General features: G+C 40.8%; 1 protein-coding gene across 1 annotated transcript; it reads left to right on the top strand.

Moving 5' to 3' along the window:
* Positions 1-52,030: 52,030 nt before the first annotated feature.
* On the top strand, positions 52,031-56,970 carry MARCKS (myristoylated alanine rich protein kinase C substrate). Its single transcript, XM_030447911.1, has 3 exons — positions 52,031-52,193; positions 52,454-52,626; positions 53,756-56,970. The coding sequence occupies exons 2-3, from the start codon at positions 52,528-52,530 to the stop codon at positions 54,524-54,526; spliced, it is 870 nt and encodes a 289-aa protein (XP_030303771.1). The 5' UTR covers positions 52,031-52,193; positions 52,454-52,527; the 3' UTR covers positions 54,527-56,970.
* The last annotated feature ends 15,119 nt before the right edge of the window (positions 56,971-72,089 follow it).

The following is a 72,089-nucleotide window of genomic DNA, read 5'->3' as shown; positions in this document are numbered from 1 at the left end:
AGGAAAAGTGGAAAGCAATCCACTTAAAGAGTTCACCTAATGAACTGATTGCTTTCACCTCTGAACACCACCTCATAGTACCAAGAGAAAGACAACAAAATTGTCAAAACACCGACCCCAGCAAAGCAATGAAAAATTATTTTCTTTTCCACTAATGCGTATTAGTTCTAAGCTCGAAGCCCTGCTGTGCTCCACAGTAACACAGAACTCTTCTAAATACCACAGCAACTACCTTTTAATCTTAGGGCAGAGCAAAGAGGAAAAGACACACTGTAAATGACCTTAGCATTAATGCTTGAACCCTTCCTTCTATCTTTCCATTGCTTGCCTTGTTTTAAGTGTGTGGTCCATGACACAAATTCACTTCATTGTTAGATCAAAGAAGGCATTTTAGCTTACACCCCAGAGGCATGTAGTTCACAGACAAATTATTCCCAGTTTTCACTTCTATAGTTTAAATCTGCTAAGAATACAACATGAAAGCTAAAAAAAGTTCAGTGTGTATGCTGTATAGATACAAATAATGAAGGCTGCCTTCATTTAGTCCTCTCCAAACATCAAGCTTTTAATAGCAGAGGTAAATAGCTTGTTCTCTTCATGAAGTTTATCAGCCCTGACGAGACCGAAGACAAATTTATTACGATTAAATGTCTGTAAGGGATCCTTGGAAAAGAGAATCCAGTGGCGTTTCACTCATTTCCTACTGAACTGTAGCTGACCCCTGCAATGTGCAAAATTGGCAACCTTCAAAAAAACCAGTTCCCTTAAGTCAAAGCAGAGATTTGTCACAGAAGCAGCCTGATCTACAGAAGGGATTTTAGTGTCAGGTCCTCAACATTTTCACAGGTAGAATGAGCATGTATGGTGGAATTCCTCACCTTGCACAGCAAGCAAGAGAGAGGTCCTACCTCTCAAACACAAGTCTTTTTATTCAGTTGCCACTGGACCTTTGGAGGAGACATCTGAAAGCTGCATTGATCTTTAAAGTGGAAATAACCCTCACAATTCCCAAACTCTGCAGAATAACTTAAACATTTTGAGTCACTTTAATGTAATCTAGAGGAGGTCTTTAGTGTTTTCATCTGCATCTAAGTGAGTCACCTTTGGCTCTCTTCACAGTCAATGGAGAGATTATAGTATTTCTTGTCTCATGCTACATAGAAGTGTGAAAAAAATCATGTGGATCATGACCCAAAAATTACTTCTTTTCTTCACACACCTCTATAAGTAGCAAACATGAGGATTTAGGATGTTGATATCTACCTGTAAATGTCAAAACTAACTTTTTGCAGCCCAAGTCTATGACTCCATTGAATTTTTGTTTGAGAGGGCCAGCGATAGACTTCATGCCTATGCTCTGTCAGAAAAGTAAAGGTGCAAGAAGTGAATGGAAACATGCCAGAATTTAGGTGCAACTATCACTCCAGGTGTAAGGGAATTTTGTAATCCCATTATTTTCTAGGATTGTCCACAAGGGCTCTGTGGTGTTGGGTTTACAGTACCACACCTACCAATGCCACCATTTCTTACAGACAACAAGCAGTGTAATAAACAGCATAACCCCTAGAGAGATGATAATTTTCATTCATTATCAATCTCTTAGGGATTTATGATGCACTGTTTTGTTGCATCATTTTTCAAATCACTCCCAGGCAAGGATACAGCCTGGAGGGATGGATAGAAAGCTACTCAAAACCCTACACAGACAATGCAGGGTCACATTAGCAAAGTCATGACATTTTCCTCTTCTTTTGTGTCTTCCACATAATTTATTCAAGGAAATATTGACCACAAAACAGACAGGGTGGGCCCAGTCCCTTCTTAGCTTTGAGAGTTTTGCTTTATACTGTATATGCTTTGTATATAGTTTGCATACATCTCTCAGCACAGATGAAGTATGATTCCTCAGAATTTTTTCCTTGTGACCAGATCTTAAAAACAGAGTTTGGACCACCAAAGTCAATAAGAATATTATAGGAATAGGAGTATAAAATCACTGCAAAGACAGTAAGCAAGCAACCCATTGTATGCCAGCATATTTCTTGTGCTTTGCCCATCAGTCAAGAGGGATTATGCATTGCTGATGAAGAGCAGCCTTAGCTAGTGAATCTGGCATAATATGAATAGGTGTCTGTTAATAGCTAGAAAGAAAAGCCAAAATGTTTCCTAATAGCAACCCCTTTTAAAAAATGACCTTTTCATTTTAAACCAGGCAGAACCATAAATTTCTCCTTTATACCTAAAACTCCACTTCTAGAAAATAATTGTCCTTGTGGCTTCCATTAGTTGGTAAAACTTAAGTATTACAGTTATATGATTTCTTGAGTATTTACTAATATATTGCTTTATAATTCAAGGACCACAAAACAATCTACCTCTCAGACCTTCCTTGCAGTGAGATAGACAAAAATGACAAACAGTTACTTCTATGCTTTTTTTTCTGCTTGTGTCTACCTTCCACAAAATCACATAAAGGGAAATGTACAACAAAAATCCAAACACAAATTCTTCAATGGGAATATTGGCAAGTCCTTTCTTTGTGCAGGAACATAATACTTTTGACATAGTTTGACAGTGCACCTTTATTTACACTTTACAAGACGAGAAGGCAAACAAAAGTGAGCAAAGTGACCTGCCCAAGATCAAACAGGAAATGTGTGACAAAGCCAGGAACTCATCTGCTGATTCCCAAGTCCCAAGCTAGCGCCAGTCTCCAAGTCTATCTCTGGTTTCCTACAGTGCTGCCAGTGCAATATTTAAACCTTGATGCTTTAATGAGAGGCCACAAGAGGAAACACTGTGCAGAAAGTAAATATTTTGAAGGTATTATCATCACACCACCCTATCACTGAAGAAATTATGAGGCTGGGGCTCAGTGTTACTTCTGAAAATGAAGGGGAAAAAATCACCAAACTGCAGCAAGAAGGACAGTGGAATCCAGTGATATCTACTCCTGATGTACAGCTATCTTGCTCATGTCACTCAGCTCACTGAAACAATTAAACAGTGATCATCTGCTACCAGCTGGCTTTGTCTAGACATGGTGTGGTCTTCATTAGCTGATTGTTCACACCTCTCCCTATAAGCTGCAAGATGGCAAGAGAACTAGAAGAGCAATGTGTATCCATGAAGCACAATTGACTCAGTAAATGAAAGGTGAGCATTTTACACTGCACTGCCAACATACCAGCTAACTCAGTGGTTGGGTATCCTCCACTGGGACTTCAGAAAGTCATCACTTTGAAGCCCTACACAAGTGTCTGCATCACTCTCTGCATGCATATAGCATCTGCTGGGCTTGGACACCTTAGGAGTCCTCTCTGCTGCAGAACTTGTCAAGAGTTGGACTTGATGATCTCAGAGGTCCTTTCCAACCCATCTGATTCTATGATTCTCGAAAAGAGGAACAAAATTGTGAAGACACTGTAGGACTTAATACCTTAAGATAAGTGTGAAAGTGTCCCTACAGTTTTGTAAATATCACAGTTCTGGATGCTTGCAATAATTCCATATGAACATGTCTTTTCTGGAAATTAAATAAATATTGCGTAAATGTAGCTCCTCTAACACATTACAGATTCAGGAATACAATCTGCAAAATTATTCCTGTATATACAGGACTTTAGTTGTATTGAAAGGATTATGACTGCAGTTAGCCAGAAATGTCTCAGTGGAACAAATAATTTATTTATAACAAAAGCATTTCATGGGAACATACCTGAGTGAAGCAAGGAAATTGAATTTAAATTTCCTAGGACCTAAAAGGTACTGCTTACCTGGAGGAGGATTTTCTTACAGTTACCTTGCAATTGTAAGAACTTGTATTTATATAATTACACCACCAGCCATAAGACTGATGATGACCCTGACCTGAATCTTGTAATGGCTTTAGCTGTTGAATGTGGATGGGGCATTTCCTGCTCACTGCTCAGCCATGACAGCTTTTTAGTCCTCACAAAGGAGAAGTGAGAGCAACATATACTGCCTGCTCAGCCACTCATTATCAGCTGTGGATACCTAAATATCCATTAATATTAGCTACCTTGGGAGTTAACACCAAACCATGGAGTGGGACAACATCCCTCCTGCTGCCTCTGCTGCACTGGTCTGGTGGCAGTGTTGGGCAGGCAGCTGCAGGCAGCAGTTTGTCTTTTTTAAAAAAATCAATATTGTCATAGGGGATGCTGTACAGAAGACATACAGAAAGCCTCTTGACTGTGTATTTCATGTGATCTGTCTGCACCACCAGTGGAGTTTTTCCCTGTCTGATATGAATATTTCTTAATCTCAACATTTCACATGAGAGAAATGTCTGTCTTCATGTTCTAGCTATGTTTGGTGAGTATTACTGTGGCTGAAACCTGAAGCAAGTTTATCCAGTATTTCCCTGAAATAATAAGTAAAGGTTTCAAATAATACTGCAGGATTTACAATGTTAACAGGGAGGTAAGAGACTTCATTTTCATCATTCATGTCAAGTTTTGATAGGTACAGGCTATTTTGAAAGGAAAACAACAGCAGCAACTATGTCTGGAAAAATGCATTTGGGAAATAGAGTGAGACTCTTCACCCACCCATGAAAAACCACAGAAAATTAGTACCAGACACCATTTGGCTGGGTCACACAGCCACTGTCACAGCAACTAACTGGCTGAGTCCTGGTGTTTCTATACCAATCACATTGAGTAGCCAGTTCAATCCTATAGCAGATCAGACACTATTTTTCATCATAAATGCTTCAGAAATGTCTGTTTTAACACCCATGCTTTTCATGAGACTGTCATTTTACAGAGCACAGTAAATTGATTCTCAGTCAGGTCTGAAAGCCATTTCAGTGCTCAAGGCTCGTGTCTTCACTGTTTCTGCATTCACTCTGTGTGTTTGAAACACATCCTCTCCCCCAGAAATGCAGAAAATTCTTTTTCTTCTTTAAATAAAAATAATAAAATACTGTATTAGTTTTAGGCCTTGTCTAAACTATACATTCCATAATTATCTTGCAAGGAAACTTAAATTGTATATTATTTTCAATTCTTTGATGTGAGCATGGCTTTTACTGGCTTAAGTATTTTAAAGGTTATGCGCATTTTATCGTTATTTCCATTTTATTTGATCCTGAAAGGAGGTTGTAGCAAGGTGGGAGCTGGTCTCTTCTTCCAAATTACAAGTGATAGAACAAGAGGAAATGGACTTGGGTTGAGCCAGGGAAGGTTTAGACTGTATTTTTGGAAAATTTTCTTTACCTAAAGGGTTTTAAGGCACTGGAACTGGCTGCCCAGGGAAGTGATCAAGTCACCATCTCTGGAGCTATTTAAAGACATGTAGATGTGATACTGTGGGATATGGTTTACTGGTAGACTTGGCAGTGTGCTAGGTTAACTGTTGAACTTGATGATCTTAAGGGTCTTTTCCAAACAAAACAATTCTGTGATTTATGATTCTTTTGAAGTGTTTTCCCTTAAAAAATAATAATAAAAAAAAGAAATGTAAGAAAAATAAAGAGGAATAAGAATTATTGTTTAAAGTGCAAAGCAATGAGGTTTAAATAATTTATAAACATTTAAAGGAAATAAAACTTCGTCTGATTTAAGCAGAATTATACATGTTCTGCATTAAATACAATGGGAAACTGCTTTTGCCATTCACACAGAAGTATATGAGCAAGTAGGTATTTTATTATGGAGAAGGTAACTCCATTACATATAATCATACAGACTCAACATAAAATATTTTATAGATTCTGCTTTGCTCCAGCCAAGCTCTGCACAAGAGAAATTCTTCCTATGAAACTTTATTGAAGAGACTGTGGTCATGGTTCCTTACAGTATATAGTTTGCTACTTCCCTAAATTACCTGGTAGTAGAAAGAATTATTAAAATATTTATATGTAATAGAACATGCCTGGAATACTGTTCCTACCTGAATTCAAACTGACTTCAGGAGAACCTAAAATCAAGAAAGATGGGGCTACCCAAAAAGTCACAAGTTTTTTTTTTTATAGCTGCTACTATCATTCCTCCCTAGCTATTGACTGAAGAAGGGTCAGCTTTGCTCAAACACCACTCTCCTTCCAGAAGAGAAGAAAAATAGTTCAAATACAGACCTTTTATACAGGTAATCTCTTGCTCATGCCAGGAATGTCATCTAATAAGGACCTTGTCCTTCATTATTTGACTACTTCTAAATTGTCACCTGAAATTTGAAGCCAGCTACAGAAATGTGTAATCACAACTCCTCATACTTACATGCTGATTTGGTTTGGCTCTAATAAAGAACAGCCTTGATCCTTCGTTAGACTAATTCTAAATTTCAGAGGCAAAGCCAAACACCAGGATAAACATAACTTATATTTTATTCATGCAAATCCCCATTTGACAGCTGGGTAACTAAGTGCATTTCATTTTTAATAAATTTAACAAAGATAAGCACAAAATGAATATGATTTGCTGAGCTGGTCTAAAACTGGCTAATTCAACTGCCTGAAGTGAAAAAAATGAATAGAGAACTTTAGATGGGTGGCTGATTGCCTGTAGCTTGCACTGAAGTCAAACTTGATCCTTGCTATTATAAAGAAGTATTTCCCAGAAATACATGCACCATCCCTGAAGGTTCCTATAATTGCACATGATTCTCTTGAGATGCCATCAGCCAATCCTCTTCCATCCTTTCCTCATCTTTTTACTTTTTAAAACTGCAAGGGAGATTTAAGACACAAACTTACTGTCCTGTAATTTAAAGATTCAGTGAGAATCACCCTTGACCAGTGCTACCATTTTTCAGTCCATGAACTTCTGTTTAAAATGCCTTTGACTTCATTGAGTGTTTATTTTCATAGGCTGACTTCTTCTTGCTCTATTTACTGTTCTACAGTAAATTATTAATGCAAATCCTTTATATTTGGTTTTAAACCTAATTACAAAAGAATGTTTTCACTCTATCTTGAGAGATTGCACTATATAGCTCATGTTTTGCCAATAATAATAGAGGATCTTATCCTCTATTCTGACAATTGATCAAACAGCATCCTACAGTTTGTTTATACACTGAGATTTTTTGCAGATTTAATGATTGTACTATAGAACCTTATTCACTTAAATAATTGTAAGCTATTCAAACACACATACATTCTTAATAAAATAAATAGTGGTCTGACAAACTTATCATATAGTCTGTCATAAAATTAAATCACTATATAAATAATATGAGGACTAGTCTTAAATAGGAGAAGACAAAAAGATATATTAAAGCCCTTCCCTGTAAAGGTATGGATTTTATCTGGATTGAAGCTGAGCTTCGCATTCTATGTATATTCCCAATTTGTATATTCCAAACACCAAGTTAGACAAATGATGTTCTCAGTTTGACAAATATTTGCAATTGTCATATTTTGGAATGTGTTTTTCTGTTCATCGATGTTTTTTAAAAAACAATCCCAGGACTCAGCACCTTCCTAATGAATCCATTGAAAATTTTTCTCTGATTTCAGCAATGTTTCCACATTCTTATTTTTACTGCTGTATATGCAGTTCCTAGAACTGCTGAATTACAAAATGTATGGTATGGGAAATTATATTTATGTTCAATAAATTAGTTCCATATTACTCTAAGCTTTCTTTATGCATCGTCATTTTTATTGCACTCACCACTTTTTATAGCACAGCATTAACCATTTTGCTATGTGAGAACAAGTCCTGGGAAATGCTTGACTCAGGAATAAGACAGAACTTGTACCAGAACTCAATGTACATATGGTGCACAACCTCAACATCCCAAAAGCTCGTTATGCTAAGAAATTACAAGGTTCTTTCCAGTAATTCTTGTTAATGAGAATTTTCTTTACAATGGCAGGAAATTTAAGCGGCAAACATATTTGTGGGAGCTTGTCTGCTCAAGGATGGGAAAAAAGGGCTACGTTTGACAAATTCCTCATTTCAAATCATGCAAATAATTGGCTCCATGGGGTGCTTATTCTGGAGAGATTTTTCAAAACCTTAAAGAGGGAATTGATAGACTTAAACTGTGAGATAAAACAGTGAGAAGGAGTGAGAGATCAAGTCCCATAGAAAATTGGAGAAATATTAGATTTGCATATTTTTAAGCAAGCACTATTGAAACTGCAGTAGCACTAGAGAAAACATTCAAAAGTTTTCCTTTTCTCATGACTTCTGTAACACATGATACTCCCTTAGGCGAAAATCTTCTTAGAGCTGCCATAGTGCAGACCTTTCCAGCCTATTGCTGTCTCACTGAGGTGAACTGTAAAAGGGACAAATCAAGCTGGCTGAGCAATTATTAAACAAATCCATGATTTCACAAGAAATGTGCTGGGACATATTCACTTGCTGCTTTATACCGCTGGAATAAAGCAAAACAGTTGAATGAGCAGCTGAATGTAGCAGAATGTGAGCCATTAATGTGAATTAAAGACCAATTCAGTGACAGTTTAATCCATCTCGGTTATTTTAGCCAAAATTTGCTTGGATTAAGATGTACTGGTTTGGCATTGAATCGCATCTTGAGAACTCATGGAGTTTTCATGGAGAAAGTTTCCACCTCTTGCTGAGTTTTTAGGAGTGGGTGTATCATCACTTCAGTGACTTCTGTTGCAGCAGTATACCAGACTCTGTAAATACATGGAAGTTAGGATAGAATCTGCCCCCCTCAAAGATGTGAAATTTTTGTTGTCTGCTTGCTCCTGATAGGAAGCAGAAAATGAGGGGAAGTTGCAGGAAATGAGGTGAAGGATAAAATCGGCTTCCCAACTGAGCCTACATAATGTCTTATTTAAATATAGAGTAAGCAAAGAGCTCAGATTTCTGTGTCTGGAAAGGCATGGGGAGGACAAGGTACCTCAGTGTACCCCCAGATACTGCAGAGAGGAGACTCTATGGTAGAAGGGAGTTTCACCCTTCCTCCTGAGGCCACCTCTTCTTTCAAGAGGTGAGCAGAGATCCCGTGAGTATTGCTGAACTGGTGTGTAATAGTATCACCATTTATGCTTTCCTTTTTTCTTCAGCAGTAAGCCACAACAACAATGCATGTTGATTCTCTGGGAAACTGAAGTCAACATAAGAAAAACATAGAACCTCATTAACTGAGGTCATGCTGGAAAAACCCACTTCAAGACTATGGCATACTCTAGTCCCCAGAGTATTTCCACCTGGAGACACACCTGAGATAAAACCAAGAGCCAGTACAAGTTATCCTCTTAATTTCTTAATACAGCTAAAGAAAAAAAAAACCAAAACGTACCTACCGTACCTAAGACATCTTCAAAGACAAATACTGAATTATGGTCATAATTTACAACTACTGCAACCTAACAAAATAGGTAGATCAAACAGCTGAACGTCAGCATCTTGAGGATCAATATAATTGTTAACATCAATCAGTGATATTTATTTTCTCCTTCCACAAAGAGAAGAGATGAAAGAAACTGAACATGCTGAAAATCCTAGATTAAAAAATGAAAGAAAGCTAAAGTCTTGGTCTTTAAAGTAACTTACTAATTCTTAAAGAACATTCCATTCTTTGTACCTACAGGAATTTCAAAGCAAAATAAATCTTTTTTATAATTTTCAGAAGTATAAAATGTATCTGACCACATTCACAAGAGCTACATTCTCTTCTATTTTGTGTTTCCATTATTTTACATCATTCATTTAAGAATCAAATTTCACAGCACAGAGGGTTTAAATTCAGCACAAATATAAAATGCAGCAAATGCCACAGCAGTGTACCAAATATTTAATATCAGGTTCCCTTATGTTCAGCAGTTCACTAAAGCTTCTCATCCATCAATTAGACAATTTTGGAATATTGTACTTTGTAATTAAAAAAATAAATCTCTCATATTTGGTATTGTGTTGTGGGAAGAACTGCTCCTTTGCGTAACGACCTCAATATGTGTGCTTGTAAATATATACGTGTGTGCATTTTTTCATTTTGCTGGTATTACACACTGTTGTCATAATTAAGCAGTTTCTTTCTATGAAGGCCTTGCCTTTAATACAGAGTTCTGCACATGGACCCATGCAGAGGGGCAATCTATTTCCCAGCAAGTCTACGAAACTCTCTGGAGTCAGCCTGCAAAGACTCTAATCACAGGAGTGAAACCTTAAATAGGTGTGAGGAGGCCACACCAATTAAGGCAGGAAACAGGGTGTTTAACGTTACCCAGGGGCTCAGGGGGAAAAAGTGGGATGACATGAAAAACAGAAGCAATTGGAATGCACGGGTGAAGTGAGCGGAGGAAGATCCTGCTGCCCTTACAGGCTATGAGAAAACAGCAAGAAAGAAAATACTGGAGCCCCATGGTGACCTTTAATTCTGAGCTCAGTGCAGAGGCCTTGCCTACACCTGAAACCTCTCACCAGTGCATCAGCAATCAGCCACTGTTATGTGAGTGACAGGAATGCTGAAATCAGTACGGCTGTGATTTTGACCTGGACTTACAAATGTAGTAAAATGTAGCTTTGTAGAGACAAATAAATAAAGCTGTACAGCTGCAACTATATCTGTTAGAGGTATTGAGCCTTTGTCTTCAGCTCAGTATAATTGAGTGCATGGTATCTATATGCTGGCAGTGAGCATCCAGGGCAAATAATTGCACACTGCTTTCATTAGTCTGGCCCTTTGTTAACATCAGCTGGTAAGTGTTATCTTCATTAAATACTAGCTCTTAAACATCAACAGTTTAACTGTCATATTCTTCAGAGTTTGTTTGGTGTTGTGACAATATCATACATTCATTGTTTAGCAGCAGCAAAAACATTTTAACTATTTGGGTCAAGAAATCACACGGTCACAATAATTTGGTTTAATGTCAATTTATTTATTCTAAGCCTTTAAATTTTTTCCATAAAGCCTCATTGCTTCATCATAAGAGCATAATTTTGAGCTGCCATAATACACATTCTTGAAATTGCACATTAATGAACAGTATCACCACAGAATAAAGCGAGTATAATCTGGAAAACATTTTTTTTTTGCCAAATATATTTATGACTTGGTAATGTTTACTGCCATACACTGTATACTTCAAAGCACAGAGTTGGTCCTGGAAAGTTTTACAGCATGAGGTGTGAAATCTGAAATACCACAAGGACAAACAGCTCAGCCAAAAGTTGTCTGAACTCACACATCTCACTGACTGTAAACACAAAGGACTGTCCATATGAAACTAAATAACAGCAAAAAAAGATTGTCATGTCTCATCTCTTTTGTTTAAACTATTTTGCAGTGAATGGGATCTTTAATAATTTAGTATGCAGACAGCTCTCTCTTTTTTTTTTTTTTTTTCCTGCCATTTTATTCCATCCTGCCTTACTTGTGGTGCTCTAGTTTGTGTGTAAATAAACAGGCTTTTTCTAAAATCTGAAGGCAAGGACAGATTAAGCAGAAGCCTAAGAAGCTGACATTAACACAGCTCAGTGCTTTGCAGGTCTCTGTAAGAAAGTCTCTGGTGCTTTTCAGTTTTTCAGGTGTACATCAGTACTATAAGTCATTGCATCAGTGGGGAATGGGTGATGTGAAACAATTCCATTGCTGGATCAGGGCCACTGCACTCCATAATTTGTAGAATCACCTTTGCAGCAGATACAGATCTACACTGGTAAAGCCATTTGTATAGAGTGATAATTTCTGCTTACAAATATTTTTGTGCCCTCTTTATTTTTAAAACTCTTCCACCATTTCACTGGACTTCTTAACTGTTTGAGCTATAACATTTAGGTGAGGATTTTTTTTTTTTCTTCAGTTTCAGAATTTTTCGCTATTAACATTAATGCCTGGCAATCTTTTCAAGACAGTGCAATGAAAACTGTCCGGATGTACAGCATACAAAGTATTCTTGTACAGAAACATCCTCCCAGTGCTCATCAAGTAAAAAGCTATTTCCTTTCTGTTTACTGACATTCCATAGGAATGAATGAGCACTGCAATGAAAGGAAAGACTTCATCTTAAAGGGCAGCCTGTCACTAAATTTTATTTTAGGGTTTTTTTTTCTTTCTCAGTCCCCCATCCTAGTTCTAAGATATAATTCCCTAATCATGCATAATTTCAGGAATGTCTGCACATATACTCTAACTGTAAAGATATGCTGTCATCTCAAGCACTTGGATAGGGTCATAATATATATGAACTGAAAATTAAATTGTGCACAGTATGGCCTGCTGTACTGCATGTGTTAATAAGTGTGAATGGATACATAATACTCTGCATTCATAACAGGCTAAAAATGCAAAATAGTCTAGCCAAATCAATTTGTTTTAAGAAGAGACTCCAGTTTCTCTATCAATTTCCTGCTCTGATCCATGCGGAACTTATTGTTTATTCTAAAATCAAAACTTACTGTAATATTCTGCTTCTGTCATGCTTTTTTTTTTTTTTTTTTTTTTTTTGAGGCTGGTTGTTGAAGTACAAACAGCGTCCTGATTCCTTCTACATCTGAAAGGTATATGAAAAAGTGGTACCCATAATGGAATTTCTCAGCTCCTCTAGTTAAAGTCAGATGCTTAAGGCTATTTAACACAATTAGAGCCAGATGCTCTCAATCACTTACAAAATTCCTTTGATATCCATGAAGAGCAAAAGAGAACTTTGTTTTCTTTTTATAAGGAATTTCAAAAGGTCTGAGTTTTAAGGTTGACTTTTACTTTGTAAGGAGTCTCACAAATAAAAATTCTTTTTTTCCTTCAGAGTGTCCAGTAACATTTAGTATAACTTATATTGCATTAACATTTAACATTACTTTTCTCCATTTTTTTTTAAACAGCTTAGAGCACATATTAGAAAGCACAAACAAACAGGACTTTTCAACTGCTTTGTGCAGTCACAGGGGACTTTTTGATGACAATACTTTTTGATGCTGCTGTGGAAAATATAGCTTCAGATAGAAAAAGCCACTGATGTAGGACACTGTTATTTGGGTTGTTATAACAAGAAATTTGTCTTAATAAAAGATCTCAAATTTAAGCTACTAAAATAAAATGGAAGTTGAAACCACACAGGTTACAAGTTTTTTGCTTTTACTTCCACAAATCCACAAATTCCAAAAAGTAACTCTGTAAAATCACATCAGTGAAACTTTAAGTAAGAGGACTCAAGTCTAATGTGCCTGCTGGGAAATAAAGGAGTAATAATTAACAGAAAACAAAAACTGATACAGAGATGTATCAGGGAAGTAAGGGGACAAAGTCTGGAAAATCTATACATTCAAGCAGTTAGCATCTTCCCAGCAGTTTACTTTGCTCTGGTGTACAAGGCCACTTCTCCCAAGTAACAAACATGGACTACTTGCCTGTGTCCTAGTCAGTTCTATGAAAGTTAGGTCTCTACTTGGTAGATAATGAAGGTAAGTTTATGAAAACTGTGAAATGGGCAGTGGTGTGGCTGGAGGAGCCAGCTGCTGGTTTCCTGGTGGAGAAAGGATCTAGCACAAGAAGCAAGATCTTTTTCCATCTGAAAGTGCCACAGGGAGACCAGGCAAGTTCCTCTGCCTGAGTCCTGTTAAACAGAGATGGACATAAATATGCAAAAAACTCCACTGAGTGACAGTATGCTTAGAGATGGGCTTCAGCTCCTGTGGCTCACAACCTGCCCATGTTTGAAGCAAGATTAATATAACTCCAGACAAAATTCCTCTGTGGGTGATAGCCAGAATCAGTTCTCATATTCAGTAATGAAGGAACAATCCCACCCTAGCAAATGCTATAAAACTAAGTTAAATTCACCATGCACATTTAACTAAGAGTCTTACTTATGCTGAATTAAGTTCATTATGGTCTTGGAGGCTTTTTTGGTGAGGTGGCTTCTGAAAGATATCTCATGTATTTACCCCCAGATATTATTTGGAACTATTGTTCATCCATACTAAAAACTAAAGCAGAATTGATTTACTAAATCCAAAAGCCATTGGTATGGTAGGACAATTATTTGTTTAAGATTGCAGCTCAGAGTTTGAAGATTTTTTTGGAAAAAAAGTTCATTTAAAATCCTACAGGGTCTATCCAGTTTATCAACAACTTGTAATGGAATAAGGTAAAAAGCAGTGAGCTCCTTAGAATGGTAAAACATCAGACAAAAATACCTATGTCTATCAGCTCACAATGTATCATTAAAAAGAATTACAACTAAGCCTTCAATAAGATTTTATAACTTCAATTTATGGCATAATCTAATTGCTTATACAAGTTGAAATTTGTTAAGTCTCTAAAAGCTTTAAATGTTTTAAAAACATTTAGTAGGGTCAGAAAAAAAATTGAGGGGGAAAAACCCCTGATTTTTTAACCGAAATTTCACTTAAAAGAGGGATGCATTATTGGCCTGTTTTGAGCTTCCTACTTAATTTTGATTTTCAATTTTCACCCTGAATTAATTTCTAACTGTTCTGTGGGAAACCTCAGTCCAGCCCTGCCACATGCCAGCCCTGCTCACGTCCTACCCTGGATGCAATTCCTCTGCGTGAGGTCCCCTCGCTTCAGACTGATTTACTGAAGTCACAATATGACCTGCTGCAGGATCACTGTTTATTTGACTCAAGGCTTCAGACAGATGCCTTCAGTCTTTGACAGAAGGAAAAAACATAGTACACTGGACACAAGTTCTCAGCACAGCAGACACATGCCAGCATTAGATGCACTGTCAATTCTGGGTAAAGTCATTACCTCAGAAGAATAACTCTCCTCCTCTTACAAGAATAGGAAATACTTTAGTGAAGCAGTAGTTTAGAAAAGAAAATGTTCTTATGTTACTGCTGGTAGAGGAGACACAAAAACTATCAGTTTTTCTGCTATAGCCACACACCATATCAACAAAAGGAACAAATCATTCCATGAAATTGCCTGGAAGCTACAGTTTCCTATTAAATGATTCAAGGTCAATTCTTTTTTAATATTTTCCTGTAAAGAAATAAGAAAAATTACTACTGCTTCCTCATTAGAGAAACAGAATAACAATTTAATTATATTTTTAATAGAGAAAAAAAAAGAAAGCTCACTTCTTTTGTGTTCAGTTGAGAAATTACTAGGATGTTTTGTGTCTTAAACACCCAACACCTACAGAGAGAAGAGGAAAATATCACAAAATACTGGAGTAAACTCAGCCCACTTTGCCAATTGGAGAGAATATTCACTTGCAAGATCCAGGGGGTGGCATTTGTGTCTCCAAGTAATAATTCCCAGGAAAGAGCAATCTATCATGGAAGGAGATTGCTCATCACAGCTCCCAGAAAGATAAAATGTTGCCCATTGCTTTCACACAACTTTCTGTTCCTAATGCCAGTCTGAGAAGGCTCAGTGGACCCGTTTTCTTCTATACCGAAGTGTGGGAACAGGATCCAGGCAGGGAATCCATTTCACAAAGATAGCTGCATTAGCCCTGAATGACACCTCTAAGGGACAGACCTGTCTCCAGGCAGGCACAGCTCTCTCCAGTGAGAGAGGGTGAGTTTTTTTATTTGAATGAGGGTGAGTTTGAAGTTTGTGAAGAAGATTTAGAACAAGCAGGACACTGAGTGGAGAAAAAAACTCTACTCAGTGTCCTGTTTGTTCCAAATCTTCTTCACAAACTTCAAACTCACCTTCATTCAATGTATCCATCAATGTGAATGCCACCTCTGGAGCCAAGCACCCAACCCAAAAGCATTTTAAAATTTTAAAACGTTTTAATATTCAAAAAATGAGAAAAAAAAACTTAGCTGATTGAAAGAAATGGAAAAAGGGTCTTGACATAACCATCAGAGCCATCCAAAGCATTCATTATCTCTAATTTGGAGTCAGGATGAGTGCTTTAACCAGAAGTTTATTTTGCACTTGAATATGCTATTTCACCAGCATATCTCTTATTATCTCACTCTCTTATATCTTCCTTTTTTTTTCACTTTGCCCAAATGTCAGTGATTTCATAATGTGGAAGCAGTGAAGAATCAAAGCCTTTTATCCTGTGGAAGCATTTGTATCAAATGAGTCTAAAATATGTGGAAAGGTCCAGGGGAGCTCAAAGATTTCTTGACATGACAGTCCTGGTTTCGGTTTAATTTGTTGTTGTTGTTGGTTTTTTTTATTTTATTTTGTGTAACTGAATAGCAGTCCAACATACTGTAATTCAGACCTTTCAGAGGACGAGACTGACCCTTTCCTAGGAGTGACATTGAAGCAATTCACATCTTGAGACCTTTTAAGACTTTTAAACAAGAATTACATGTATTGAAGTTCATTCATCTTGTGGAATCCTGTATCAGAAAGCTTGTACATAACCATGTCTGCTTAAGGAGGACAGTGCATCCATTCAGTGGCACCAGCCCAAAAGGTTGAATTTATGTCAGCATAAATCCCACTTGGTTGAGAGGACTCCACATCCTCACCCACAGCTCATGGGGGACCAGTCTCAAATTTTTAAATCGGGTGCCCATGAAAATACAGCAATAAAACCACAACTTCATGAATGCACTACTAGGTCTATGATGCTTATGTGGCTTTTATGACATAATTTAATTTGCATAGAAACGTGAATCTTCTTTTAAATAGGCAATAATAACTCATTAAACCACTGTTTGGGTGATGGACATGGAGTTCTGGAAGTATTTTGTGCACGCAGCTTACTTGCTTCAGTCTCTATCAAATGTTAAACTCTTTCTGAATCCTTTTGACTTCATCTCTCCATGAACTTCTCACAGACTGCATGTCTCTGTGTCTGAATCAAGTCATTCGGCTCAGAGAACTTTCCTCTAAGGTTTTGACATAGATGAGGAGGATATGATTGCATTCTGTAGTTTATGTAGGTAAATCCTGGAAACAGTCATTAAGGGATAAAAGTTACAGTGGTATTCAGAGACTCTTGATTCCTTACCATCTCCAAATATAGAGGTGAACAACACAGACCCAAACCCTGACTTTAGCAGGTTAGGAAAGGAGTGTTTGACCCAGCCCATCTTCCTGGTGTTCCTGGTCATCTTTCTTGTGACCTTCCTGCAGTGTCCATAAAGCCACAAAGAGATGCTGCTGCAGTTCTTGTTAACCATCCCTCAGGTACAGAAATCTACATCAGAAGTCATGGATTCATCCCAGCAGGAGCAAAGGCTCCGGACAACACCATGGTTTTTTTGTTTGTTTTGGAGTTTTTTTACGCATTTTGTATGGAAACTCTCAAAATCCTCCCTGTTCTCCTAAGCAGCAAAGTACTAGAGATGGTAAGAAAATCTCTCTTCAAATGAGAATGACAGGTATCCTGGAATGTCATGAGGAGATGCCCTAACTTGGCAAGCACAGAGCCACTGAGATGAGACAAGTCCTACCCATGCTGATCACCACAGCTGCAGTCTTAGAAGAAGAATGCAGAGTAGCAATGTTCTGTTGCATTGCTGGGGCATTTTTACTCTCTGTAATGATATTACTGGGGCAATAAATTTGTTTAAGAGACTGAAAAGCAGTGTAAAAACCACCAGGCTTTTCTTGCTTTTAAGAGGGCTTCTTATTGCTGTGGCTTATTGTACTGCATTAGCAGATAAAAAGAATAACAGTTATGAAGGAGTATATGCACTATATTTTGGCCTTTGAAAAAGCAACAGAAAATCATAAAAAATTCTATCCATAACTGAGAGGGTTTTGCTCTGTTTCTCGTGGAAACTATTTTGCAGCTGCTGACCATTTGTTTGAATTAACAACAGATCTTTATTCCTTCTTGGTCTGACAGATTGTGTATGCTGGACTGCTCCATAGGATTTTTCCAATGCATCGTGGCAGTGCATGTGCACATTAAATTTTTTGAAGGGGGAGGGGGAAAGATAGTCAGATATCATTTGTTGGATACTATATTGAGGGAGTTTTGAAGATTGCCAGCATTACAGAGCATTTGTAAAGAAACTCCCCTGACTGCAAATTTTATTTCTCCTTTAATTGCTCCATGAACATCCGAAGGATAAAATGGCAGCCTGCAAACTGTCAGATTAAATGACTGGTATTTAAGATTTTAAAATGGTCATTAGACTTTCCCATTAACCTTTTCTATTACTTCAGGCCAGCAGCATAGGGAATCGTAGGGGCATGTTGCCATAGTACCATATTTAGGCACATACCAATTATATCTGCTGAAAGAGAAACATTCCAATAGTTGATGCAGTGCTGAGGGTGACCGATGAAGTAGGCCTCCTGATATTGGTAACTGCAATTCAGAAGAAGTGGGCATTTTTAAGTGTTTGTGGTGTAGATAAAGAATTTGTCATACCACCACCCTGACTCATCCCTGGGATATATTGGTGGCAGGCTCCTTATCTGTACTGGACAAAACAAAAAACTGTATTCAGTATTGAATTTCTGTGCTGAAGTAAAACAACCAGTCCATTTCAGGCCTCTCACAATTGCACAGATACAACAGTGCACAAATGTTGCCATGATCTACCAAAGATCTGACTTCATTAAAATAACACAAATGATTCCTCAAAGCCTTTGCTCAGAGCTACACTGCAGTGTTTATTCACTTACAGAGACCCCTGGTCTCCTTGGTCTTTGGCAGAACTATTAGAAACCATTGCTAGCATACAAACTTATACCTTGCATGTTTTATTGTGCCTTTTTTAATAGACCAGCCTGGATCCCAGTCTGTATCCCACACCACTGTGTTCAGCAAAAAAAACCCAAACACAACTGCAAGGCAGTGGAGATTTGGCCTTAGACTTCTGGCCCTGGACAAGAAGAGAACATTAAACCATCATTCATGACAAATTACTTAGTTCACTTCTGTTGTCAGAGGATACTTATGCTTGTTCAGAGCTGGAAAAATATGTCCACCTCTTCTCCAAATGGTACACACCAAGGTTTTGGCTGGGTTAAAAAGCAGCAAACTTTAGTAGAGCCCCACCTGGACAGAGGCTGCTTTCAGATCTGCTAAAAGCAGATCTACTTCACAGCTACTACCTCACTCTGCTTCACATTTGTTCTCTCCATTTTTCTTTTCTTTTTTCAATCCCTTGATCATTTATGCTGCTCTCTACTATCTTTTTCTCATGCGGATCCTTTCCCATTTCACATAGATTGTAGCTGGTCCAGGTATAAAAAGTCCCATTAGTGAAAATTTATTTAGAGCATTAAACAACTGTCTTTTGCTTTTTGCCATAAAGCTAAGTGACCCTGTAAAACATCTAAGAGTTCTCACTCACATGTGGTAGGGGATTGAAGTCAGATGGTTGAAAGATGCATGGTGCTCTGTGATCTGTCTCTTCCTTTCTTGGAGTGTTGCTGCCCACACAGGGATAGCTGGGCAGCTCTTGGAGCAGACTTAGAGCTGCTGTATTGTTTATAGAAAAATTTATTAAACCAAGCTAATTTCAAAACCTGTTTCATGAGTTCTTCAGAGAACTCTCCTATAGGCAGCAACCTCCCACATACAAGCTGGCCCTGCTTTGGCCATCCCATTTATAACCCTCCATGATGTGTAAGATAAAATCCTAAAAACTGTGGAAAAGATATAATCCAGCACTAGTCTTGCATGCAAGTAAAATTAGCAAATGCCTCTCTGAATGCTTTATGGTAGCACACAGGTATCACCAGCAGTGACATGAGGAGTGAGTACACATTTCACATTAAGGGGATGTTGGTATTTCCAGACTGCCTTACATAAAAGCATGGAAGAATGCTGTGTCGATGTGGAAGATTTAATTACACAAACAAATAAGTAGGAGGGGACAGGACATAGAGAGCCACATCCTGCCCATATGAGAAAACATGCTGGAACCCAGAAGAGAGGTGTGGCTGATTCATGCCAGCTTCACAAACTGTTATGCTGGGGCAGCAAAATGTTTCAAAGCAGAAAATTCAGATCCAGTCTTGGAGGTTTTCAGCAGGCGACTGCAGAGCATGCTTGTTCCACAGAGCCATTTCCCTTTACTGCTTTGATGAAAAGTGAGCAGCATATGCCCCTGTCTGAGACATATTGCTGGCAGTAGCATATGCATTTGATAACAGCAGCTTTACCATCCAGGTAGGGAGAAAGGGTTTCTACCAGTCCAGAAAAATCATCACAATGTTGGGTTTTCTCCCTGTTGGGATGAACACAAAACTTTTCTAAACATTTAGGGGGGTGGGAAGGATAAGAAGGAAATAAAAAGATCATCTCCCTTGAAACAGGCAAAAGTTAATAGGGCACTCAGCTGTAATGCTATCTCAGTTGTCAAAGCACCCACTATACCTGGGTGAGTTAGTCTCTCAATCAACATAACATAAAGAAACCAGATATCCTATGGGACCTCTTGCATTGTGTTTGCTCCGCATGGGACAAGGCAAAAAACAGCTTGGTGATCAAAGCCTGGAGGAGGAGGGGAAAGCCAGGTGGGAGGGGGAGAATGTGAGGGAAGCAAGAATTTACATGTAAAGTTCTGAAAAGCATAGGTATAGAAAAAGATGAAAACTATGGCCCTTTCTAGGTTCCTCCCATTCCAGTTTGTCTCCTTCCCCAGGACAGAGTCTGGCATGGTGACTGAATGCCTGACAGTGTGTTCTGAAGGAATACAGATAATTACTTAGACACGAGTAGCCTCATTTTTCAGGCTGAGCAGAGAACACTTTTGGTTCATGTGCATTAATACTGCTGCACGTAGTTCTGCAAGACAGGAAGCTGAGGTGGCTGAGCTCGCCACATTCCTGAGGACCAAAAAATCTCTGAGCAGAATCCCAAAAGGACTGTGGGGCCATCCCCTTCTTTTAGACTGAAAGTGCTGTCAGAACAAACCAGTCCCTGCACCACCACTGACTCTAATAACTTACCAATAAACTAAATGACAAAACCAAGACATGGCTTTAAGGCTGCAAACATTGCCTCAGAAGCCTGTGCCAGGGAGCCAGATGTTGCAGGAAAAACATCTGGGATTTTTGATTGCCTTTAAGAATAAGTAGGCTGAGAACTGAGATGTGTTGTGAAAAATAGACTGCTCCACAGTTTTTATGTTAATGACAAAATTATGTCCTTTAAAATACTGTAAAATGTAAGAGATTTAACTCTTATAGGATGGCTTATCAGGAAAAAAAAAAAAAGAAAGAAATAATTTACAGAAGTACGGAAGACCCGAAAAGTTTCCAAATATGTTATATCTCAAACATATAACCTGAGAGAATTTTATTAGGAAATTTAAAGAAGAATTTTTTCCTTTCTATCCATTAGCAAAGAACATGCTTTCATAAGGAGGAATGGTGACAGGAAGGAAAGGAAAATGGGGAAATTTCATTCATCAAATGCAGCAGCCCATTGCAGCTAAAAGCAAACTTTGATGTCTACATTGAGTCTCTCCTTGATGCCTGTTCTGAAGGTGTACATCAGGAGCAGGCCTGACCAGGGGACATTTCTGCTGCTCTAAGGTATTTTTTAGATCTCAAAAACACCCTATTACACATACACCAGGACAAAACAGAGACCTCTGGAGAGAAAAGCAGTAAAAACTTTCTCTCCACCGTTCCACAAGGCTGATGCTAATGAAAGCATGTGAACTGCAGGGAAAGGCAGCAAAAAAAACAACTAAAAAATTTCAGTGGTCCTTTCACCACCGTGGGCTGATCTGAGGGAAGGTCTTTGGACCCCTTTACAGCTAGAAATCCCATACTGTCCAAAAGAAGTACCAAGGATCAGATTTAGAAAAATTCCATGACTTGTGATTTAAGTTAGTGGGAGCTACACTTTGAACACTGAAAGTTTTGTATAGCATAAAGTACTGTTAAAAATCTGTTCCTCAGAAACTCCATTTGGCCATTAAGACTCAATAGGTATTTTCAGGTTAATTTTTCTGTGCTTTAGAAAAAAATTAACCGTTCAAATCCACAAGCCTGTGCTGAAAAAACAGTCTCACAGTGCAGTGAGGGAAGCCCAGATGGAAATTAGTAATTCTGCCTTTAAAGGAGAGTTACAAAGCATGCAGCCACACACAGAACAGCCAGCCAAAAACAAGCCACAGGCTGCCTGCCTGCGCTGTGAGAGCTGTGCTGTGCATCCTGCTCCAGGAGTGTTGAAGAAGCCCTTTGGAAAAAAACAGATGCATTTAAGACATTAATTACTCTGCAATAATATTTACGTGCAGGGGACCTGGCTCCGGTAACAAAGTGGTTGCAGTGGTAGCACGACCTTACTTGTGAATTTGGGTAACATGCTTCCAGCGTGGGCTGTTTTGTCACCCACATGTTCTGTCCACCAACTTCAAAGAATTACACGGAGAAGAAAACAGGAGCTCCAAGTAACCTTTTCAACTGTGGGAAAAACTGCTTCCTTCAAGAAATGAACTAGAGTGCATTTCGCCTTTCTAAGTGTTTTTTTACTTGTTCCACCTACTTGGTGCAGTTAATTTTCAGTAAAGCATGTCTTACCCACCACACTCAAACCAAAAACATCTTTTCAATAATAGGAATCACATTTCTATAGCAATGAGTATCACTGCATTTTTCTAGTATTCTGCGTTTCTGGGAGCAGCTTCCCTTGCAGCCGCCAAATTCCTTTCTTCTCTACAAACCTTTTTTTTCACAGAAATTTAATCAAATACATTTTCCCACTTAATTACATTGTTCTGTTTCTTTGGTTACAGCGTCTGCCTCAAGTATTGCCTTGCCTTGCCTTTGTCTGATGGGAACAGGCTCCCCTTGAAGATCTTGAAGGACACTTCAGAGTCTGAAGAAGCAGACAGGAATCCAGGCAGATTTGATATGTCCTACCACTTTTGCACATGCTATCTCGACTCACAATTGTCACCTTCAGGCAAGGCAGAAAGTGCTTTATGCCCATATACATCAGGCCTTTGCTGCTTTTTTCACCTCAGCAATACCTTAAATAATTTTTGAAACCCTGAAGTGGACTCCCCTTCATCTTAGACATCTACACACTTCTCTAAGTCTCATTCCAAGTGTCTCTTCTGACTGTAAAAGACTGAGGTTCGTCTTGCTTAATGTTCTCACTTAGCATGGAAACATAAGAATAATGGTGAAATTTGCTAGTAACACACAAAGTTGGGGAGATTAAATTCTGAAAATATTGAAAGAGAGAGAGAACCTGGGGATATTAACCAAATACAAGTCTTCCCCAAGAACTACCAGGGGGCAGCTATGACCAAGACTGAATGAATGTTACTATGTATGCAGTCATAAAAATGCTTGTGTCACTATGTAGATTGTCTACACAGCTCAGGGCAGATTTGCTCAAATGAAGGGTATGATGGTGAGAACTGATGGCTTGAAGAAGGCTTCAAAACAGTCAAGAGTCTAGGAAAACTATTCTCTGAGATGGGCCCAAAAAGGCTTGGCTTGCTTAGTCCAGTGAAGAAAGGCTGACAGTTATGATGGTTGATCTCTGTAAATACAGCCAAGGGAAAAAAAAAATTATTACGCGATTTAAAAGCAGTGTTGGTGTTAAAAGCAAAAGGATAAGCAGTATCCAACAAAAAATTTGATCAGAAAGTTAGCTTGTAACTACAAGCAGTCTGAACTGCTTAAATACTAACAATTTATAAATAGAATTTAGATGGCTTCTGGACAGAAGTATATGGTGCCATTTGTTATTGCTTGCAGCTGCATAAGACCACACTCAATAGGTGGACCTTTGGTGGACCTTCCCTCATTATATAATTCAGTTGCTGAAAGCATAAATGAGAGCCAGACACTTATCTGCGATCAGCGTAATTCTGTTAATTCCATTCAGTCAGTGCCAGTTTACAACTGCTGAACATCTAGCTTTCTCTGTGGATTGTCTCAATCTGTATTTAAACAACAGTTACACTTGTAGAAGAAACAATTGCTGTTAGTTAAAATCTTTTTATAAATCCTTTTACAGTATAACTCGGCACAACTTGTTTTAGTAGCTTAGAGCAAGCTGTATCATAACATTTAGAATACTGTTTTATTCCATTCGGAAGGATGGGGTTAACAGTTGTGTTAAGATTAAACACTTGCTACCTGAAAGATAATAATTAATAATAATAATAATAATAATGATAATAATAATGATGCTACTTTTAATTGCTTACATAGTGCAGGCAGGACCTAACTGCCTCCTCAGATAGTGTCTGTGTTCAAGGAGTAAAAATCTAGATGACAAACTCCTAGTGAATAAAATTCAATGTCACAAAATTGTCTTCCTTAAGCAGCTGCTGTCCCACCCTCATTGGCACCAGGATGCTGGCAGCATCACCCCACCCCAGCAAGTCTGATGCAGCCTTGTTTATTCTGCACCAGACTGCTGTTAACCAGGTGCTCTGCTTGCAACCAGTGAGGTGTGAGGTGTCCTTCTGAGATCATTTACATTTGCTTGTGGAAAGACAGATGTGGTGACAGTGGAAGATGTAAAATAAAGCCAAGGGAAGCCTTCCTGTCAGCCATGAGTACAGCTTTAGCAGCTGCTATATAATCATTACTGCTTCCTTTACACCTAGCTTGAAGGAGAAGTCTATTTGTGATTTCAAATACAGTTGCACAATACAGGGTGAGCAGGCATCATCACTCATCAAAAGATGGAAGAGGGAGGGTATGTCCCAACCCTGCAGCCAGACAGAGACATCTGTCCCTTTCCTTGTGCTGGCTTTGGTGCCCACTGGTCCTTTCTGTGAGTTGATCTAACAGTGCTGAAAACTAAACTAGCAAAAATATATAGTACTGTATGGCAGGGACTAAGAAAGAAGGTTGAAGGTGTGAGAAAGAATAAGAAGCATGACATGAACTTCAGCAGGAGTGAGCAAAATGCTACAGACTTCAGTTGGAGGTAGAATCATGGCCTTCAAAAGACTGCCTGAACCTTCACTCATGAGCAGATATTTCAGGTATTATATGGGGAATTTTTTCTTCCATGTATATTATATGAGGAGTCCCAAAACTGCCTGAAAAAAAAACCAAAAAAACCCCAATCAAACAACCAAAAAAAAAAATTCCCAACCAAACAACAACAAAAACCCTACCAACACCCTCCCCAAAATAACCAAACAAAAAAATGCAGCTACTTGACAAAGAAAAGCTTTGTGACCAGTCATTTGCAGAATCTTAGATCCAAAGCAGATCTGTAAAAAAAAAAAGAAAAAAAGATTCTCTGTCAATCTTTAGGTCACTGTTTCCGAAGGCTTTGATATTACTAATGCTCCTTTGATCCAAGGGTCTAGGGTTTTGTAGGTGTTTCCAGCTGGGAAGACAAATTTCTGATGAACTGAGGTTTTCTTTGATGCAACCTTGTACAGAAGAAATTCACAATGGTTCATTTCCTTCACCATGGAAAATCTACCAGATGAAACCATGATGTCACTGTACCCCCCTTTTAGCCAGAGCCTTACCCAAACTGCTGGTATTTGTCTCAGTCCCCCTCAGCTTACCTGTATCCCATGTTTTACCACCTCTCACATCACCAGGCAAACTGGTATTTCCACAGACACATACCAGTAAACCCTTCCCAGTGCCTCCCCCAGTAACTCGAACTCCTAAGCAGCTTTTCATTTCCCTTCATTTGGAACAGCAAGTAGGGGCTTAACTGACCCTTGGAGCTCCTTCAATTGAAAGGCAATGATTAAACCTCCTCATACTTCAGGACAGAATTCTGAGAACAGCACTGTCATCTCAGTTTAAAATGTTCTTTTGCCATTTGCAGGCAGGGGAAGTGATGGACTATTTTTTAAATATTTGTGAAAGTGGAGGCAAGCCTACTGACATCCTGAGACTTCTTGGTTCATATTCAGTGGCATGGCTGAGGCAATGTGCTCCTGTAACACTTGGGACACCTGAGTGCTCATTAAAAGGAAAGCATTTAAGAGACTCAAAGCTGTTGTGGTTTTGGAAAACAGAACTAAAGTAAATCTGTTATTTATTAATGTCTATGCCAGCACTGAAATGCATATTGAAGGTCTTGACATTTCCAGTTTAAATACCTTACTATTTTCCCACATCATTATTTCTATTAATGCTAAACATCTGGAAAACTCTCCTTAACCAAAACTTAGGACTGAATTCCATTTTCCAGCTTAATAACAACTCTTCTGCCAATCCTGTTTAACCTAAATACTCACATCAACTTGTGTTAGAGTTTCTATCCTGCTCTCTCCTGCCAAAAGCTTGTGCTCCTCTACAAATGTAGTTACTCCATCTCTCTGATTTGACATCCTGATCTATCAAATTATGCTGCTGTTATCAGATTAAAATATATATATATAAATTAGTCATAATCAAGCTACTTCTGCAGCAGTTACCTTCACAGAAACCTTTGTCCAGCAAGAAAACAACCATGAGAAGTTCTGGGAGGAAGCAGGACACAAGGTCATAGGAAAGTCCGGGCACCCTCTACATTTAGGATGCAAAGGATCCTAAGCATTAGGATGTTAGCAGGAAAATTACATTTGCCCTTTCAATAATGTTTTTTTTTTAGTTGTTTCCTGGGAGCTCACAAAATCAGCATTCATTTCCCTCTTTACAGGGAAGCCTGTGCTCTCAATGAAATCATTTCACATCAGCCCTGAGTGGTGGTTACTCCAAGGGGTGAGATACATTGATCCTCATCAGAGTGATACCTCTGCGTCAGTTCCTAAGACAATGAAGCTCTGAATACAGGACCAGTGAAGTTATAGGGTAAACTGCCTTATAAGAATATTCACAGGTTAGCAGAGCAAGAAGCTGTCAAAGGTAGTCAACTCACAAGGGGCTGTATTTGGCTCAAATCTTACCCTTTTGTGGGTTTTATAGACCCGTAGCCCTTGAGCATCATGCAGGGCTCATGAAAGACTGACATTAACAACCTTGCACTCTCTGTTTTATTTTAAATATGATGGGGGTTGCTGTCTATCTTAGCCCAGGGGAAGAAGTGGAGTGGAAAAGAAACATGCTTTTTTTAATAGGAAAAGATCATTCCACATGGGACTGCACGTATTCAGATGCTAAGTGGAGGAGAAGGGGGAATGTTTCTAATTCCTGTTGAAACTGCACCCTGAAGGGGGAAAAAAAAAATCAGATTAGAGAGAAAGAAAGAAAAAAATGAGGTCTTCTGCACAAGTGATCAGGGCACTTATGTAAGGCATGTGGCTTCAGATAATTTCTACTCCTAAAGGTGTTTAACAGTGAGTGGATAAAATGCTTAAGTAGCTCACAAAACCCACACTATGTCTAAAATCTTTTCCACTATAGCAACCTGTGAGCAAAGCTCTGAACAAGCTTTTTCACTGTTAAGCAATTAGTTTTCCTTTGCTACAGGCAAGATGCACAGCCACCTGGGTCCATGGGTATCTCATTACCCCACAGTAACACCTGCATGTAACTTGGCCTGCAGTCATTCACATGGTTCTGAAAATGGCTCTTCTAGTGGCACATAAGAAAATCAGTCTTTATATAGGGCCAAAATCTGTGCCTGGTCAAAGCAGTAATTCACTGACATTCACTAGCAATGTACATGCACACAATATGCAGGCCATAAGAAAAGTGTTAATAATCAAGCACTGAAATGAAGTCACTGCTACAGCCTTACATAGTTATCTAAAAGAAACAACAAAGAATATTGCTTAGAGCAAGGGGGAAATGTGCTTGCAACAGTTATACTTGTGTGCAGTGAATATGAGAAGTCTTCGTAACACATTTGATGAACAGGGACTATATTTTAAAAACAGTGTACTCCAGTTTACTAATCTGTGTGAGAGTGAAATTGTGGGAAAAAAATATTATGCTAATGTGAAACCACTTCAAGAAAGGAATCAGAAAATATGTGTAGTTAATCTTCCTCACAGGAAAATGAAAGCATGAGAACAAAAAATAACTTTTTCCAGAGGCAGCTGATGTTGGTGTAAATCACTCACTCACTAGATTGTTATTTTCATTTAGAATTATGTACTGAGCTGTTTATATAGCCCATGATTCCTGTTCAAATCTATTTAACTGTAGCAGCCATGAGCTTTGCTACTCTTCAGAAACAGAGTACAATGGAATTATTCTAGTGGTGCAAAATGGCTCATTCTTGCTCTATAAATGACTGCTACGTGCACTAAATCAGGCTGCATTAAGAAGAGCTGATGAAATCAGTATCATCTCTTCCTCTTTTCTGTCTCTTTCCCAAAAGGAAGGCAAGGAGAGAGAAGGGGAGGAGGTGTGGAGGAAAGCCGTGTCTTTCAGGAGCTGCACCTGCAATTTGGGGCATATATTCTACCCATTTGACCTCAGGCAGGAGTAACTATACCTGTTTGATTGTGGGGAAAGGAGTAAAGTAAGACTTTAAAAAGTAAAAACTTTTTAAAGGGACTCCAAGTGTTCCAGGGTTTTTCCCATTCCTTTGACGGACTCCAATAAAGTTCCTAGGGGTTTAGGAAGTAGAGTTTGGACTAGAATAAATAAATAAAAAAATTGGTCTTGAAGTTTGTAAAATTCAGTTGAGATAACAAACCTTACTCAAATTTATGACAGTGATAGATACACCAATCAGTGTCAAAATGCTTGCTATGAAGACAGATATTTTTCACTTAAATTGCTGTTACATTTAGCAAGGTACTGCAGATATTCACCAGAGATAGAGAGCAGAGAAGGAAAAAAGTTAATTTTTTTTTTTTGTTTTTTAATCCCCTTTATCTAGTTTATTAATCTTCACTGAAACAGTTTTCAGGTGAATGGCTTACCTCTGGAGAAAAAAAATGGGGATTAAAACTCCCACCATACTGTCTTGTCCCTTGGAGCCAGAAAGGATGTCTCCAGAAGAGCTGGAGGGCAGGGAAGATACCAGGCAGACAGAGCAGAGGAACACACGCCTGCTGTGGAGTTGCTGGCCCCACACCAGGCTGCCTTCCTTCCTGCAGCATCTGGACCACACTGAGCTCTGCTGGCTCTCCCAGCTGTGCCCAGAACACCATATCATGAAGATGAAAAGAGATTTCAGAGCTCCAAAAAAAATTATTGACGCTGCAGCCGTTGCCCTCTGCATGCCCTGTGCATTGCAGTCTCCCTGGTTGTGTGGCTCAGCCACTGTCACTCAGACCAGAAAAGCAGCTGCTTTAAGGGGTGGAAATGGGCAAAGCTGGTGAGCAATTGAAGTGCAGAGACACTGATCTCAGCTTCTGTGGCTACTTCTGGGAAGAAAATACAAGCCAAGTGTCTTCTTTGCTGGTGTTATGGTGTACAAGGTGTGGTTAAGCGGAGTGGTTTGATGGTGACTGCGTGACTTGTGTGCTGTACAGAGCAGCCCAACAGCTCCTGACGTGTGGAGGACAGCACAAAGCAGGACAAAAATTTGTCTAAGTTTTACCATGGGATAAGCCAGATGCATGGGAAAGGTATGTGAGGGACTCAGAGCTACAAATTAGGTATTTCTGGGATGTAATCCATGTAACATGTGCAAAATATCTATCACAGGTTAGGAAAAGCAGTGCTCAAATTTAGCCTGTTTTTCACAGTTGTTAACTAGTATAACAAAAGGGTCACTTAGCATTAAAGCCAGCCAAAAAATATCATTGTAAATAACTTTCTGGAGCTGGAAAGTGCAAGCAAACTTTTCATCTGCCCACCTTCAATTAAGGTATCAGTTTCTAGAATGTAACTAGGTTGCTCTTGCATGATAAATCTAAAAGGAAAAAAAAGTTTATGAAATTCAGCAATTACTAAGTTTTTAACCCATTTCTGATCCTTTACATAAGACTGTGATTTCACATTTCTGTTTCTCAAGTAGCAGTAGTTTCCCACTGTCCTTCAGTTCTCACTTTTCCCCCAAGCTCACTGAAATTAACAATGTTTTACTGTTCCTTCCTCTATAGCGTGTTCCAAGGTCACACTGACAGAATGTCCTGTGAAATAATCAGTTACGTATTTTTTTAAGAATCCACAGAGATTGGTTTGTTGCCACGGTTGCTCTGTTCTGTTACTTTGGTAATTAAATTGTTTTATTAAGAGATTCCCACTTTCCCCCATCCTTCAACAAAACAGTTGTTTCTTTGCTTCTGTATAAGGGATCATTTCACTAATAGGGTTTATTGCATGGCCCTGTCAACAGACCATTCACAGCAACAAAGTACAGATTGAGAACAGGAGTTAGGGCTCCCCAGTTAGTGATAGGGTGTTCTCTCTGAGAATTTCTTATATTTGCTCTATTGCATGAGAGAACATCACAGGAAAAATGTCCTTACCTTTTCACGTTCTTTGCAGCTGAGGTGATCAGGAAAGTAAACTTCAGCTTTGGATGTGTCTGAACTTTCTGAAAAGTTGGGCTTAACTCAGTATTTCCAGCAGGTTTAACTGGAATGGTGCTTCCAGTGCTAGGAGTCTTGCCCTGTTCAAGATGTTCCCTTGGCATTTGTTCTGTCGAGATCACTGGAGGTTGAAATTTCAGGAAAAAATTGTGAATATGACTTACAGTTTGGACTGAAATTCCATAAAGGCTCTGGGCCTGGAATAAGTGGCCACGGTCACTACATGTTCACAACCTTGCTGAGCTGATCCAGTTGCTGTGGTTGGCAGCAGCCATGCACATCTTGCTCCTCTGCTGCCCTGCTGGGAGGTGCATCCTGCTCCCTGCTCTGCACCAGCTCTGCTGTACAGCTACAGTGAGCCCACACTTTAGGGACTGAAGCAGAGAGCAACCTCTTTGCTCTCCCCTATATGCCATCTACCTGTAAATACAGTCACTGTAGAGTCACTGTAGAGTACCATGAGAGATGCCAAAGCCTATGAGAGCCTTTCAGAAAGACCTCTGGGCTCAACTGGGAGACATCACAAAGTAGAAAGATGGTTTTTTTGGCTGTCTCTTCTGGTGGTCAATGGTCCTACCTGAAGAATTGTGTTATATTTCCAGTTTCCTCTATCCAGCCTACCTCATGGCCATCACTTTGAATTGTGATGATGTCAGAAAGTGCTCTGAATAACTTATCAAAAGAAGAACTGTGTATAAGATGAAGAAAATGGGCCTTACCTCTGTGTTCCATATTCATGAGAAACAGTTTATTTAAGCTTTATAGAAAATGTTATAATTGGAGCAGATATTGAAAATAACTACAAAATCTACTTGACAACTGGGTGTTTTTCAGCCAGTAGCTTCAGAAATTAATATATTTATTTTATCAAACATTGGGAAGTACAGTGAGTAAGTTTTTTCATGAAAAGACAATATTGAAAAGATCTTTAATCTAGTGGAAAGAAGTGTATCAAGAATCAGTGGATAAAAGCTGAAGCCAAACAAATTCAACCTGGAAAGAACCCTCCCCCTTATTTTCTTTTTCATCACTGTAAGAGCAATAAATTAATGGGGTGGAGGGAAAGTGCTAAGGGAGCAGTGTATTCTCTTTTCTTGATGGCTCCAAATAGAGATTGAATAACTTACTGAGGAAGTGTTTTTGCCAAACATAAACTAATAAGCACGGTAAAAGGGTTACTGGGTGAAATGTACTAGTTTGAAATGTACAGAAGGACAGAGTAGATGATCTAACAATCCTTTCTGGCCTTGATTTCCAAGAATCTATGAATTATCCTTGATTTGCTGGCATGCTGTGGGATTGAAAAAGCAAGCTGTTGAGGAAAAAAACTATGATTGCCTCAGGAAAGTAATCTTCTGGTTCATGCAAAGGAAAGCAGATTGATCTGTATTAATGGTGTCTGGCAGAACATGTCCTTTGTTTCTTGCCAAAGTTTTGGTGAGGTTTTTATGGCCAACTGTAGGAAGTGATATGGATTGACATAAAATATGCAAGCAACTTGGTAATCTCCTCATGAGAGTGAAATATATATGATGAACTCAATTTCTTTGGTTTTGTTCCCTTCAGAGACTTCAGGAATTTGGCTCTTCCCAAAGTGTAGCAATCATGCCTAAGCATTTTATAGACTTCCAGTGAGAAACTGCCAAGCCTTAGAGATTTCTCAGGGGCAGAGGTTGAATATTTATCTTCACCACTGTCATTTCAACTGCATCTGAGCTCCCTCTTCTGACGTTTAGACTTCTTTTTAACCCCTTAGATACAATGTAAAATAGTCCCACCATACTCCCTGAAGCAGGTATTGAAAGTAAGTCTCATCAGAGTGCTGTGGACAATAACACTTGAATGGCAAATCCTTTGGCTGTAGGTCCATATTCTATCATTTCAAGCAGAGGTGGTGTCTCCAAACCTTTCTCAATAGTAAATATTGTCCTTTTTTTTTTTTTTTTTTTTACTTCAACATTTTTCTGCCACTATCTTTTGCGAAAACCCATTCAGGTTAACTTTCTCAAATGGGATTATACTAGGAATAAAAGTCTCCAAATGTTTCAGCCACTTCTCCCTGATTTAGTGTATCTGGATAGCTTCCTAGGATGCTGTCCAGAACAGACACTGATTTTGAAGCTTGCACAATGTTTAAGGGAATAAGTTCTTTGTTATCCTCAGAGGTGTGCACTCTTTTCTAATCACATCACAACTCTTTTGTAGTTTATGTCTAAGCTGTCATCCTCCTGGGGCAACATTTTATTTTTTTTTAAATACATAGACACATATATGAATTAACACTTCCTGTCCTTTTTGCTGCCAGGGGCCTGAGAGTATTTTCTTTCTCTTCTTTTTAAGTTTGTTGCAATATTCATCTCTTTGACTACATTTTTCTCTACCATGTAAAGATTGTCTGCACAGTCACGCATCCCTTCAGATACCTCCACCCACAGACATATTTCAAGTATCCCCTCCCAGTCTCTTCAGTGTATTTGAAATTTCATCTTTGCCAGACTTTTTTGGCAAGATCTCCATATTCACTGCTAGATCAGCATCAGCAAGAGATATCAGCATTTTCACTTGGCTTTTTGTGTTGTTGCTGTTTCTACTTTATGCTTAGGAGTTTTAGCCAGACTCTTTTCAGTCCAATTAAGTGTTTTTCTAGCAAGTAAAAATTCTTTGCCCAGAAAGTATTAACTTTACACATTAGATCTGAGGCATGCCTATTGCACTCCAAAGTATGCTTTCCTCTTAAGGAAGAATCAGGGAGAAGAAATCCCACACAGTAGTTGATTGTCATCTTTTAGAATGCAGCTTCTAGAAGAGCTGTGTGGAACTGGTTTCATTTCTGCCAGTACAATCATATAGTAAAATCCCACTTGATCCCTAGATGAGCAGTGAAGATCCGATGAAAAAGCAGGGAGTTATTTATCAATTTCCTCAAGGCTTTTTGCACTAGACTACAGTCCTCTGGCCACTTCATCTTCTCTCAGTAGACCTGCTTCATAATACCTATTTGCTACCATGGGTACCACCAAAAGATATTAACTAGTGACAGATAGAGTAAAAAACTCACAAGAAAATGTTAAGGAAACAGATGAGGAACAGCATATCAAGGAGCAGCCTATACAGTGGAAAGGATGGTTTTAGAAGGTTATTGGTGCACACTGAATTAGGTTTGACAAATGCTGACTATTCATAAATGACAGCGAACAAGCAATTGTGTCCATATTTTCAGAAAAAAAATGAGCATTTAATTGTTGTTACTGTTTCAACTGATAAAAGTTTTGCCATATTAAATGTTTTAAGATTTCATTTTTTTTCTAACTAGAAATATAAAATTAATTACAGAGTAGGATATATACCAAAGTACTGAGAGAAAGGAGAAGGCTCCTCACAATAATTTGACATGCTGAAATCTAATCTTCCAGTGCTAAGCTAAGTATCTGATTTACATTGCTATAGGCTAGGAAGGTAAGTTTCTCCTCTGACAAAAATATCTGTCCTGAGTGGTGCCACAGAATTATCCCAAATGATATGAATATCCATCCACATCCTCTTTTTCTCACTTTCATTCATACCATAAATTTCATCCTGAACTGAAAATTTTCTCCATCTGAAGTCAAAACCAGTATGTTAATTGGGAAAAAAAATTGTTTCAAACTTCCACTTTCAACTGAAAAATAATTCTTGCCAAAGTCTGCAGGCATTTGTGTTCAAGTGTAGCCAATGCCAGCTATGCCACAGGATTACACACAATATATTAATAAGGACTGCTGCTTTTTATTTCTTGCTTGTGTTGGATGTGGTACTCTTTTCTTCCTCGGGACTCCTCAGGGCTGTATTACAGCAGTTCCACTGGGCACAAAGAGGCAGAAGATGAAGTTCAGACAAGGCTTATCCAGGCTCACCATTCTACCACTGAGTTTTCTAACCCCGAGGTTAGCAGGGTTAGATAATCAGTGCTGAAAACAACAGCCTAATTGAAAACAACTCCCTAATCTGTAAAGCAGCTTCTGTGAACGCAGCCACAAGTAGAGACTCAGAACTCACTGGGTGTAGACACTGATTCTCCCCAGCTCATTTGCTTTGCAGCTGGTATATTCAAGCACTGGAATGACCTCTTTATGCCATTCCCTCTATATGTTTTTATTGTTGAGTGTAGATACATAAGTGTATTATTATGTGTTCCTTTCTCTGGTAACAACACTGATTACGCGTGAGTGCACTACACCAGTTACAAGGCAGAAACAGTTGTGAATAGATGGTATTTGAAGGTAGCTACTACTGTGAAACTAGAAGATAGTTCTGATTATATGCTCTCGTTCTATGCATGATTCTGTGACCCTGAAAAGAAACTAATATCAAAGTCTTTCTCCTCTGATGATGGAAACAAATGTGAGAACCTATCATGTTTATTCTCTCGCCAGGGATCACAGAGACTGATGATAAGAGAAAAGAAAATCAAAATATATTATAACATGGTGGATAATGCTCTATGGAACTGAGAGAGATAGAGAAATGCAAGTGACAATTTGGTAGGCTCTTTTGCAACTAAAAATGTAGGTGAAAAAGAAGTTATAACATCCAGAAGATTTAAGCACTAAGCAGAAGAAAAGTAAGTTATCTAGTGCACAAACACTCTCCTCCAATTATAGAAAAGAAAAAAAGAAGACAGATGAGAACATGTTTTTGATAGTATCTTAGAAAAAAAATTCCTAGATATGAGATCAAATACTCTACCCAGATGAGAATTTCAAGTTCTTCTAGGTTATTCTGCCTGTTTATATACAGGCACATGTTTAAAAAAACTCATTGTGAAAACTGGTAACAGTCCTTGCATAAACTAGCTGTAAGCAAGTATTCATCATGTCGAACACTCAAGTCTAGCATTACACAAACAAAGCCTCTGTTGTGATACCAGCTAACAGGACATAATATGATCCTGCAGTGATAAGGCAGATAGAATTTGCAGTGTTTAACATCATGGGCTGTTCTTTATAATGTTGCAATAAATACAATGTGTACTTGTCCACATGGTCATTGAGCAACTGGCAATTGAAGTTCAGACCTACAGAAAACTCTTGAAGTATTAGAAATGAAACACAAATAACTTGCCTATTTAGTGTCCACAAAACATAGTGTCTTTTTTCCTGATCTTCACAGACTTCTGCTGGCATCTAAGCTTTTGCAGTGAGTATAAGCTGCAGGCTCTCTCACAGATCTCAGTGTGAATTAAGTATAAGTAAAGATATAGAAGGGATGTGAATTTCTTTCAGGTTAATGGATGCATCAATAACCACCTAGACTTCATCTGGGGTTCTGAGCTCTGACTTGGGAAATGCAGATCTAAGCCTTGAAATATCCTGCTGATTGAGGCCTCAGGAAAACTGCATTCATAAGCAGCAGGACCGTATGCAGTAATTTGCTTTGTTCTTCAGGCAGGGAGAGGGGGGGACGGGCGGGGGGCAAACTGAATAGCTCTGCTATGACTCAGTATGAGAGGAAAAGGCAATAGTAAACAGGATCTCAAAAGCATATAACAATCAGTACATTCAAATACAGAGAATGCATCCTAAGGTGCTGTCTTGGAAGGAATGGCAAGGTAAATCCTTGGGAGAGGCTTCAAATTTCTTCCAAATGAGCTGTAAGAGAATTGCAGAACTGATTCCAAGATTCTAACCTTTACATCTCTTTCTTGATCCACAGGCTCTCAAGAACAATTGCCTGGGGACCAGAGAGAGTGTGACATGGTGATGTCTGGACATTGCTCAGGAGAAAGGGGTGACAGGAGTGTCATGGGGAGCAATCATGTCTACCTTCCATAAGATCCATTGCTCAGACTGAAGAGTTTAAGAGGTTTTTTCCTTCAATATCCCCTTCCCAATATTTATTTCTTCAGCATCAAATGCTCATCCCTCCGGCTCCTCACACAAACAGCTTCCCAAGATCATATGGCAAACTACTCCAGAGGTTCATGAGCAAATGAAATTGTTCCTTTAATGTGACCAGCCTCATCCTCCCTACTCATGCAGCAGGCCTTCACCTTTTCTTGTAAGTCTATTGAAAATGCTCCGAACAAACTCCCCAAGCAAGATCCAGCAAGAGAGCAGGAATCACTCATCTCTCTCTCTCTGAGAGCAATATAAACACAAACTCTGTAGAAGACTTCAGATTCATAAAAATCCAATTTAGAAAAGGTGCTTTAAGGGATTTGAGAGTATAGATTGAAACTTAAAAAGCTTTTGCTCTACAGTTGAACCAAGCCCCAATCTTCCTAGGAACCCAAAGACAAAATATTTCATCAGTTGCCTGCCTGAATTCTGCCTTGCCAAGATGAGGATAATCCTCTTCTTATTCACTATGATTTTGTAAAGATAAAATCCTCAGATGAACACTAGGCTCTCAGATACAGTGATACAGACTCTAAAAACAGAACATAAAATACAATCCCAGATCACATTTTTGCCAATATTTTAATTTCAGGTGTAAATTCCATACCATTTGCAGTGCTGCTGTGTGGAAGCTTACCTTCAATTAAGGTGCTTTGTATGAGCAGTTATGGGCTAGTATGCCCTGTCTTCACTAATGCTTTTTCCTCTTTCCTTATCTTCCCTTTTGTCTCTACCAGAACTGGAGGGATTTTAGACCTTAAGTGTAGTGCTGGACTCAGGAAAATAAGCTTTGTTCTCCTCTTTCTGCTGACATTTTGTGTGACCTCGGGGAAACCATTTCACATGCTTGTTTCCCTTGCACAAAAAGAGAAAGAAGTTTCTTTCTTTGTCCCATCCTCCAGTACAACACAGCAATACCTCCCAGCCACCTCCGGCAGCATTTGCTGACAGTGGACCTACTCTGCATCTTCTCTGAGGCTGTTGAACACCACCATGGCCATAATACAGAAGACAATCAGTTGACAGATGGTGGCAGTAATACCAGGGCCCAAGCCCTTCAGAGGAGATTCCTCGGCTTTGAGGTTATGAGGAGAAAGGTGCCGCTTTCCACCCACCTTAATCCTAGGTCCATATGGCTTTGGGGAAGGACTGCAAAGAAAGACGAAGGCAGCTGCCAGCTGAAAGGAATAACAGGAGCCAAACATGGAAGTCCTGGACATTTGCACCTTCAGAAGTTTTTCTTAAGTCTGTGCCCCTAGGAGGCTTTCTCTGGTCATGGCTGATCTCTCCAGCTTCCCAGAGAACTTCGTCCTCTCCTTGCCTGCTCCAAACCTGTCCTTCAACATTCCTCTATTCCCCTGGGGTGTACTCCTTCCTGACAAGCTGCCCCTTTCCCACCTCCTGAAAAACAGGAAAATTTTGTGGCTGTTTCTGCTTGTGCTGCTATGCTCTCTTTCCCATCTCTGTGTTTTTCTTGTCTAATTGTAAATCTTGGACTTTGAGGGGAGCTACCAACTACTCAACATTTGACTACCACACTTAAAAGCCTTACTTTGTTGGACCTGCTACTCTAATAAACATAACAATTGTTATTACTCTTAATAGTAATTTCAACAAAGTAAAGAGAATAACATAGAGGGATAGCAGATTTTCCACAAGGCTGATTTTGAACCTGATTATGAAGGAGTTCTCAGAAAACCAAATTTTTACCATTACCAAGTATTCTTTGTTTTCAGTTATCACGGGAATCAGTTAGAAACAAAACACTTTAGGTATTAGACTTATGAAATCTGCTTGAAAGAGAACAATATTTCTCTACTTAATTTCATTAACAGAGCTAATAAAAGCACAGTACAGTCATCAATGAGGTTTTCAATAACTACTTTGGAAACCAGAGCTGGCTTGATTTTCTGTTTCAGAAATATCCAAATATAGTTACGATTTTAGTAGTGAAATACTTTACCTTTCACATTTTCTCTTAATAATATATATCATCTGCTTCAGTGGTCAAAGTCTAGTAAATACCAAAACATTACTTCATTAATGAAGTGCAAGAGTAATTTAAAATCTGTACTGATTTTACCAAGGACACTGTTCAGAAATCTCATCTATGGCTGTCCTATGTAAACAAAAATACTGATGAGACTAAACCAGAATTAAAAACAGAACTTGAGTTGCTCTTATCTCTGTTTAACTGCAGCAAGTTTGTGATAATTGTAAAGGTTTGTGTGTAATAAATGAATTAGTGAGTCAATGCATAACATATATTTGTGTGTAGATGTGGGTATATGTAGATTCTGGGTTTGAAATACAAAGTTTAAGGGGGAAAATATGTTTGGAAGACTTCCTTCTCATCTAATTGAACTCACACTATCATCAATTACTAAAATTAAATTTAAGAAATACTGGTTCTAAATGCTCATACTGGTTTATATTTTGTTGCCTTTTCTGAGGACCCTGATAACTTCTCAAGTACAATGGTGAGAGTATCACATTTGCACAGCTTTTCTGCAAAGCTGGAGACAAATTCTACCCAAACTAAAAAAAAAAACCAATGCAAAGTATTTTTATAAAAAGAGATTTCCAAGTAACAAACAAACCAAAAAAAGAAAATAAATATAGGTATAAAAATAGATCTACCGTATTTTCTTCATTCCCTGGTCAAACTTGGTGATAACTCTGTGGGGCCACCCATGAAGGTTTAAGGAAAAGAAAGAAGCAGGGTGATTTGTCCCAGACCTTATTTTGAAGCATCAGAAGGGATGCAATGTTATGATACATTATGATACATTCGATGATGCAGCTTGTGAACAGCCTACTTTTTGTTCTAAAGCTCAGGGACCTTGTATTCCACTAATAATTCACTTGCCAATCCCTGCTCTTCCACCCATGGCCATGGGCCAGAGAGGTGGAGTCCCCCTGGTCAGGGTTTCTGAACAGTACTGCAAGAAACACCTCAGGAGGGGACCTAACCCACCACTCAGAAGTACATTTTCTACAGAGTGAGTAAAATGTTGGAGCACTTCTCTTACCCTAGCTATGAGATGGAGACCAGGGTCTTGTGTCACCAGTCTGTATCAACACTCAAGCAAACCTGGGTTATGTTTCCTGCCTTATCTTAGCAGAAAAAGACAAAGGAAATCCAAAGCTTGGAGAAAGGTGTGGTCAGCTTGCCTCCTCTTTTTGCCCTTTTGTTGATTAGATGCACTTTGGATCTCTGAGGAGAAACACACAGATAATACAATCATAATACAATCAGATAATATACCCAGATAATACAATCATTCCCCAGTCTCAGGTACTGTGGAACCAAACCCCCTCCTCTGAAACCTTGCAGACAGCCTGGCATCTTCAAATCTTACACAATGGCTTTTCAAGATACAATCATCTGCTCTGAAGCCCAATCTGACAGTACAGAGCAGAGAAAGCTTCCCCTCCTAGGACAGGAGCAGCACAGCAAGGGGCAGGATAGCTGTGCTTGCTGATGACAATATCAAAGGACAATGACATTGCAGCTTGTTGATACTACTGCAGAGCTGAGTGTCCAGGACACGAGTGACCTTCCCTGTTACTCCACCGGCCGAACAAATCCACCTCAGCTCCTCTCTCATTCTTCAGCTGTGCTCTTCTCCTCCTGCCAAAGCAGGGTAGAGCTTCTGCATGTGTAGGGTCACTTGTGATCCTGTTGGTCCCTAAAAGACAGTGGGGAGAGGAGAAGATGAAAGGTTTGTGTTGGAAATGGGCTTCTACACTCTGAAAGGAGGAGGACAGAAATGACCCTGTGCCCTGCCTGCTATAAAAAGGGCATAGATGAGGTGTGAGGTAGGTGTGGAAGGTGAGATACAGTTTTCCAAGGACAGGTCTCTGCTCTGTCTGGAAGATGATGAGTTCATAAAGAAGAAAGAAACTGTCCTTATCTGTATCTTCCAAGAAACCCACTGACCCCTTGCTCCACAGGTTTGATACCACTATAATATGTGCTTATATACTGAGACATTTTGAGAAAAAATATAATTGATCCCTCAAATTCTGTTTTCCATAAAGTACAAAATTGGAAGACTGAGTGTTCTGAATCTACCTGCTTAAGCCAGGTGAGGCTCCATTTTAAATTTGCCTGAATGTGAGTTTCTGTCACCACGACAGAAGTTGTAGACTATAGAATTCTGTTTTGCTGCAAATGTGCAGAGCCTGGAAGAAGATCTCAAAAAGCATGATGCTACCTGTTTTCTTCTTGTAGTTTTCAGTAAAACTACACAGACAGTTATAATCACAGTTTTCTCATCATCTTTGGACTGAATTTTTCCTGCCCCCACTACTGTGGAGGTGCTTCATTCTTGCAGCCTTCCAGACCACCATGACCACATCTCAAATGCTGTGGTACGCAAAAATTTAACAGTGCTTAAGAATGCAAAAAGTTCCCATGATCATAAATGTTTCATAACATTCATATTTAAGGAAAAACATTTCAGGATTTTTTAGTAATGTGAATGCAATATTAGGCTTATAAACATTTCAATGAGTCAGATGCTCTATTAGCCCACTTCAGGATTTTTTCTTTGTACATGAATGAAAAATTTACATGGAAATAGTTCTGAAAGAAATAGTGCTGAATGTAGTCCAATGAAAAGCAATCTAAAACTCCTGACAGAGGTAGAGAAATGAATGTGCCCTTGATGTATGGGGGTCTAAGAATGAAAGATAAATTGTTTCTTCCATGTGTTGTGTCAAACCAGTTGTTGCTCCAAAGCTCTTTACAGGCTTATGCCCACACACTGTGTGAGCTGCACATCCTCCCTAGCAATGCTGAGTAAGATGCAGAAAGGAGAATTCTGCTTTGGGATTGCCAAGATTAAAAGCAACTCAGAGGCTTAAATTCACACATTTTCTGTCCTCGTGCTAACTGATAAGGCAATGCCAGCACACAAAGGCCTGATGGCAGAGAGGTTTCAGACTCCAAATAGCTACCAATAAATACAAGGGGGGAAAAAAATTGAAATCAACACAGTAACCAGTCATTTCTCTGCATTTCTCACACTGGTAGGTGTAGTAGAAAAGGAGATTTTTAAGGAAGAATGCAAAGGAAGATAATAATACATTTTGCAGAGCTCCTAATAAGCACAAGAGGCAGCATGGCAAAAAAGACATAACTGCCACTTTGAAGATTGAAAACTGAATAATAAAGGCCAGAATCATGAGATAATTTGAGGAAGACAGAAGATTTCACTGCCTGAATGTATGTGTTTTGTGTAACATGGCATGCCCAGGAGATGAAAATGGGCTGACTTAAATAAAAATGAGGAAGTGGGAATGAGAAGCTTTAAGAAAAGAGAACTATAAATACTCTAAGAATAGGTGCTACAGAGAGGATATTTACATGCTAAGAAGGAAGAAATAAAGGATACAGCTGAAGACTGTCAAAATAGCTCTAAGCCAAATGTGAAATAGTTTCCAGTAATTCAGAACCCCCATGAGCAGGAAGGTCCTGGTCACTCCACTGTCAGAGGAGTACTTGGAAGCTAGCATGGTATGACAGCGTGTCCTCCAGTATGCTCTCCATGTTTCACATGCCAGCCAGTGAAAAGGAAACGGATTGTAGGGGAAATCGCCATCTGCTTTTGTCAATAAAAGACTGTGTGCATGGTTGGAGCCTAAACAGACTGAAGCCAGCCTTTTATAGCTGCATGGGGGAAATGGGAGACCTTAGCAAAGTGTGAGAAAATGTAATTTAAAAGGAATAAACAAAAACCACTATTACACAACTTCATCTTCTCGCTATAGACTCTAACACAGTATCATAGAAGGCATGGGAACATATAAAGGCAGGGACTCACATTAAACCTGTGATTTTCTCGGCTTCCTAGGACTCAGTTTCAAGAACATTATTACAGATATTGTTTTCTCACTCTTTAATGTAATTTGTACTGCACAGGGGAAAAAAGACTAAAGTTTCTCTTTACTGTAAATGTGTACTGTAAATGTGTACAGTGGGTATTTGTATGCCCTGTTTACTGAAAGCACCTCACAACCTTTGGAGTATTTATTCTTCTAAGGCACACAGAAGGACCTATTAATATCCATGTTTCATAAACCACTTAAATGAGACAGAAGGTCACAGAAATGCAAAGTCTTGAAACTGAAGTGAGTATAGGTGTAGCTGAGGCAGCACTACAGACATTATCACACACCACATCATACAGAATCACAGCACTCTTGAGGTGGGAAAGCACCTCTGGGGATAGTCTGGTCCAGTCCACTTGTTCAAGCAGGGTCACCTAAAGCTGGTTGCCCAGGCCTGTGATCAGATGGCTTTTGAAGACCTCCAGGAACGAAGACACCACAGCCTCTCTTTGGTAACTGAGAACATGCCGTCAGGCCTGTAGTTACCCAGATACTCCTTCTTGTCCTTCTTGGTAATAGGAGTGACATTTGCTTCCTTCCAGTCCTCAGAATCCTGTGCCAATCACCACAAGCTTTCAAAGATAACTGAGAGTATCCTTGAAGAGACATCAGGCAGGTCTCCTATACAAGAATTGTATAGGGTCTGTTTAAAAGTTTCCCTCAGCCTGATCCTCGCCCACCTAGGGGAAGTCTTCCTTGCTACAGATTTTCCTTCTTGTCTCAGAGGCCTGGTGTTCCTGCAGTCTGGTCTTACCAGCAAAGACTGAGGTGAAGAAGGCATTCATTCATTTGGCCTTTTCTGTCTCCTTTGTCAATAGGATCCCAACCCCATTTATCAATGGACCCCCAGGTTTCCTAGTCTTCCTCTTGCTGCTGATATACATGCAGAAGCTTCTCTTGTCCCTCATCAGATCCATTCTGAGGTGAGCCTTTGTTTTCCTAACTCCATCCTTGCATACTTGGACAGTATGTGTTTTCCTCCTGGGTCACTTACTTGTTTCCCCTGCTGGGTTACTTTTTTACATTGGAGTTAATCAGGAGCTTCTTTTTCATCTATGGGGACTTCCTGATGCCTTTGCTTCGCAGTTGCTTGATAACAGCTTGGTTACAAGGTGTCTTTGGTAACACAGATACGGGAAGAGAGTCCAAGGCTCAAAAATTTTCTTCACCAAGATGTGGAGTCGAGTCAATTTATCTGTAAATATCTTCATGTCTCATTCAAATATCCACAACAGCTACAGCTAGTGCCCAAACTCAGCAACCTTATCTGCAGGGCAGATGTACCTACAGAAACTTACCCAGTCACATAGGAAGTCTGCTACAGGACAACAATATGGACGCAAATATCCCTACTTTAAACCAGCTATGTTACCAATAACCACTCCTGTCTCTTGCATTATGCATATCTGCCATTCTAAACCAAACAGCTGAATCTGTAGGGTAGTTGTTAACCCATTTGTGATAACAACCCTTAATTTACTGGCCTGAAACCTTTCAGCCTCACATTTGTGGTTTCTTGCAATATTGGCTGCAGAAATGACCTCTCAGTTGTCCCAGTCACTACATATTCAGGAATCAGTGAGTACAGGAATATTTATACTGCAAAATCTTAAGGCCACTTCCATTAATCTATTTTGATGCTAAGAGATCAATCCCCTCAATGTGCAGATGGTAATTTCTGTTACATATACAATTTAAATTGCTGTCTCTCATCCTACATATCCATACTCCTAATGAAAACTAGTCTTACTCTATAAGTAAGATGGATTCTTCTAGAGTTTTGCAGAACTGGATATTAACTTAACCCTCTTGCATGAGATCACCATGAAAAGCAAGGGGCTAAAAGATGTAGCACACGTGGAATGAACACTCTAATATGAAAATGTTTAGACATAATGTAAAGCAAAATAAAACTGTGGTGATTGTACATGATACCAAAATGGTGTTTTGAAATCTCATTCATTCTTTCACTATGGCAATAGGGAGGAGAAAAAAAAATTTAAAAAAAGGAAAATCTCACATATCTAATATAAAGCATCAATTAACACATCTCTCTTGAGAGGCTGAAACTGCAGATAGATCAACAGAAGGACATGTGCATTTTTATTTTCTGTACCAAAAATGGGAATTTAAACCATCACTCAGTTGCTGAATTCATCAGGCTGTACCAAGGAACCCTACCTCAAAGATGTGGTCTCTCACTGCTTTTCAAAATGTCATGAGACAGAAGAGGCTGAAGATGCCATCAGTGGTGTCCAACCAATGGATTCTGTCCCACCTCAGTCATGCTGATTTCAGAGCACTCCAGATGCGACTGTCCAAGAGCTTTTCCTGGAGAGACACAGAGGAGGTCCCTGTGAAGGTGATGTCCAAAGTAATCAATGAGCATTGGCGTGGGCACTGACACACTTTGCATGTGAAGGAGGTCCCTGCAGCATGGAAGGGAAGGAGAAGGGGCACACACTTCTCTCTTATCCCAGTGACATCTGTGCAGCTGGTCTGCCTAGCTGGAAGAGCAACAGTGCTGGGGAATACCAGCTCCCTCTGCTTAATTTGTTCCATTTTGCAAAGAACTGATTACTGGGGGGGCTGGAGAATGAGATAAAAAGGGGTCACGACTATATATTGTAGTCACTGGGTCAGATTGCTAACAGTGGGCAATGGGTGCTGGCCCTTGCTTGTTCCAAGAGCTAAAAGCCAGGAGACAGCAGCACTTGCAGCAGAGCAGGACCCAGGGAAAGCTTTCTCCCACTTCCAGGCAAGACCGCTAAAATGCTCATTTTTTGCAACAGTTACTTTGTAACTCTCCATGCCAAAGAGCTACTTGTAATTTGTTTGCTGAGCAGTTTCAGCAAAAATTGAAATATTTGTGTCCCTTCACTCCTAGGGAAATGCAGGGGGAGGTGAAAGAAGGGATTCAAATTTTGTTAGGTGCGAATCAAAATCATGTTTCCTGAGCCCCACCACTGAGCTGCTGGATGAAATGGAACTGTCTCTTAATCTTTCAAAGGGGCTAAAGCACTTTACGGCAGCACAAGAGGTCAGAGGTGGCCGCTGTGTGAAGGGCTATATTTCTCTACAACCAAATATAAGGAATCCAAGCACCTGACACAGGTATAAATGTTTTTTATTTCCTGTTTCCTATTTTGGATGTGTTTCCATGTAGCTGGCGATTATATGACCAGTGTTATAAAATCTGTGCTCTACTAGGGCACCAGACAGTACAAGTCACACACATCTCTGCCAAACTGACTGGGATGAAATACATACTGTTTATTCCAGCTACCAAAAGCAAACAGTCTTCTTGAGCTGAGTATAATAAGAATAATATTAATAACAACAAAAACTTGTACTGGCTTGGCCTTTTGCACCTTGTGGCTACAACACAGTTGTTCCGTCCAGTGGGAATCATAAACTCAGGGTCAGGGTACCAGACTCTACATACTTTGGCACTTGGCTTCCTCCCCACTGCCTGAGCCTTATGGAGAGTCTGGACATTTGATGTGATGGTTGTTAATTCCACAACCCTGAGCCCTTGCTTGATTTAGCCATAAAACCGTTTCAGTTCACAACTAAATACCAGGAATCCACGTCTCTGAGTCAAGCACAAACACTTCCTATTTCCAATTTTAGATGGGTTTCTGTTTACTTGGGACCATCAGTTTCATTTCACACATTCTGACACTTTTCAACATAATTATGCATGATTCTGCTCATTTAAGTGTCTTTCCTCCCACCCCCTTCCTCCAATTTAGCTTGGCTTTATAAAAGCCATGATGGCTGCTTCATCAAAAATGCTGTAGCCATATGACACAAAGTACTTGCCCTTAAAGTGCACATGGTCTTTCAAAAAAACTTCAGGAGGTATCACCTGTCAATGCCGTTGTAATGAATACCTGGTTATTATGCACTTTCTTATCAGCTCCATCTTCTCAGCACCACTGAAAGAGGATCATGACAGTGGAAATGATCAGAAGCTGCAGAGAAGGGGGTCTGTGTGAGGCAGTGGTGCTGCTGAAGCAAATGCCACTGTAACTACAGCTTAACTTTCTGCCGAATCACGTTATCACCTGCTTGTCCTCGCTGCTGCTTGATTTGCTACACTAAGAGTTGCAGAAGCCAAACCAGCAGAAAACTGCCCTCTATTCCCCGACCCCCCCCAAAAAGGAGGGGGGGGGGGGAGGGGGGGGCTAGGGGGAGAAGAGACAGAGAGAGAGAATAGTTTTTGACTGGTTTAACTCTATAAAATGGCTTATCAGTTCAGAGGAAAGCCAAGGCATGCACAATGGAGGGAGTGGAGCTGTAGGACCAAAGCACAGGAACAGAGGACTGCAGCTGCATTGACTTCGCCTGGGTAAAACTGTAGGGGAACTACAGACAGAGAAGTATTTATCCTTATAGCTGATGGGTGTAAAATGTTTACAACTCCCTACTGCAGGGCTACCAGCTCCATTTATTTGTCCATGCACTGCTTAGTGCAGTGCAGACCCACTGCCCACTTTTCCTGCTGCAAGGCTGACTAAAGCAGAATCAGCATGTAGCAGGGTCATTCGGTGGTGTATTCTCACCTTCCCTGTATTTTGTTGTTTCTTGCTGTGACTGCTCTTCAGGGATGGGCTTCAACTTCACTGAAGTGTTTTAGCTTTTGTATGATCTAAGGAATTTTTGTTTTGGTTTGTTGGTTTTTTGTTTGTTTTACCTCAGAAGTAATCAGCCTCATTACTTGAGGCTGGTTATCAAGTTGGTGGATATATATATATATATATTTTATTTTTTTTTTTTTAATTAGAGATGAGAAAGACAACCGGCATGATACTTTTGAAATGTATTAGCTCTGTTAAGTTTTCAGTTTCCCACCATACCGGAGATTCATCCTATTTAACAAACATTGTTGAATGTATTCAGTTAATAAAAGCTTGGCAAATATTAGTAAAGGACTTGTAATTGTTGTGAGTGACATAAAGGTTGAAAGCTTTAGATAGCATTGCCCAAACTGGAGAAAAGCTTGAAGAAACTGAAGTTGTATCAGTAAGAAATCTCAGGGCTGATTAGGACGTAATGAAATACTAATGTTTCAGAAGTAAGAAAAGATGAAACTATGTCATGAATCTGAATTTAGTTTTAGAACTGGAAACTTTTAACCATATTCAAAACATACTGTCCTGTTCTCTCATTATCATAAAGTATTTACAGACTAAAACAAGAAAGCAATTCCCTAGACAGTTCCTGGGAAAGCAAGATGTTTTACTTCCTAGGAATATGTTACACTGTTTCTCCATAATAGCAAGGACAGGACAAGAAAGGGCTTTGGAGGACATCAACATATAGGGAACACTGTCTCTCAGTGTAATCTCTGACCATAATTTTTTTGTTGTTGTTTTGCTTGCTGCACTCTCTGCACAGAGGAGAAATCTCAGCGCACTCCAGGACACTACGAATCTTCCCAGCACCTCTTCAGAACTTGGTAGCCCAGGGGAGAGACACAATGGGAACACTAAAAAGCACATGCTGGTTCAGGATTTCTGTAAACAATGGATTCCAGCTCCCAAAACCACTTTTAGATTTCCTTTCTTTAAAGGCTTGCCTGGACGAGGATAAAGGTGTACTGGGAAAAAAAAAAGAAAAAGAAAAAAAAAAAAGCAATATTTTAATTAAAATGTTTTCTAATTCTGTGTTGACAGGGTGTGTTGCATTTTAGTGAATTTGCCAGCAAACCGATTATAATACATTTGTGTCCTGTCTACATGCGGCAAGTTAGGACATGTTTTAAAAAGTTTTAAAATTTAACAGGAGTTAAAGAGTATTTATGATTGTGCTTTTACCTTAGCCAAAGCTGAGTATCACTGGTGGATTTTCCTGGGACTCTGGAGAGCAGCTGCCATACTGCCATACCAGCAGGGAGCTGTAATTTAGCCATTTACTCCTTTTCCTACCCTATCAAATTAAAGTAACATTTCATTTGTCTGCCTTGCATGAATAGATGAAAAGGGATGTTTATACACTATTGGGGAAAACAAAACAAAACAAACAAACAAAAATAAAACAACAACAAAAAAGATGAATATTAGGAAGATGAGAGGACTGGCAGTGGTTGTTACAGGATTTGGAAGCCATGATTTCATAGCATGGCAGAAGTGGTTTTGAAGGACCTGATGCAAGGTCAGGATTTCCACAGCCACATAACTAAGACTGAGGCAGTGCTTTCAGGTCTTGTTCCAAAGGTGGCAACTATCCTTCACCTTGTCTTGGGATGAAAGCTAGCAGCTTTTTTCTAGCCTCTCCACAGATGCTAAGAGAGGAGAGAAGTGAAGAGAGCAGAACAGAACAATTTGAATTGGAAGGAACCCAATCAGCTAGTCCATTTGCCTGGCCAATTAAGGGCTGACCAAAAATTAACCCATATTGTTAAGGGCACTGTCCAAATGCCTCTTCAACGCTGACAGACTTGGGGCATTGATCACTTCTCTAGGAAGACTGTTCCACAAGCACTATATGCCATGCTTATACCTGACTAGATTGACAGTAAAATTTATGCTTATGCCCAAAGTCATAGCTGCAAAGCACAGCTTCAGTATTAATGATCATGAAGTCACAGCTGAGCATCAGGAACTGAGTCAGCTGCAACACTGATTTGTACCATTTTGTACACACCTCAGTCTTCTCTCTTCCCACAGGTAGAAGATGAAAATAACCTCAGGCAAAATGTACTGAGAGGAGTCACATTTTGGAAGCACTGCAAAAAGACAACTTCATCTGAGGGGTGCAGCACATAATTAGAAATCAAAAAATAGGCCATGGTGGGGCCCATACCCTTTGGTGGATCTAGGGGAGGAGGATCCTGCCACCACCCTTGAGAACATCTCCCCAGCTGTGTCTCTTGTTCATTTGTGAGCTCCTCAGACCTGTCTCTCAGTCACAACCATCGTGTTCTTAGAAACAGTGTCACCTACCCCACATGGAGAGAATATGATTTTTTGCTGACACAGCTATTGTGGTAAAGTCCTTTACACAAATACACTCAACACTTTCTCCAGACACTGAATCACCCACAGCCTGTAAAGAAACACCTTTACACTGGGACATCCTTGTTCCTGAAGCAGAAATGCTGCAAGAATTTTTTTGTGTGGAAGGCACTGTTGAATACTGTATTTTAGTCTTCCTGCAACACACCACTGAGGGATTGTTTTGGCTTTGGTTTCTTTCTCTTTTCTTTCTTCTTTTCTCTGTTGGAAGGAGATTAAAAGATCAGGAACTTGAGTAAAGTGCAAGTTTAAGGATGAAGAATCTCCCCTCCAGCATACCTGTTTGCTTGATGCTTAAAGGTGTGGCTTGACATAGAGCAGACTTTTAATTGGTGGGCTCAAGAGGTCAGTCAAGGGGTTAAATGTTGTATTTGCACCTCACCTTGAAGGGATTGGGTTAGAAAACAGGGATAGCTGTCCAGGTTGTAGTGCATTGGGAGTGACAGAGGGAGTGTACACACATTCCAGATTTCCCGCTTGTCCAGAGACTACAGAATTTGTGGAAGTAAGCCACTACAATAATACCCGTCAAGGAGTTGGGTTTTTTTTCTTTTTTTCTTTTGTTTAATGTTTGGGAGAAAAAAACAACAAAAACCCAAATATTAAAAGCACAATGCGAAACATGCACCATCACAACTCCCACTGTGAAATTTTTCAGTGATACTACTCTGAAATTCAGATGAAGCTGCGGTGGCAAGTAGAACTTCATGTGCCCACGCAGGTGGGACTGCAGATACGCGTGCAAGGTGGACAGATGACTTTTGATACCGATTGCAAAGTCTTGTCATGGTCTTCCAACAGATCTTCTCAGGTGATCTGTTACATCAGTCAGTGTAAAAAAAAAACACCACCAAAAAAAACCTCCCCCAAACCCACCACCACCACCAAAATCCCAATCTGCTTAATATCCAGATTAAAAGGAGCAGAGAAAACACAACCCGTGGACTCCCCTTAGGAAGCGGAGTAGGATCACGAAGAAGAAACCTGTCCGGCGGTCCGTGCCCCACCGTTGCGTTGCCGCCACGCCGCAAGGTAAGCCCTCTCCGGCTCTCTCCATCCCGGTCTGCCGCCAGTGCCCGCTGCCGCGCACCACTCCCCCAAGCCCGCCCTGCCGAGGGGCAGCAGGAGGTCGGGGTGGGGGAAGCAGGCGGCGGGACCCCCGCAGAGCGGCTACCGCCACCGCAGCCCCCGGGAGCAGCCGCCGCGGCGCCCCCGTCCCAGCTCGTCCCCGCCGAGCCCATCCAAGCCCAGCCCAGCCCCGTAGCGGTGGGGCCGGCGGCCGCAGGTGACGCCGGGGCGGGCAGGGCCGCCCCCGCCCCATTCGCGGCCCTGCCGAGGAGCCCCCGCCGCCCCCCGGCTGTCGCCAGGGAAACTGCCCATGGCGCGACCCCACTGAGAGAGCCCCGGGGTGCGGCGGCGGCACCCCCACCCCGCCCTGGGCGTTCACCTCCGGCGGGGACAGCGGCCGCCCCCCACGCCGATCCCGGGGGGCAGAGGGGATGTTGTTGGCGTGGGGTGAGCGGCCCCCGGCCGGGGAGGGTGTGGGGGCGACGTGGGGATAACCTGTGGGGGGAGCGGGAGGCCACTGCGCCGGGCTCGGCGGGGCGGGCGGCGGCGGCGAGCGAGACAAAGAGAGCGGCGGCTCCGGGTGGTGGGGGAGCTGTGCGTGAAATGGGGGCGGGGGGGAGAGGCTGTATCTTCCCGCAAAAAACAAACAAACAAACAAACAAATGCCCCCTTTTGCTTCCCAATAAACGAAATATTCCCTTGAGCAGCTGGAAATAAACGTCTGTCCTCGCCGGGGTTACCGAGAGGCGGCGGAGGCAGCCGCACAAAGCCCACCGGCCCCGCCAGCCCCGGGTAATCCGCGGGGAGGAGAGGGTGGGCGGCGGATCCGAGCCTGCCTTCTCTGCAGCCCTTCATTATCGGAATAATTTTAACATCGTTGTTTATAAACAAGAGGCGTTAGGATGAGATTACCCGAGTTTGGGAAACGATCGTTCTGACGCTCGTTTCTGTTCCTTAAAAGGGGGTGGTGGTGTCGGGGGGCGTGGGGGAAGCCTGGGCCAGCCTTTCCCGCATCGCAGCACGGAGGGAGCCAGCTCTGGCACCCCGCACACGCTGCCCCCTCCCTCGGGAAAGGAAATCAGTCAGCTCCGTGGTACTTCACCCACCCCATCGCTGCTAAGCGGCCCAGATCACCGTTAATTCGTATGCATTAGTTTCGGGTTACATCTTATTCAAGGGTTTAAATTCAATATAAATACACGTTCGGGGCTGGGGTTTGGGAAAGCGCAAATGTTTCCCCAGTAATGTCGCTTCGCCCACTACTTGAGTGCGTGGAAATGCAATCTTGAAATGGGTCACCGCCTCAGAAAATACTTTAAAAACACACATCAGGAATAATCAGACGGCAGAAGTTAATTAGAGCCGTAGGCTAATCATAAAATATTTTATTCCAAGCCAATATCGCGGTGGGGGAGGGGTCTGTTTCTGCTTCGGCAGCGGCTCCTGCCGCCGCTGCTTTAGGGTTTGCAACATCTGGCCTACAGACCTACTAATTTCGACTCGTGATCTCGTTCGGAGAAACCCGATCTACGTGGTTCAAATACCTTCCAAATTGGGGGCGATCTAACAATCGCGACCAATTAAACCCAGGGAAGAAAAGAGAAAAAGGGGAAAAAAAAAAAAAAAAAAAAAAAAAAAAAAAAAAAAAAGAGAAAAAGAAAAAAGGAAAAAAAGAAAAAAAGAAAAGAAAGAAAGAAAAAAAAGGCAGTAAATCCCCCCCTTTCCTCTCCCCCCACCCCGGTCTCGGCTCGCACACACTATCTGTTGCTCTCTCACGGCGGCAGCGGGTGGGGGCGGGCGGCGGGGCCGGGACGGGCTCACACTCACACTCGGTACTCACACTCACCCGCACGCCCCTCGCACCATTGTCCCCGCCCGCCCGCCCCGCTTTCTCGGGGTGTTTTATTCGCTCCCCGGCGCGGGGCTCTGCGTGCCCGCCCGCGCCGCGTCGGAGCAGCACATTCATTATCGGCCGGGGGCTGATTTCAAACCGCTGCCATCGCGGCTCCATTGTTCGCCGGGCGGCCAGGCCCCGCCCCCCTTTGTGTGGCGCGGCGGCGATTGGCCGGCGCCGGGCGGAGGGCTGCCGTCACCGCTCGGGAAGCCCATTCATCTGTGCACTTGGGCGTTGGACTCCGCATCTTATTAGCAACCAGGGAGATTTCTCCATTTTCTCCTTGTCTACAGTACGGCTACAAATCTGGGATTTTTTATTACTTCTTTTTACTAAACTTGGGCTCTTTTTTTTTTTTTTTTTTTTTTTTTTTTTTTTTTTTCGACTCGACTTTTTCCTCCTTTTTTTTCCCCTCCCTCCTGTGCTGCTGCTTTTTGATCTCTTCAACTTTAAATTTTTTAAAAGGAGTGCATTATAATCGGTTCTGTTCTCTCTTCTCTTTTTTTTCTCCTCTGGTGTGTGTGTGTGTTGCTGCTGCTGCTGATCGCCCAGTATTTATACCAACCCAACGCTCTTTGTTTCCCCTCCTTTTGGATCTGTTGAGTTTCTTTGTTGAATAAGACAGCATGGGTGCCCAGTTCTCCAAGACCGCTGCAAAGGGTGAAGCCTCCGCCGAGAAACCTGGGGAAGCTGTGGCTGCATCTCCATCCAAGGCGAATGGACAGGTAAAAAAAAAAATTAAAAAAAATTAAACCTGCACCTTTTTTTAAGCCAACTTCGACGGACTCTCTTTCGCATCCTGTTTAATTCTTCTTCCTTTGATGCCCCAGTGGCACGTTCAGTGGAGAATACGGTCGATCCTTTTATCTTTGCAACTCGAGGCAAAGGAATGATTGCTTTGTATTTTTTTGAACGGGCTCAGCTTTGAATGATTCGTTCCTTTATCTTTCCTGCGTGTGGGGGGAGGGGGCACGCTTTTTTGTTTGTTGGTGTTGTTTTTCCTTTTTAATTTTAAATCCCTCGTGTATTACGGCGGGGTGTCCCAATGGCTCGTAAACGGAAGGATCTTGTACCGCTTGGCTTTTTCTGCCCGCCGAACCTCCTTCTCCCGAAGAAGCTGGGGGACTAGGGCGAAACGCTTCTTGTGGTAGCGGGATGGTTGTGTAGTACCGGGGGGCCGCAGCCGCCGGGATGGGGGGCTCGGACCTCGGCGGGAGCGAGGGGCAGGGGTTGCGCCTCCCGCCCCGTCCGCGGCCGCTCCTCCGGGGTGTGGGCAGCCGCGGGACATGGCTATCTTGTCACCCCACACCCCCCCACACGTGAGCCGGGCGCCGGGCCGGCCGTGCCCCTGCTGCCCCGTTGCAGGCGGGCACCCCCCGTCGCCCCTGCAGCTGCCGCCCGGGGCAGCCAGCCGCGCTCCGGGCGCCTGAAAGATGCAAATGTGGCGCGGAAAAGGGGGAGGGGGTGTGGGGAATCGGGGGGGGGGGAGGACGGGGGCGCTTGGCCGCACCGCCCGGGCGGAGGGGCAGCGGCGGGTGGGGGGCCGGGTGAGCTTTGTTAGCCTTCCCCGCCCCGCGCCGCCGCCGCGACTGGACGGGGCGCGCCGGGGGTGGGGAGTGCGCGGCGCCGCCGCTGCTGCGTGGAGCCCCGGCGCCCTCTGGTGGCTGCCGGTTGGGTTGCCCGCCGCGGCCCGGCCTGGCCCGGCCCGGCCGACGGAGGGCCCGAGGTTTAGATGGCGGAAGCAGAAAACGGGCGAGGAAAAAGTGGCTGGGCGGGGAGGGCGACGGTGGCGGCACCCCGCGTTCCCCCACAACCCCCCCAGCACGGCCGGTAACGCCCGTCGCTGTCTTGCAGGAGAACGGCCACGTGAAGGTGAACGGCGACGCCTCCCCCGCGGCGGCGGAGGCGGGCAAGGAGGAGTTGCAGGCCAACGGCAGCGCTCCCGCCGAGGAGACGGGCAAGGAGGAGGCGGCCTCGTCAGAGCCCGCCTCCGAGAAGGAGGCGGCCGAGGCGGAGAGCACCGAGCCGGCGTCCCCAGCGGAGGGCGATGCCTCCCCCAAGACTGAGGAGGGCGCGACCCCCTCGTCCAGCAGCGAGACCCCGAAAAAAAAAAAGAAGCGCTTTTCCTTCAAGAAGTCCTTTAAGCTGAGCGGCTTCTCCTTCAAGAAGAACAAGAAGGAGACCGGCGAGGGGGCCGAGAGCGAGGGCGGCGCCTCCGCCGCGGCGGAGGGCGGGAAGGAGGAGGCGGCGGCCCCCGAGGCGGCGGGCAGCGAGGAGGGTAAGGCCGCCGCCGAGGAGGCTTGCGCGGCCGCCGCCAACAGTACCGAAGCGGCGAAGGAGGAGGCGGGGGACTCGCAGGAGGCTAAATCGGACGAGGCCGCCCCCGAGAAGGCGGCGGGAGAAGAGGCCCCGGCAGCAGCGGCTGCAGCTGAGGAACAGCAGCAGCAGCAGGCGGCAGAGGGAAAGGCGAAGGCGGCGGAGGAGGTGGCAGGAGCCGGCGCCGCTACGAGCGAGGCGGGCAGCGGCGATCAGGAGGCGACCCCCGCGGAAGAGCCGGCGGCGGCACGGCCGGAGCCCCCCTCCGAGAGCAGTCCGGAGGGACCCGCCGCCGAGTCGGCGGAGTAAAGCGCCCGCCGCCGCCCCTCGCCGACGGACTTTTCTTCCCCCCTGTATGTTTGTTGGAGTGGTGCCAGGTACTGGTCTCGGAGAACTTGTCTACAACCAGGGATTGATTTAAAAGATGTCTCGTTTCTTTTTTTTCTCTCCCCCCGCAGCTCCCATCTCAAATCGTTGTGTGTTGCCGCCATTCCAACGGGCGGGGGGGGGCCCCCCTCCGCCCTCCTCTCCCACCCTCTATGTTTTGGGGTTTGTTTTGTTTTTTTTTCATCAGTATTAATGTTTTGTTTTGGTTGGTTCGGGTTTGTTTTTCGGTTGGTTTTTGATTACTTTTTTTTTTCAAAATTTTTTTTGTTCGTTTGTTTATGTCATACTTTGCAACTCTTCATATTATTAAAACTTTTCCCGATCGGTCTATGGACATGCCCATATATGAAGGAGATGGGTGGGTTAATAAGGGATCTCAAATGAAGTGACAGGGGCCGCAGTGGGGAACTCGGGGCGCGCAGCCCCTACCGGGAGCGTGCCCCGCCAGAAATGATAAGGGGTTAGTCTTTTTTTTAAAAAAAAAAGTTATTACGATGTATTTTGTGAGGCAGATGTTCTATAAGGTTTACAACACTACAAGTCTTGATTAAGAAGGAAAGGAAAAAGGAAAAAAAAATAAAATTAAGAATCAATACCCAGATAAAGAGATCATAGTCTTAGGAATTCATTTAAACCATAGGAACTTTTCACTTATCTCATGTTAGCTGTATCAGTCAGTGATTAAGTAGAAATACAAGTTGTATAGGCTTTATTGTTTATTGCTGGTTTATGACCTTAATAAAGTGTAATTATGTATTACCAGCAGGGTGTTTTTAACTGTGACTATTGTATAAAAAAAAAAAAACAAATCTTGATATCCAGAAGCACATGAAGTTTGCAACTCTTTCCACCCTGCCCATTTTTGTAAAACTGCAGTCATCTCGGACCTTTTAAACACAAATTTTAAACTCAACCAAGCTGTGATAAGTGGAATGGTTACTGTTTATACTGTGGTATGTTTTTGATTACAGCAGACAATGCTTTCTTTTCCAGTTGTCTTTGAAAATAAAAGAAAACTCTTCAGATGCAATGGTTTTTTTGTGTAGCATCTTGTCTATCATGTTTTTGTAAATACTGGAGAAGCTTTGACCAATTTGACTTAGAGATGGAATGTAACTTTGCTTACAAAAATTGCTATTAAACTCCTGCTTAAGGTGTTCTAATTTTCTGTGAGCACACTAAAAGCGAAAAATAAATGTGAATAAAATGTATAATTTGGTTGTCTTTCTTTTATGGATACTCTGGTAGCTGAAAGGGACTAGCCAGTATTGTCTAAATTTGTTTAGAGAGTCATGTGTGCTGTTACCACTATCTTTGAGAGCTACTTTCCTTAGATCCCAAACTCTGTAATAAATGTGCATCTTGTAGAGAAATCAGGTAGTGCGCCAGGTAATTTGTAGTCTTTTCTGGCTCTTAAATGAAGACTGGAAGGCAGTCTGAGCTTGTACAGTGTATGATTGCCTTGTTCAGGCTCAATAATTGCTTTTAAGACCAGAGGTGTCCAGCAAACGAGTCTTGCCTCTTGAGGAAAATAAGATTTAATTTGAATCGCATTAGGGTGGAGCACTGAAGGTTTTGTGCCTCATTGCTTAGAAATTTTGCTCTTGAACAGGTGTCCTACCTAAGTCTTGGTGTGCTGGTCCTGCTGTGGTACCAAGACAGTTAGCTTGAAAACTTGAGTCTGGTGGGAGCAAGGGGGAATTAACATTGCCATTCTGATCAAAGGACTTATTAAAAGCAGTATTTTCTTTCTTTCCTCAAGTGCTACTCTCAAGTACAGGTGAGTTACAAAACAGATTTCAAAATTTGTCTATAAAAATAATCACTTGGTGCTTGCCTTTAATTGTTAGGCTTTTTGGCTAATTTCCAGCATATTGCTCAGGGCATATTATGCCTTAATAAAACAGTGGGCTCAAGCAAGAAAAGCAGCAGTGGTATTTGGAGGGTGGAAATGGATTCAAAAAAAGTGTTGCTTCTAAGTTTATAGGAGAAAGTTTAGTGTTACATTTGCTTCCACCTAAATTTTCAGCTGAAACTCTTTGGAAGCAATTATGATTCATTTTATGAGAAAATGGCACGTTAGCACCTTGTTCCCTAAAGAACAAAGCCTAAACTGAATGAAGTGTAGTAGGTTTCCTGCATACCTTTTTTGTTGTTGGTTTGTTAGTTTCTGTTTGTTGGGGTGTTTTTTTTGTTTGTTTTTTTGGGGTTTTTTGTGTTGTTGTTTTTTTTTTAATTCAGCTGTCTACCATTTTAACTTTGGCTTGTATGTACTCTAGTTGCCCTGGTATTTCTCTATAGCTTTAGAAATGTATTGAAACTATGCTATAATTGCTGAGGGACAAAAATAAATGGATGTAAAACAAGATCCTCCACGCCAGTGTCATTCTTGGAGTACATGTGTTTGAAGTCTAGTGCATAATTGCTTTGCTAAGGGGTTTTTATAACATGGCTGTAAAAACCTGTTCTGAGATGCATGATGTCTTGGCCATAAGAGTCAATGTCTCTTTTTAATAAATATATATATATATTTAAATTCAAGGATTCTTAAAGAGAAGTCTGAATTTTTAATTTATTTTTTTTTTTAAACTATGAATACATTTGAAGAAAATGTTCACTAGGAAAGTTCTTTTCCAGTTTTTTCTCTCTCAGCTGGTGGAGTTTTCTGAAGTGCTTCCAATTCCTGGGGTGCAGAATGCCTCCTGCCTTAGGAGCTGGGCTCCTGGCCTGGAGTTTTGTCATTCCATAGCTTAGCTTGGCTTGAAATTTCTTGCCAAGTCTTAATGGTAGAGTTTAAAACATATGTCTGAAGAAAACCAGTTGCATGGTCTACTCTTCTGGTCCCAGCAGTTGGATGAGATTTGATTATACCAATTGTCCACCATGAGCTTTAAGAAGATGGGAATTGGAAGGAGTGTGGGATAACAGAAATGAAGGAGTTTTGAGTTGCTTCTTTCTGCCAAAGAACCGCAAGGTCTTCGCTCCCCCCTCTGTCCCTGAGGTACTGAGTGGTCCCTCCTGTACTGTTGTAGAATATCCTTCTTTATGTACAAGAAAAACAAAGGGCTAGGCATTAGTGAGGGGTAAGATGGTTAATCTTCCGGCTGAGGCGGCTTTATGTTTTGTTTTTTTTTTAATGTCATTGTTTGCTGTTATGCCTCAGTGAAAATACTATTCATAATAAGTATAATTTCTAAGAAATTCACTCAGATTTTGAGTGCATGTGACTGTAAGATGTGTGATTTCAAGCTGATATGCCTATCTTGTTGATTGCTGTGGTTCTTTTTTAGCAGAATGTTATTATTGCTATGAACAGTGTAACTTCTCATGTGGTGAAACAATGTCGTATTTTTAGGTAAAACTTAAAATGGAATCTAATTTTGCCTGACCAGGGGATCCAGAGATTTACTTTTTTATGTTTATTTATGTAAACTGAAGTGTTCCTATTTCAAGGTCAAAAATTTGGTTGGATACAAGTCATTTCAAATTTCATGCCTCTCTTGGTTACATCTAAACTTCATCTCAGACTCTCCCAATCAGTGTTTTACCTCAAGTGCTTGAGTTCTGTATCTGATAGATATTGATGTGAAATTGTAGAGACTTTGTCTTCAGGCAAGGGAGTGAAGCAAAAAAGGGAAAAGCAAGCTGGGGGAGGGAAAATGAAATTTTGGCTTCTGCTGGAGCATGTTCATTTTCCCATTTGTGTGGACAAGCACCCTATCCACACAAATGCCCATATATCACCTTCTGACATACTAAAAACTCCTGTTGGTTGTATTTGATGCAAATGTTGCATATTCAAGTATTTGCTCTGTGAGAGAGGATATTTTCTGTTGTAAGAATGTCTTTTGTTATCTGATACTGTTCAAAAGTTAACGCTTGAACTTCACTTGCAGATGATGGGATAAAGGTCAAACGTTTTCATCTGCTTTGATTGGTTTTTTTGAAGTTGCAAGTTCTTATATGTTGTTTTTGATTGTTTGTTTAAATCTAGAATAATACGCGTTCTACTTTGAAAGTGTTACTCCAATTAATGGTTTACTGCCAAGTCAGTCCCATGAAGTCAGCCTCTATGGTGCTTGTGTAGTAAAAAAGCAGAAAAAGGTCATTGTTGGTGAGCTCCATCTCATTTCAGTGTTCGCCTGTTAGGTTTTAAGAGACTTAGGTAAAATGTGTTTTCCACAGCAAAAGTTTAGTTGAAAGCATCCTGTTTCTCGGTCATAGCCAGTTTTTTCTATCCTGCTGAGGTCACTGGGATAGAATAAAGCAGGTACTTTCTTTCCCAAAGTATGCAGCAAGTGAAAATAGTATATTGTGTTTATAACATATTGTAGACAGTGAGGTTAATTTGTCCTCTTTACAATTCCAGGGACCTCAGCTAATTGACAATGAATGGAAACTACTGCGATTGCAACCGAGTCCAACAGGGCAGAGGCAGGCAGGCCAGGCAGCCTCCTGTGACTGGGAGAAAGGAATGTAGGAGGTGGTCTCATGGTGAAGTGCAAGGTTACTGAAAGTCTGTGCATTTTCTTGCTCTGGGGAATGCCAGTGTGGTGCAGGGTGAGCTTGTCAGGGCTGTTGCTTGTTTGAGGAGGGAGAGAGGAAAGCTGTAGCACTGAATTTCATGATGTGTTTACAGAGACAACTGTTGAGAGACCTCTGAAGTGGGATTGTGGCCTATTGGGAAGATCGGAGGAGGGACATCAATGAGATCAAAATTATGATTATGGCTAAACAGATGAGTGACCAAAGTGTTGCCCTGTCAATAAAGGAGAAAGTAAGGAGTACATAAATTTGGGCTTTATTATTGAGTACACTTTCTATATGAAAGCAAGAGGCTCAGCTTCAGAACTTCCCCTATTTTAGGATATGGATAACGTTATCTGGTAGAGGTGACATAAAACTTCAGTTGACTTCAGTTTAAAAAAATTGAGGGAGGTTACAGGTATTGTTTACATGTCTTTGCCCCCGGTCTTTATTATAGGAAGACAAATGTGTCCAGAACAGGTTTACCAAGATACTAGATGAAACAGAACATTAATAATTGCAGTTAGAAAGACTCAAATAAAATACATGGAATATTAGTTCTCAGAGCTATGGTGAATTTAGATAAAACAACAAATCCATTATTCAATTGAAGAAGGATTTTTTTTTTCCTACCACAATTCTAATTTCAGAACAGCAATATGGGGAAGTATTGCTAGTGGTGTATGCATTGTTATCACCAAGTAGGTAAATATTCCAGCACTTGGGGTTCTTAGGTTAATTCTTGTGATCTGCACTAGCAGAACACTGGAGAGGAATTGTTTTGAGTCAAGCAACACTACCTTCTGTCGTCCTTTCCAGCTCCACAGCTGATTTATTTTATAGTTGCTTTTAGCAGAGACCAAGGTGACTAGAGATTGGTTTTTAGGTGCAGTCCAAACTGTGTCCTGAAGTTCACAGCTTAATTTCTAAAAAAGAAAGAGAAAATAAAATACCTATGAAGCTATTGGTCAGGGAAATAGTACTTTGTGAGTAGGTGTAAGAGCTGCAAGAAATTACTTGCCTAGCCTATACTAGAGTAGTTATCTCTCTGAAACTTAGTATGTAAACCCCTCTGAATATTTTAAATTAATTTGATGACACAAAATCCATGCTTAAGAAGGTGACCTGCTGATCAAAGAAATAAAACCCATTGTGGAACTATTGCTAATAGGCTTCTCACTGGAAAAAAATGGATCAGTAATTGAGGACCTGTATAGTCAGGACCTTTACAAAAGGAGAGGGAGAGGATAAAAAGAGAAACCACCAAACTGAAGGAAGAAACTCCTTTCTTTCTACTCCTTGAGGAAAAGCAAGGCTGTCATAGGTGTGAAGTAGCCCACTTCTGTCTTTAAAAATTATTTAATTATGAGAGACACTGTGTCCACCAGAGTGCAAAAACCAAACCCCTTTTGAACACTACCAAGGAAACCAAATATAAAATTGATGGAGGTAACATTTTTTCAGGAATGAATCATTAAACCAGTCACAAGCCTTACATGTCAGTTCAGGAGCCTGTTAAAGCAAGCTCACCAGACACAGCACCTCTGAGGAGACTGGGCAGCAAATCATGGGCTGATACTCAAAATACATGACAGAACATGATTTTTTTCCCCTGGTTCTCTTTTTGTATACGCTACATATGCACTTGGTTTCTAAGAAATAATCAGGAACAAAATGTAAAAGAGTGGAGAGAATATTTCTTCTAATCCATTTCCTTGAATGCTTTTTTACAGGTATATTTGAATTCTATTTTAATATTTTATTCTTCCATTTATCATCTGGCTTTACAAGTAAGTGCTCACATGGAGAAACAATGCATGTATATTCTAAATTAGATAAGGACTTTTGCAAAGGATTCACTTTGTCTTCATTCTTCTGTCACTAGTACCTTTGAGAGGGAAGGTGATTAATACACAGCATATCTGAAATTCCCTCATAAATACTGCTAATGGTAAGAGAAATTAATTTGATTCTTCCACATGGCATCTACCTGCAACCTGAAATGGAGATAGTACAGTAAAAGAACAAGAGAAGTGACTGTTGAGAGACTAAAGACAACAGGAGCACACTGGCAAAACAGACAGGAGCACTTTCATGTGTTTCTGCCACAAATGAGAAAAATGAGATCCTGCTGGAAATTTGTCCTCGGGTTCCTCAAGCCTTGCTTTTTCCACCACCACATGGAGCCTGTATCATACTTGACAAGCCTATACATTGAAGTGACAATGCAGAAATATGTGTAAAAGCTCACTTGGATAAATCATCAGGAAAATTTACTCTTCTCAACGTAAAAATGTTTTTGGTGATTGTTAATATCTACTGAATGCTATGTGATCTGGTAAACTGCTTGCCTTTGTGTTGTCTACATAGAAAGTTGTCATTTCAAGATCATGAATCTTCTGATGTTACTATAAATTAAGCCAAAGGGAAGAAAACAGGGGAAAATATCTTTCCAGTGGTGTTAGAATAGGACCATCAACTTTAGTAAACAGAGAAAAGAGATTCCAAGCCAACTGTTCTCTATTTAAATCCCAGTGCAAATCTAATCTAATCTAAAGAGGCTTTAGGGCTTTGACTTGCATCTTGTTGTTGTTATTGCATACATGTTATGATAGTCATTAGTTTAATAATCTGTGGATATATAGAAGTAGAAACAAACTAGTACTTCTGAAGCTTGTCTTCTAAATACATCAGAGTAGATGTACTGGGTGTAATTGCAAGAAGCAATCACTGCAAATGTTCTGCGTGACTCTGTCATGTAGAGTTGCAGAGATGGAAGTGCTAAGTTGTATGTGAAGATTTTAGGAGAAATAATATACTCTTTATCTTTTGTGACAAAGACAAAATGAGGCATAGGTTAACTCTCCAAGAAAGCCACACAATTTCAAGTGATACCAAAAGGAAGCAGAGCACAACATGTTCCTAGTAACATTTGAGTGTAGTAACATACATGTAAGACATGTACCATTTGCAAGTGAGACTGTGTTCATTTTCCACGATCTTACTGCAGGCTTTCTTTTACATGAATCTTTATCATTAAAGACAATTGACCAGCAAATGACAGTGACATGGCCAGCTAGGAAGAAATCCCAAAGGAGAAAGGCATCTGGAGCCTGCTTCTGAACAGCAGTGCGAAGAAAAGTTTGGCTCCTCTAAGAACTACTACTACGAAATATTTATATTGTGATATGGACTCAAAGGACCCAGATTAAATATAAGCCATGCTTGTGCCCGGCACTATGTAAACATTTCTGGGAGACAGTCTCTGCTCTGAAAAAGCTTCCAGGCTAAATGTAGAAAAGGTTAGGCTATTTTACTTCCTACCATTGTTAAAATCACATTTTCACATTTCTATTTGTCTTGGTCAAGATTATGAAGGAAGAGGGAATTAATTACCACCAACTTCCTTTTTTTTTTTTATTTTGTTTTGTTTTTCTTGGTTTGGTTTCATTCTGTGTGGGGTTTTTGTTGTGTGGTTTGATTTTTTTTTTTTCCGTTCGTTTGTTTTTTTGAGTTCTATGTTATTTGCAAGTTTCTTTTCTCACTTCATGCTCTTTGCCTTTGTAAAAGTTGAACCGTGGTACCAAAAGTCTTGCCTTCCAAGTTCAAGTGGCTGGGGCATTTTCATCGCCATGCACAGTGACGGGCATTTGATGTAATAAGAATGATTAAATTACAAGTGGCTCTTGAGTGAAAAGACCACGAAGCGCCAAAATCTTTGAGTGTAGCTAGAAAGAGATTATAGATAGCTCTCTAGTGACGCTTTGAGGCCGTTCTTACGTACTGAAACAAAAATACTTCTGATGGCTGTTCTGTGAGCTTGCAGCTGCCTTTATAGGAAGGGAGGAGCCTAATGTAGGGAGGATATTTGCATGTAGAAATATATTTTTTCTTTTTGGGCTTGCTAGTGGTGTACATTCTTTATCAAAATATATCCTCACTTTTACTAACTATTGGCATATTAAAGTATAGAAGTGTTGATCCTTTGTGGATTTTATTTTCTATTAAGTCTTAATATTGTCCAGTCGTTTTTTGTGGTTCCTAAGAATATTAGTAAGACTTTTGCTCAGTATGAATCATATTTTAAAACTACAGATATCAGAAGAAAACATTTGTATTCCAGCTTACTTACTGCAGCAAAACAAAGGAATTAAACTACAAGGAATTTGGTTCAGCCCCATCATGTGAAATGCCCTAAGTCCACATGAACCAGCAGCTCCATGCTGAAATGCATACATCTGTTGAAGAAAAAGCACATTTATTAGAGAATTTTCACATTCATTTTCACTTAGCATTGAAAGAAAGCGGCCCCACTGCTGTATAAAATTGATTGTATTTGTTATAATTTCTAGCACACTGTGCCAAATTTATCGAAGGGCCTTACCCAGAAATTGCAAGTTTAAAAAGTTCTCCAAGTTTTCCTCTAATATAGACAAGAATGGTAGTGCAGGGATTGCCTGATGACATTTTCACCATCATGTTGCATAAATCAACTAAAGTGGTAAAAGTGCTTGTGGTTTGGCTATATTTATAGTCTCTGCATTGCAAGCAGCATGGGAGAACTATGGAGGGGAATTTCCCTAAAATTGTCGTAGCCAATGTAACCACTAACGCACCTAGCACTTGCTGCTACCGAGAGTGTTAAACTTGGAAAACTCCACCTACAACATGCCAAGATGAGGAGAGAATAAATTAATAATTTAAAAAGTAGTAGTCAAAGGTTTCCACACAGAATTAGAAAATAAACCGAATAATTTCTGAGCCATTAGTGAGAGCTTTTGATGGCAAAAAGAAATGAGGTTGTCTGGAAAACCAGAGAAAGGAAACAAAAATACTGATTTTAGAGATGATTTCATTAAAGAGCTGGGGGAAAAGAGTGAGTAAAAAAATTGAGGAACTGGTAAAAGGACAGAGACATGAGTGTTACGTGGGACCACAATACTATGAAGCAGGGACTAGGGAAATTACAGACAAGGCAGCCAGCTGAGAATACACTATTTATTTATAACTTTATTTATTTATTTATAACTGAGAATACACTATTTATATTTATTGGGGAATAAAGTATTAAGAAATAGTCAAGATCAGCTTTACAAGAATAAACCATATCAAGTCAATGTAATTTTGTCTTCTGACAGTATATCCAGCCTAGTAGTTCAGAGGGAGTCAGGAGCTGTGATGGATCTTGACTTTGGAAATTTTTTTTTATGCTGTCCTGTGCAACATTCTCATAAGCATAACCAGGGAAATAAGAACTAGGAAAGCAGGTGCTGAGCAAAATCAACTGGAAAGTATAACCTCAAGGTGTAACAGTCAAAGGTTTCCTTCCATATTGGGAGGATTGACAGTGCACATAGAAGGCAACTCAGAATCCTGTTCTACTTCACATGGTAATAAATTGTAGGCATGATCCAAAAATTGGTCAGAAGTTTGAAGGGCTATGCTTCAGAAAATAGAAGGAATCCTGTTCAGAAATAGAAAATGTGGACTGTCCAGGTAACTGTCTACCTGGACTTTAGCAAGGCCTTAGACACCGTCTCCCACAGCATTCTCCTGAAAAAGCTGTCAGCCCACGGCTTGGACAGGAGTACCCTGTGCTGGGTTAAGAACTGGCTGGAGGGCCGGGCCCAGAGAGTGGTGCTGAACAGTGCTGCATCCAGGTGGATGCTGGTCACTAGTGGTGTCCCCCAGGGATCAGTGTTGGGCCCAGTTCTGCTTAATATCTTCATTGATGATTTAGATGAGGGGATTGAGTCCATCATCAGCAAATTTGCAGATGACACTAAGCTGGGGGGGAGTGTGGATCAGCTGGGAGGCAGGAGGGCTCTGCAGAGGGACCTGAACAGGTTGGAGAGTTGGGCTGATTCCAATGAGATGAGGTTCAACATGGCCAAGTACCGGGTCCTGCACTTTGGCCACAACAACCCCATGCAGCACTACAGGCTGGGGACAGAGTGGTTAGAGAGCAGTCAGACAGAGAGGGACCTGGGAGTCTGGATTGACAGGAAGCTGAACATGAGCCAGCAGTGTGCCCAGGTAGCCAAGAAGGCCAATGGCATCCTGGCCTGTATCAGGAACAGTGTGGCCAGCAGGTCCAGGGAAGGGATTCTGCCCCTGTACTCAGCCCTGGTGAGGCCACACCTTGAGTCCTGTGTCCAGTTCTGGGCCCCTTGGTTCAGGAAGGAGATTGAGGTCCTGGAGTGGGTCCAAAGGAGGGCAACTAGGCTGGTGAAGGGACTCCAGCACAAGTCCTATGAGGTGAGGCTGAGGGAGCTGTTGGTGTTCAGTCTGGAGAAGAGGGGGCTCAGAGGAGACCTCATCACTCTCTACAACTACCTGAAAGAAGGGGGTAGCCAGAGGGGGGTTGGTCTCTTTTCTCAGGCAACTCTCAGCAAGACAAGAGGGCATGGTCTCAAGTTGTGCCAGGGGAGGTTTAGGTTGGTTATTAGAAAGAAATTCTTTACGGAGAGGGTGATCAAACACTGGAATGGGCTGCCCAGGGAAGTAGTGGATTCTCTGTCCCTGGAGATATTTAAAAAGAGACTGGATGTGGCACTCAGTGCCATGGTCTAGTAACTGCGGCGGTAGTGGATCAAGGGTTGGACTTGATGATTTCAGAGGTCCCTTCCAACCCAGACAATTCTATAATTCTATGATTCTATGAACATGAAGGGAGCTTGTGGTTAAGGTGGCTCTCAAACATTATCAGTCAACATTAGCCCTCTTCTGAGTGCAGAGGAAAGGGCTCAACAGGATTGTTTTGAGCATCTTTTAAGAAAGATACACTTAAAGAAAAATCTTATGTCAATATGGAAATCACACAGTAAGGTAACACACAGGCTTTGCATAGAAGAGTTTGGTTTGTAGACTTTTAGGTAAGGAGAGGTTTGGAGGGCTAGGAGTTTAGTTTGGTTTTTCAACACATGAGAGCTTGTTATAAAAAATAATCAGCTGGTCTCTGTGTCAGCTAGAGGCAGGACCAGAAATAATTAGTATTGTTTGTAAGACAGAGAATATAGATTCAATTTTAGCAAAGAGTTTCTAACTGCAAAAATAATTCAGAGATCTAACAGCTTAAACAACAGGAAAGTTGTGGAAAATCCTCTTTCCTGTGGAGGTTTGATGTTACAACAGATAATCTGAAAGGGATGGTATGTATTTATTCTACCTTAATGCCAGTGGTGGTCAGAAGTACAACTCAAGATCCCTTCCCTACCTATATATCTTTGCTTTAGAATTTTAATTTGATGTAATGATTTCCTAAAGGTGCTGAGAGACCAGGGAAAACTTTGTCTTGTGTTTCAGTAAAAATTAATCTGGTGGACAGGAAAGGGAGGGTACAGAAACAGTTGTCCAGAATTTACTTCAGGAGATAACATATGTATAAACAGCCAACTTAATAAAAATACACATGCACTACCAGAGGCACATATTATTCTTAATACATATAGTCTACAAACAGCAGGAGCAATGATCTTTTTTACTTCACTGTAAGGACCATGTTTGAACAGATTGTAGGTTTCAGGCAATGTTGTGTGAGATGTTCCATCACAACTTTATTCATTATATGTTATGTCTGCCCAGGAAACACACAACTGTGTTTTGTGCTTCCTCCCCAGTGTACACATTTTAACACTCTCCTATGAGTGTAACTGGTTTTATTTCAAGGGAAATTCATCTACCTTCTCTGTACATCATTAATTCCACGTGCGAATAGGGAGTATGCTGGATTTCTGTAACTGCATGAGCAGTCACCACCACAATCTGATCAAGCAGACAGATTCCCTGATCTCAGAATGCTGTGAGCCTCAGGACTTCAGAACAAACTTTTTTCCCCTTGCTTTCTTTTTAAAATATAAAATTTTCTCATTTATCCACAAAAAAAAAACCAGGGAGGGAATATGATTTTCTGATTTGTTATGAGCCAAGATTCCTCCTAAAACAAAGAAACACAAAGTACAAAGCCAAAGTTCAGAAACTGTCAAAAATAAAGTTATGCATGAAAACTTAACTTGGCTTCTTTTGCAAATGCAGTTTTCATAGGAATCTTCATACTGTAATCCTGAACTTGAAGGACTTTTAGTAATGTGCCTGCCTCAGCCAGCACGTGGGTTTCAGTAGTACTTACTTACTGTGCTCATCTCATCATCTGAGATGTGGGTATTTATGCAGCAGATCAGCAAATAAAACAGTAATACAGTGTTCCTCAGAACAGAATGAGGTTGATGTCTCTCACATCTTACTCCCCTGTAATTTAGACAGCACAGGAGTAACAAAGAAGTGAAAGGACTGCTGCGTGCTCAAAGCACTGATCCAGAGTTAGAGGAAATGTGCTCTGCTGCTGCCTCTGTTGATAGTTTGCCATACAGCCTCAGGCAAATGATTAATCTGATATTTTATAATAATTTGTGGGTTTATATTTTCAGTTTTGCTAAATATCTACAAATTGAATCCAACAAAATAGGAACAGTCTGCCCTTTGGTATTTTGGGTTTGTATAAGAGAATGAGGAATGCAGAAGTAGTGGACAGCTTGGAAATTTTGGGTTTAATCACCCTGTGCTGTAGTTCTCCCTGTGCAGGGGGAGATGACATAACTTCTTGACTTCACACATGGATTTGATGTCTAGGCTCCCTTTATAATATCTGGGGAAAGTTAGCTACCTGGGAAAGACATTTCCAATGCCCAGATGCCACGTTTAGCCAGTGGGAAACACAGCAAAGAGAGAAAGGAAGGATGTGGGGGACTTTCTACACATGTTTTTATGTACTTTTTTTTACAATAGCTTAGAGTTAGAGTGCTCTTGGGAACTGCTGGCAAGCTTACACACCTGGCTGAAGAGATTTGAATATCCATCTCACAGAAACACCCCTGCCCCCCTGGTTCCCACTGCACTCACACTTGCAAGAGAGAAGGAGAGGGAAAATGAGAGTTTAATACCTCTCTGTCTGAGGCCATCCCATTGGGCTTCAAATTATTTGATACTTAGTGGAACAGACAAAGAGCTACGTTAAGTCTTACTTTTTCCTGGATTTAAGGACTTGGGTTTAAAGTCTTACTTTTTTTCTAAACACAGGCTTTTGTCAAAGCAAGATGTAAGCTTTATAAGAGCATGAAGAGAGTGTGAAATCTTAGCATTGCTGTATCAATAGCCTCCGTGATTTTCTGACTTCTAGGTGGGTATTTGTCAACTTTTCTATTTAGTCTAGTTTTTGTAAATTATTTCCGGTTTAGATTAAAAGAGCAAGAAGCAGTCTGACTGTACACATGCAAAACTGTGTCACTGTATTGACTTCAGTAAGGTCATCAGGTCTGACACTTGAACTGGTATGAACTAGTGAAGAAAGCTGACAATGCACTCCAAGCCTTTTAATTCCTCATGTACTAAACCAATGGCATCCACTCTGACTTTTTCAAGTTGCTTGGCCTTAGCAGCTGAAGTTCTTGACAAATGTATCCATAACTGAGATATCATTAAAGATATTCTTAGTAAATGATCCCTGGCAAACTAATTTTAAACAAGAGTTTAAAACTAAATTAAGAAAAAGAGAGAGGGGGAAAAATGAAAGAGGTCTACATAGAATGCAGAAAAAATGACGAGTTGATTTAAAACTACTTAACCAATTTTCTTCAACCCAAGAGTGTTTTCTTGAAGCAGACATATTGTAAGCCAACACAAAGATTTCTGGCTTGCCATTTTTGGCTTAAACAGATGCAGAAGATTTCGATAGCAACATATGGAAGATTTTTTTTCCATATTCATTTAGCTGAAACTATTTTGTTCAAGCTCTTCTGACATAATCCCAGATGAAAACCAAATATGGAAATCCTCAGTCCCAGAAGAATGTAAGAAATTAATGAGAGGTGCTAAGTTGAAGCTAAAATGAAAGCTGGCACTGAACTCTACCTAAACAGTCATCAGGATGGATTTTTAATAGACCTGTAGCCATCTTGGGTGCTTCATTAAGAAAGAAAAAAAAAGGAAAAAAAAAAAAGACTGACAAAAATCCTCCCTGGGCACTCACGAATCTTTTAAAGGGGAGCTTTGCCAAGCTCATTACTAGACTTTGAGATGTTCCACCAGGCCTTTAAAGAAATACCAGTTTTACAGTATGTATATTTATAAAGAACCTCATATGTCTTTCAAGAGATGAGTATTGGCATAGAGCACAAATGAACATCAGCTGCAAACAAGTACTAAGCATGGTTGCAAACCTTTTAGTGAACAATAGAAATAGCAATTGTAAATGGTAACTGTCAGAATGGAAGTTGGTGAAGGCATCCCCACCACCACCCCCTTTAAGTCATGGACTTATATAATACTACAATCCCTTTGTAATTTGTCAAATAAGGGTTTTATTTATAAATTTATTGTGTCTACTGTTTCACTGGGATGGTAATCTTACCTACTGAGTTGTACAATCCATGATGAGAGCTCAGTTGTACCTCTGTGAAGCAAATTTTTGCAGCATAGGTTACTCTCCTCCTGTGGAAGAACAAGTTGCTAGAGGGATGTACTCTAACATCAGTCCAAATGCTTTCAGGATGTGGTGACATCCACAGTACCACTTCCACAAACTGGAGAAGTGATGTTGTTGGCTGGAAGAGACAAGGTTCCAGCTGCCTTGCACAGGTCTTCTCCAGGCCACCACCTCATCCCTGAGCTGCAGCACAAGCTTCCCCCAGCTGCAGACCAGATCAAGCAGCTCTGGGTGGTGGCTGCATTTGGTCTCAGCTCAGAAAAACCCCTCAGGGATGCTGCGTGCTGCCAGCAGTGTAATATAGCCTGGCTCCTTGCAGTTTGGGGAGCAAAGTTAGCTGGCTTTTGGCCACCTCTTTCACAGGAGCCCAGCAGGGGACTAAGGGTTCCCTCTGCAGAAACATAACTTTCTGTGGCTTGCTTGTAATTTGATCTATGGCTGTCAAGAGTGAATATTGTCTGTGCTTACCAAGGGACATAAAATAGCATGTATGAGGATGTCCCTTGTTAAGGAATACCCATTGTTAAACAGTATTAAGGAATTAAGTGAATCATGAGACTTATACAGAGCATTGCCACAAATCCCTAGCATGAAAATACTTTGTGTGCATGGCGCAACTGTGAACTGATTTTATCTTCCTGTGCTTTATTCAGCCTTTGCTATGGCTGCCTGAAATAAATAGCAAGGCTTCAATTTTGTCTACTGTCAAAGACTGAATTCTACATGCTTGCTTCATGGGAACCATTTATCTGACTTCAATGCCACAAATGCTACAAAGAGCCCCTGCTTGCAACAGGAGCAAGAGTTAATTCTCATGTACAGCACTGTGGTGTGGTAAATGCTGACTTAAATATGACTAATGATATAATTAATGGCCAGACTGGTTCCTTTTCTTTATCTTGTTCAGCTAAGCAAATGCATTTCAAAGCTCCAAAGGAGTCAATCACCTTCAAGAAAAGCTGATTTATCAGGAACAGGCAGCCAAAGGCTGTCCCATATCCCTTTCAAACAAACAATCTTTCCAAAGCTAACCAAATATATGAAAAGAAATGTGTCACTTGTGCAATGAAAGTCTTACAAACCCATCAGATTATAGATGAGCTGGAAAACTTCATTAAAGTTTCTAATTTTTACCAAACTGATTGTACAAATTATCTAGGGTGGAAGTGAAACAGTTACAATGGAAACATCATGTCATGCTATTGTACAGATCAGGAAGTATCTGATTTTAGTTCCCTTCTAAATAAAATACTTATTTCTTCTCCAAAATTTGCATTGTCCTGTTTAGAAACTCAGTGAAGCACCTTTTGAAGCTACAGATATGAAAACCAGCGAGTGCATTTGTAAGAGCAGCCTTTGCCCCAGTACTCTATGTCAGTTCTTTATATGAGAAAAACTGGCTCTGTTTGCTCAAGATGTTTCCATTTTGCTTTTCAAGAACCACCAAACACCATCAGTTTGGAACACAAAGCCCTTGTGAGATACTTCAAGTAGGGAAGCCATTAAATGCAACTTCTAAAAATCAGGGTCATTTTTTGAAGTGTAGCTGTACAGTACAAGAACTGGGCGAATCAGAACATTAAGATTTAAAAAAAAGATCCAGCTGCAAAGCCTGAGGAAGATTTAGCTGCTCACATTATTTAGGTTTTTTCATTGTACAGCAATAATATATACTGTCAAGTGTTTTAAACAACTGTATTAAATATAACCCTCTCTGACCATTTTAAAGAGAGAGAGGCTTATGTTTTCTTAGCATTGCAAAATAGTTCAAGTGATGTAGACCAGAGTTATTAGCAAATGTTTCTGGATTGTAAGATCTGGAATAGTTATCCTCCTCAGGAACATATCCCTCTTATTTCACAAGGGTTTTAAAACTGACACCTGTAGCACAACAAAAATGTGTTAGCATTTTGAAGATGCTGTGAATGAGAGAAGAGCTATGGTCAGCAAACTGCAGTGTTAGTGACTTCATGAGTGTAACACTAATCTGTCCCTCCTGATGGGCTCTGCCCAGCTACTCAACTGCCAGCTGTACCAGCATGGGAGTCACATCTCAGCTGAAGGAACTTCTCTCACAAAGTTGTAGGATGCCTTAGGCTTCCACAAGCAACTCCCCACTGTACAGAATTTAGGTCATCCCTAAATGAACATTCGTCTCAGAGCTTTTTTATGGTGCTACTCCTTCCCATTTGCTGTATGCTATCAGTCCTATGCATAGTCATTTCTAGCCCTTTTTTTTTTTTTTGCATCCACAGTTATCTCATCAGGGTAGAAAGAAAGAAGGATCCAAAATCTTCCCTGATGGGCACAACATCCTGCACTGTACCAAGAACTGGACAGAGCTCCCAGAGCATGCTGCCACCCAGCCTCCTGGCCATTCAGGGTTAGCACTGCTCCTGGCACTGCTCCAGATGTGAGGTGATGGGCCTTGTGCTGACAATTTCAGACAGTAAAAGGCCTCTGCATAGCCCAGTGCCG

Source organism: Calypte anna, chromosome 3 (genome assembly GCF_003957555.1).
Source record: "Calypte anna isolate BGI_N300 chromosome 3, bCalAnn1_v1.p, whole genome shotgun sequence".
NCBI lineage: Eukaryota > Metazoa > Chordata > Aves > Apodiformes > Trochilidae > Calypte > Calypte anna.
This window is presented reverse-complemented; position numbering and strand designations above follow the sequence as displayed.

Bases quoted from the DNA above. Each gene is read 5' to 3' on its own strand.
- MARCKS (XM_030447911.1), top strand. From the start codon at position 52,528: ATGGGTGCCCAGTTCTCCAAGACCGCTGCAAAGGGTGAAGCCTCCGCC. The intron at 52,627-53,755 runs GTAAAAAAAAAA...GCTGTCTTGCAG, and splicing joins CATCCAAGGCGAATGGACAG to GAGAACGGCCACGTGAAGGT.